General features: G+C 42.2%; 1 protein-coding gene and 1 pseudogene across 12 annotated transcripts; both read right to left on the bottom strand.

Moving 5' to 3' along the window:
- Positions 1 to 14617: 14617 nt before the first annotated feature.
- On the bottom strand, positions 14618 to 49038 carry LOC114281293 (uncharacterized). 11 transcript variants are annotated; one of them, XM_082891746.1, is made up of 10 exons: positions 48692 to 49038; positions 46985 to 47102; positions 46803 to 46874; positions 44035 to 44091; positions 41032 to 41120; positions 40182 to 40229; positions 36203 to 36331; positions 36058 to 36104; positions 14798 to 15446; positions 14618 to 14696 (listed from the first exon to the last, which is right to left on the bottom strand). In XM_082891746.1, the coding sequence occupies exons 7-10, from the start codon at positions 36299 to 36301 to the stop codon at positions 14682 to 14684; spliced, it is 810 nt and encodes a 269-aa protein (XP_082747872.1). In that variant the 5' UTR covers positions 36302 to 36331; positions 40182 to 40229; positions 41032 to 41120; positions 44035 to 44091; positions 46803 to 46874; positions 46985 to 47102; positions 48692 to 49038; the 3' UTR covers positions 14618 to 14681. The 11 variants fall into 11 exon arrangements, with proteins under 11 accessions (XP_082747872.1, XP_082747877.1, XP_082747878.1 ...); XM_082891751.1 differs by having other exon boundaries at positions 36211 to 36331; XM_082891752.1 differs by lacking the exon at positions 40182 to 40229 and having other exon boundaries at positions 36211 to 36331; positions 44035 to 44118.
- On the bottom strand, positions 38484 to 39837 carry LOC145801193 (aquaporin PIP1-3 pseudogene; annotated as a pseudogene). Its single transcript, XR_014342272.1, has one exon. The product of XR_014342272.1 is annotated as an aquaporin PIP1-3 pseudogene (transcript).
- Positions 49039 to 72089: the final 23051 nt, after the last annotated feature.

Raw genomic sequence — 72089 nt, 5'->3', positions numbered from 1 at the left:
GCCTATATATAGAAAGAGTGATTTGAAGATAGAGGAAGGACGAGAGAGTGAGAGTTTTGTACCTGGTTGCAGATGATTGTGGCAGGGGTTATAAATATGCCATGTTCTTACTATATCCCAAGTGATTATTCACTGTAAAACCCACTTTCTTTGATTTCTTGGTGAAGAAAAAGTGTTGTGGTGGCCTCTGGAATGCTAAGAAGATGTTTGATATGTGTAGAGGGTCCAAAATGAACAATAATAATAATACTACTTAGAGAGGCAAAGCTATGTTAATGGATCAATAATTTGGGAAGGTTGGAGAGTAAATAGCCGGGTGAGGGTGAAGCAAGTGATTCGGGGCAAGAATGTGGAAAAATTATACAATATTCCCGGAGTACCACGTGACTATACTCTTTGATTATGCCCCCTCATGTTCCTCAATCACTCAACACAAATAATCAACACTCCACCTGCTCCACCAATCATACTACCCTGAAGCACCACGTGGCCATATTCCAAACTACCGAATAATCACCCAAGAATGAGGCAGTGCAAATGGGAAGCATATCCTTCCAATTCCCAAGAAGCTCTCTCTTGACCTTGGAAAATGGGTCATATTTATAGGCTTTTCTTTGGTATCAGAATATACCAAGTGGCCAAACAGTGCAGCAACACGTGTTGCAGGATATTCTGTTATGAACCAATAGGCGTTGGTAGACGTGTGTCCCTTGACATGTACTATATGTTTGGCACAAAACCTCAACAAGTGCCACTGTACTATTTGTTTGGCACGAGCCTCAACATATACCTTTTTTGTACAAATCTCAGCAGGTGTCGTTGTTGCGGCACCGGCCTTTTCAATTCAGTTTCCTAAGACATGCATTCTCAAGGCTTATGACTTGCTATTAGCCATACTTGTGTCTACCTCAGTGACTCCTCCACCCTTAGCTACCTAACCATATACTTCCCAGCTTCCCAGGACGTGGGCCACAGTAAGGGTTACGCCTCATACCAAGCCCAAGGAGGCTTCCATGACCCTACATGTGCGGCCAAAGCAGGTTCATGACCTAGGTAAATGGAAAGGGAGTCCCTTGCTTTCAGGCTACCTTGTTCCCATCTTCGCGAGGTCGCCGCAATATACTAGCATCTCAGGGGCCTGCGATTAGCTCCAACCAATAAGCGTTGGGGTTTGCTATCAAAGCTGAGCTAATAATGATTTGGGGCTTGCTATCAGCGCTAAGCATTAGTTTTTGTTTGCAAAAGGGAGGCCTCCCTCAAAGGCTGCTACACCTTGGGAAGTCTTGCATCAAAATATGGTTGCGAAGGTTGTAGTCACCTCGGCTACTCTTCCCTCGACAAGTGTACTTCAAGTACTATCTCAAAGGCGGTGCTGCAATGTGAGATGGCGGCGTGGAGGTAGATCATCTCAACTACTAAACCGCAACAGGTAGTGCCTCAGCGGGTTCCCTTTGGTATTTTGTTGTCGAATGGTCTATTTGAATCCAGCGAGTCGGACCTAGTTCGGCTTTATGGTTGGGCCACTTCCCTTGGGTTTTGACCCTTGTTCATTTAATGAAACTTATTTGCCTAAAAAAGGCAAATCTCATGATTAGGTTAACCATTTAAATTCTACCCCTCTACAATATGTTTTACTATTGTTTTCCTTTATAAAGCTTTTTGAGGCTCTTGTTTCTTCTCCTAATTTTATAAGGTTATTTTTGTGTTTATTTGATTTGGGGGTTTATAGGCTTTCCTTGTACATATATGATTATATGGTAAAAAACAAAATTGAATTGATTGAATGTTGTTTCCCAGGAAATAAAAATATTGAATGTTGCTATTCATTTTTTTATCTAAATTCTTTGCATTTTTTTTTTTTCATTTGTGCAATTAGCATTTTTTTAAAAAAATAAGTAAAGTTAGTTTGTATGAGCAGCTAAAAAATTTGTTGGAGTAGTGGTTAAGCAAAATACAAGAGTGTACCTTTTTGTATACTTTTGTAGGCAAAATGGTGTTGGAGTTACTCTTACCAAGTCCACCATAAAGTAGTAAAATTTTATATTTGTACAAACTACAAATGTAAAGACAAACACAAACTCCCAAGTGTTTGAAAGCACATTTGCCAGTATACAACAATGAAGGTGGCCCACTTCTAGCTCTCAGAGAACAGCCTGTCTCCATGAATTACTGGTTTAATTATCAGGTTATGTCTAGCCATGTCAGATAGAATCCTTACCTAATTATTTCAATGACCAACTTATAAGATGTCAAGATAGCTTGTTTGCCTTCAGATTTTAAACATTAGGGAGAAATCACCTTTTGCGTGACGATCAGAGTTGGTGTTTTTCTACTAAATTGATGATCAGAGTTAGTAAATACTGTTAAAACCTATCACCTACTTCACCCACTTAAACCTACTCCACTAAACCTAACCCACTACACCACTACCACCTCACCTACTCCACTAAACCTAACCCACTACACCATTACCACCTCCACTTCACCTACTCCTTACCTACTACACACTCACCCTCTTCTATATATAGGAATCATGAATCATTGTAATAAATATAACATTATATCAATCAATAATACATAAATTCTTACATGGTATCAGAGCAAGGTTAAGACCTTAGTATTTCTCGCTTCACCGGCGGGCGGCAACCTCGCCTTGGCCGCCCGCCGGACCTCAACTTATTCCGCTTATTTTCTACACATACCTTGACTTCTTCAACATTTTCTTACACCCCTCCTCCGCTATGTCGGCGGCGGCACTCGCATCATCGTCTAGCCTCTATCGCCGTTCACCTCGCCTCTCACATATCCGTGGTTGTACTCTTACTCCTCGTCGTCGTTGGCGTTTCTGGCGCTGCTTTTCTACTCGTCACTGCTGTTTTTTTCCCGATTTGCTCTCTCTCTCTTAGCCATGGATTTGGGTGTGGGGTGTAGAGCTGTGGCTCTGTTGTTGGTAGCCATGTTTGCTGGCTTGAAGGTTTCAATGGCAGCAGTGTACAAGGTTGGGGACTCCGCTGGTTGAACCATCATTGGGAATATTGATTACAAGGCCTGGGCTGCTTCCAAGACGTTTCATGTTGGAGATGTCATCATTTTCGAATACAATTTTCAATGTCACGTGTTGCAAGTGCCCCACAAAGAATACCAAGCCTGCAGAAGTGTAAGACAGTAACATGCATCTTCACATACAGCTTGGGTAATGTGTAACTATCAAAAGCACAAGCTTCTTGGACATCCCTCTCTCTCTCTCTCTCTCCATGGACCCAACATCATCATCATGCACCCACTCTATCTCCCTCTCTCTCATCTTTTCCCACTTTCAAACCCACTTTAATCATATCTCTCCTTTCTCTTAATTTATTTCATCCACGTTCTTTCACCCTTTTCTTTTATTTTAATATATATATATATATATTTTATTATAATATATTGTTAAAATCCACCTACTCTCCACCTACTTCACCCACTTAAACCTACTCCACTAAACCTAACCCACTACACCACTACCACCTCACCTACTCCACTAAATCTAACCCACTACACCACTACCACCTCACCTACTCCACTAAACCTAACCCACTACACCACTACCACCTCCACTTCACCTACTCCTTACCTACTACACACTCACCCTCTTCTATATATAGGAATCATGAATCATTGTAATAAAAATCAAAATATCAATCAATAATAATACATACAATTTATTCTCTCTCTTTCTCTATACATTATTTCTTACATGGTATCAGAGCTGGTTTAAAACCTAGTATTTTCGCTTCCCCGGCGGGCGGCAACCTCACCTTAGCCGCCCGCCGGACCTCAACCTATTCCGCTGATAAAATCAACAAAGATTTGTGCAACTGTAGTCATGTGTGAGGCTGATGGAGAAGAATTCTTCACCTCATATGACGAGACAGTCTGGAACTGGAAACACTGCAACATTCTGCTCTGGAATTCTGCAGCAGCTAGATTATAGCTTGGTTGAGTGCCAAGCTTTGGTTCTTCCACCCACTCTTGAACTTGCCCAGCAAAGTGTGAAGGTTCATGCTTGTGTTGGAGGGACTAGTGTGCGCGAAGATCAGCGCATTCTCTCCAGTGGGGTTCATGTTGTTGTTGGTACTCCTGGTCGTGTGTTTGACATGTTGCGGAGACAATCACTTCGCCCTGTTTACATCAAAATGTTTGTCTTGGATGAAGCTGATGAAATGCTGTCACGAGGTTTTTAAAAATCAGATCTATGATATTTTCCAGTTGCTGCCACCCAAAATCCAGGTTGGGGTGTTCTCAGTTGCTGCCACCCAAAATCCAGGTTGGGGTGTTCTCTGCCACAATGCCACCAGAGGCTCTTGAAATCACCAGGAAATTCATGAATAAGCCTGGAAAGAGAAAAAGCTCATACTAGGATTTGCGAAGTGATTCGCTGCAGGAATTTTGGCTTTGGATGAAACCCTTACCATACTCCACTCATTCTCTCCAACTGTTCTAACTTTTTATTTTTATTATTATTATTATTATATCAAATAATCAATGCACTCATGTTCCCCACTAACAGTGTCCACTTTTGACCCAAACCATTTTCAATCCATCATTTCTCCTTCACCTTTTGCACCCCACTCACCGACTCTCTCTCCACTTTATCACATGGGTTTGTCCCTCTCTCTCCTCCATTTGATTTCAAAAATCACTTATTTTTATTTATTTTTTCCAAGTCACTTTTCCTCTTTTTTAAATACCCCACTTTATTTTGAAACAATCGCACTGATGTTTTTCATATAATCCATCTATAAATATTTTTATCTATTTTCTTTCTCCCTTGTTTTCTTTCATTTTATTTTTATTTTTTCAACAAAACACTCCCAAAAAAAAAAAAAAAAAAAAAAAAAAAAAAAAAACAACATTTTACAAACTTGTCATTTCTTCATGCCGGGGATCAACCCCGATCAGCATTTTACACCATAAAAAAAAAAATAAAAAAAAAAATAAAAATAAAATAAAAATAAAAAAAAAACACAAAACAAAACAAAACACAACCAACACAAATCGGAACAGTGGGATTTTTCTTCTCGCCTATTCTGCCGGTCTTTTCTTCTTGCCACCGTCTTGGGCGGCCCTTGCCGGTGTTGCCTCCGTGTTTCCCACTCCACTGGGCATGATCACTACTCCCTGCTCCTCCACTGCAGCATATGGCGGCCCTCCAAATCGGAACATAAAACTGGCCTTCCGCTTCAGCTCCTTGTTTTCCGCCTTTAGCACACTTATCTCTGCTCGCGCATCCTTATACATGCGTTGGAGCAGAGCCAGTTGGGCGTTTAACTGCTGCACCTCATTTGTCCTACTCTGCAGCCGGTTCGACAAATTTGTAACCGCAGTCATGGTTTCCACACATGACTTCAAGGTATACTGATTGGCCTCCACATCCGACTGCACCGCCATTTTTTGCTCCACCGACCGCATCGGAAAGTTCAACGGAGCAAAACCAGAGGTGTTTGGTTGAGGTTCACTGGCCACCGCACCAGTTATTTCTCTTGTGGACTCGTTCAGTTCTGGAAAGAGCGTGAGCAGACCACGGGAAGAGGAGGCCATGTTCTGGGTAGCTGGACGGGAAGAAGAGGCCATGTTGCTGAGTGTTTCAGAGACGGGTTGGTTACAGAGTATTACAGAGTTTCTTTCTCAGCAAAGGAAGAGTTGTTTTCAGAGGATTTTCAGAAGTTTTTTTGTCTGCCTCAGCCTCAGCATCAACCTTGGTTAAATAGCGAGGCAGCCACGCGTATCGCGTGCCTCTTGCCACCAGACGACAAAACGGGCGCGCAAGCCAAGGCGCCCACGTGCCTCGCCATCATGTCCGGCACACCTTTTGATGAATTGGGCACGCCTTTTGATGGCACGCCTTTTGACAAAATTGGGCACACCTTTTGAGGGTGCAACTTCTACAACGGTCCGACATGACCCTATAAACTGTCCCGACATTAATTTCGGTTAGCTCCTTTATGGGTCCGACAAGACTCTGTAAACTGTCCCGACATAGATTCCGGTTAGTTTCTACAAGGGTCCGACAAGACTCTGTAAACTGTCCCGACATAGATTCCGGTTAGTTTCTACAAGAGTCCGACAAGACTCTGTAAACTGTCCCGACATTGATTCCGGTTAGTTTCTACAAGGGTCCAGCAAGACTCCGTAAACTGTCACAACAACTGTCACCACATTGTCTGCTACAACGGTCCGACATGACCCCATAAACTGTCTTCTACAACGGTCCGACATGACCCCATAAACTGTCTTCTACATCGGTCTGACACCACCATACAGTGTCCTCTACCACGTTATGACACCCCCATACAGTGTCATCTACAACGTTATGACACCACCATACAGTGTCCTCTACAACGTTATGACACCACCATACAGTGTCTTCACCAATGGTCTGACACGACCATACAGTGTCACCTATCCTCTTTTATTTTTATGTATTTTCTTGTTTTGTTACTCTCTCCAAACTCAAGTTGGTTAGTTCCTATCCCCCTTGAGTTTGCGGGGGGCTGTTAAAATCCACCTACTCTCCACCTACTTCACCCACTTAAACCTACTCCACTAAACCTAACCCACTACACCACTACCACCTCACCTACTCCACTAAACCTAACCCACTACACCACTACCACCTCACCTACTCCACTAAACCTAACCCACTACACCACTACCACCTCACCTACTCCACTAAACCTAACCCACTACACCACTACCACCTCCACTTCACCTACTCCTTACCTACTACACACTCACCCTCTTCTATATATAGGAATCATGAATCATTGTAATAAAAATCAAAATATCAATCAATAATAATACATACAATTTATTCTCTCTCTTTCTCTATACATTATTTCTTACATATATTTTCCCTATCCCTTGTTAGTAAGCATCACCCGTTTTCCATTCTCTTATTATTATTTATTTTATATTCCACCAAAAAAAAAAAAAAAAAAAAAAAAAAAACCACACTGCTGCTTTTTTCTTATTACCCATCCACAAATATTTTTCTCTATTTTCTTTATCCATTATTTTCTTTTATTTTATTTTTCTTATTAAACAAAACAACACCACAAAATAACACCAACAACATTCCACAACCTTGTCATTTTATTCATATCAGGGGATCAACCCCGATCACACTTTTACATCAAAAAAAAAAAAAACCCGCACAAACAAAAACAAAACTACCACACCCACAGTGGGATTTTTCTTCTCTACTCAGCCGCCGGTCTTTTCTTCTTGCCTCCGTCCTGGGTGGTCCTTGCCGGTGTTGCCTCCGTGCTTCCTAGACCACCAAGCAAGTTGCCTCCTCCCTGCTCCTCCACTACAGTATATGGTGGACCTCCAAATCGGAACATCACGGTGGCCTTCCGCTTCAGCTCCTTGTTTTCTGTCTTTAGCACACTTATCTCTGCTCGCGCATCCTTATACATGCGTTGGAGCAGAGCCAGCTGGGAGTTTAACTGTTGCACCTCATTTGTCCTGCTCTGCAGCCGGTGCGACAGGTTTGTGACCGCAGTCATGGTTTCCACACATGACTTCAGAGTATACTGATTGGCCTCAATATCAGTTTGCACCGCCATTTTTTGCTCCACCGACCGCATCAGAAAGTTCAACGGAGCAAAACCAAAGGTGTTTGGTTGAGGTTCACTGGCCACCGCACCAGTTATTTCTCTTGTGGACTCGTTCAATTCTGGAAAGAGCGTGAGCAGACCACGGGAAGAGGAGGCCATGTTCTGGGTAGCTGGACGGGAAGAAGAGGCCATGTTGCTGAGTGTTTCAGAGACGGGTTGGTTACAGAGTATTACAGAGTTTCTCTCTCAGTAAAGGAAGAGTTTTTTTCAGAGGATTTTCAGAAGTTTTTTGTCTGCCTCAGCCTCAGCATCAACCTTGGTTAAATAGACGAGGCAGCCACGCGTATCGCGCGCCACTTGACGCCAGACGACAAACGGGCGCGCCAGCCAAGGCACTCACGTGCCTCGCCATCATGTCCGGCACACCTTTTTATGACTTGGGCTCGCCTTTTGATGGCACGCCTTTTTATGGATTGGGCACGCCTTTTGATGGCACGCCTTTTGATAGATTTGGCACACCTTTTGAGGGTGCGACTTTTTAAGGGTCCGACAAGACTCTGTAAACTGTCCCGACATTGATTCCGGTTAGCTCCTTCAAGGGTCCGACAAGACTCTGTAAACTGTCCCGACATTGATTCCGGTTAGCTCCTTCATGGGTCCGACAAGACTCTGTAAACTGTCCCGACATTGATTCCGGTTAGCTCCTTCATGGGTCCGACAAGACTCTGTAAACTGTCCCGAAATTGATTCCGGTTAGCTCCTTTATGGGTCCGACAAGACTCTGTAAACTGTCCCGACATTGATTCCGGTTAGCTTCTTTATGGGTCCGACAAGACTCTGTAAACTGTCCCGACATTGATTCCGGTTAGTTTCTACAAGGGTCCAGCAAGACTCTGTAAACTGTCACAACAACTGTCACAACATTGTCTGCTACAACGGTCCGACATGACCCCATAAACTGTCTTCTACATCGGTCTGACACCACCATACAGTGTCCTCTACAACGTTATGACACCCCCATACAGTGTCCTTTACAACGTTATGACACCACCATCCAGTGTCTTCACCAATGGTCTGACACGACCATACAGTGTCACCTATCCTCTTTTATTTTTATGTATTTTCTTGTTTTGTAACTCTCTCCAAACTCAAGTTGGTTAGTTCCTATCCCCCTTGAGTTTGCGGGGGGCTGTTAAAACCTATCACCTACTTCACCCACTTAAACCTACTCCACTAAACCTAACCCACTACACCACTACCACCTCACCTACTCCACTAAACCTAACCCACTACACCATTACCACCTCCACTTCACCTACTCCTTACCTACTACACACTCACCCTCTTCTATATATAGGAATCATGAATCATTGTAATAAATATAACATTATATCAATCAATAATACATAAATTCTTACAAATACTTTCTCCATCAATGTGGCGCCTCACATCATTTCCAATTCCAAACTCCTCTTTTCCTCCTTAACAGAATGAGAATTGAGCCTTAGACTCCCTCATTCTTCTGTTAAGGAGGAAAAGAGGAGATTTAGGGCTTAACAAAATTTGGAATTGGAAATGATGTGAGGTGCCACATTGATTGAGAAAGTATTCACAAGGGTCAAGGCACAAAAAATTACCCCTGTAGTGTTGCTTTGGCCAATAAACAATCAATAAGTAATGATAATTGCATCCTATGAAGCACGGATACTTCAAAATAGGGGCCATGACAATGTCAAACACAAGGACATGCCGGGGACATGTATGGCCTGTCCCTTTAATTTTATTATTTTTTTTTTGTATGGGACACATCAGGGACACGGCAAGAGGAGAAGACCTAAATCCTAAATTAGAAGGAAAAAAAACAGAAAGACGAGAACTTTTTCAGTCGATCGATCTCTCCAGTCGCAATCGCCATCTCCATTGTTGTTCTAGTCGCGATCTCCATCTCCATCGAGGCTCCTGTTTCTGTCGATCTCCATCTCATCTTGATCTAGTAAGTCTCTCTTATCTCTCGTCTCTCTCTCTCTCTCTCTCTCTCTCTCTCTCTCTCTCTTCTTTTTGCCTCTCTATCTCTCGCCCTCTTTCTTTTTATTCTTTTCTTTTTTCCTGATTAGATATCTATATCTTGTATATTTTAGTTTAATTTAATTTTTTTTCTTTATAAATTTATTTTTATTAAATGTTTAATTTTTTCTTTATATAATGTTTATAATTTATAGGAAATATGTTTATAATGTTTAAATGTAGTGTTTTTATATATACATTGAATGAATGTTAGCTTTTATTACTTTTGATTGTTTGGTAACATAATATTAATCCACATAGCAAACACATAACATATATATAAATAACTACCGTGTCTCCCGCCGTGTTCGTGTCTCCATTTTTTTGAAATCGCCATGTCCCGTGTCCCGTGTCCGTGTCTGTACTTCATAGATTGTATCATTGTCATGCAAACAATTTTCATTTTTTTTTTTTTTTTTTTGATTCCTTCTTTCCATTGTTTTTTTAGAGGAAGATGAATGAGAAGAATTTAATTAGATGAAACCCTTACCAATAAACAGAAGCAAGCAACTTCCCCCCAATTACTTTTGGAGGCACACCCCATATTGGTGCTTTGGGGTTCTTTTTGAATACATGCTTCTGCTTTTTAGCACCTCTTAAAACTCGATACCTTCGCTATTAAAAAAAAAAAAAAAAACAAACAAACAAACAAAACACCATTAGAATTCGTGAAGTAAAACCAAAAAAATAGTTAACAAATTGCGAAGACAGGAAAAAAAGAAGGAACTTAATCAGAATACTTTGTGTATGCTGAAAGGCATTTACCCAATCAGAAAAACAATGCAATTTGCAATAACAGCAGCTGTTGTTAGCACCACCTTGTTACTCAAAAGCCACCAACCCTATGATAAAGGAAAAAACTAACTGGTCATCCAAAAGTTTCAAGACAAGAAACAATTAAATTAACAGTGTCACTTCAACGGTTATATCTTCAGGGTACAATATAGAATTATGGAAATCATAGTTGTTAAATCAGGATTTGAATCGTGAATCGAAATGGCCATGTACCGAATCGCGAAGCGAATCGAATAAATATTACGTAAAGTATATTTATACATAAAAAAGCATGGAAATGGAAATCAGTTACTTTTTCTAAATTATAAAATAAAAAAGAACAGGTACTTTTTCTAAATTACATAAAAAAGCATATTTATACACTTAGATATTATAAATATGAAATATTTAGACTTAAAGTAATGAAAATGTTATGTTACATGATCACGTGATCTAAATAGGTAAGACACTTCCATAGCAAGAGATGTGGGTCCAAGCCCCACCGTGATCTATCATCCTATATTATATTTATGTATTTATGATATATTTTATGTAAATTCACATCACATCATATATGCATGGCAATCCACATTCATTATAATATGATTCTATGAATGTATGATCATGAATAAGGTTTACAACTGAACAAGTTCTGAACTTTTCAAAACTCTAATCTATACTTGTAAAGTAACTTGTGTCAAAAAGAGACCGTACAAAACAAAAGTTAGATTAGACAAAGTTAAAAATTCCAAAAAGCCTTCATTTCTTCATTTCAATCTTCATCATCTCTGTTAAAACCTATCACCTACTTCACCCACTTAAACCTACTCCACTAAGCCTAACCCACTACACCACTACCACCTCACCTACTCCACTAAACCTAACCCACTACACCACTACCACCTCCGCTTCACCTACTCCTTACCTACTACACACTCACCCTCTTCTCTATATAGGAATCATGAATCATTGTAAAAAATATAACATTATATCAATCAATAATACAATTCTCTATTTCTCTTTATACATTAAATTTCTACATGGTATCAGAGCAGGTTTAGAACCTAATATTTTCGCTTCACCGGCGGGCGGCAACCTCACCTTAGCCGTCCGCCGGACCTTAACCTATTCCGTTTCTTTTCTACACATTCTGAACATTGACAAAGGTGACGACACGGCAACACCAGGGACGCCGGGTGGACCATTGATATCGTCGATCCGAGTGGACTCGCTATCGTATACTGATCGGAAGTTAAGGCCGGGATGCAAGTGCTTGCCCGTTGAAGCTCCTTCCTGGGGTGCTCCTCACACCTGCCTCTTAGATTTCCCTGCTCCCGATGTCTCGCTCACCCGGAAGCTGGGAGCAGAGTTCGTGGGGACATTCATACTGATATTCGCGGCAACGGGAGGACCAATCGTGAACCAGAAATACAACGGAGTAGAGTCACTGATTAGGAACGCAGCATGCGCTGGTTTGGCAGTGATGATAGTGATTCTGTCTACTGGTTGCAACCATGAAACAAGAAGAGAATATTCCAAATGGATCTGGAAGCTAAACTTGACCATTAGCATCAACATCTTGTGTCTAAAGTACACAAACTGATTTTCTCTCTTCTCTCTCTCAGCAAACCCAGCACAAATGGAGAGGGGCTACGAACCTCTCTCTCTCTCTATGCACTGACTCTCTCTTTTTTTTTCGGAAGCTTTGAGTTTTGAAAGGTAAAGACACACTAGACCCACTCACTTCCTTTTCTTATGAGGAGAACATTTTTAATATCTTTACTCACCCAACATGGATACCACTCACTTTCTTTTTTTTTTTTTTTTTTAATCTCACCCATCCACCGCCCAACTTTTGCCCCCCTCTTTTCTTATTTCTTTATCACACCAGACACCAACTTTTGTCCCCCTCTTTTCATTTCTTTTTATTTTTATATTATTCACCCACCTCTGCTTTTTTCAACTCTTTATTTTATTTTATTTCATTTCCCACACTGATGTTTTTCATATAATCCATATACCAATTCTTTTTATCTATTTTCTTTATCCCTTGTTTTCTTTCCTTTTATTTTTATTTTTACACACAAAAAAAAAAAAAAAAAAAAAAACCCGGAAGAAGACGAAACTGCACACCAAACTCATTTTATTCATATCAGGGGATCAACCCCGATCACAATTTTACACCAAAAAAAAAAAAAAAAAAACAGAACAACCACATCCACAGGCAGGATTTTCTTCTCTACTCTGCTGCAGGTCTTTTCTTCTTGCCTCCGTCCTGGGCGGCCCTTGACGGTGTTGCCTCCGTGTTTCCCACTCCACTGGGCACGATCACTCCACCCTGCTCCTCCACTGCAGCATATGGCGGCCCTCCAAATCGGAACATCACGGTGGCCTTCCGCTTCAGCTCCTTGTTTTCTGCCTTTAGCACACTTATCTCTGCTCGCGCATCCTTATACATGCGCTGGAGCAGAGCCAGCTGGGCGTTTAACTGCTGCACCTCATTTGTCCTGCTCTGCAGCCGGTGCGACAGGTTTGTGACCGCAGTCATGGTTTCCACACATGACTTCAGAGTATACTGATTGGCCTCAATATCAGTTTGCACCGCCATTTTTTGCTCCACCGACCGCATCGGAAAGTTCAACGGAGCAAAACCAGAGGTGTTTGGTTGAGGTTCACTGGCCACCGCACCAGTTATTTCTCTTGTGGACTCGTTCAATTCTGGAAAGAGCGTGAGCAGACCACGGGAAGAGGAGGCCATGTTCTGGGTAGCTGGACGGGAAGAAGAGGCCATGTTGCTGAGTGTTTCAGAGACGGGTTCGTTACAGAGTATTACAGAGTTTCTTTCTCAGCAAAGGAAGAGTTGTTTTCAGAGGATTTTCAGAAGTTTTTTGTCTGCCTCAGCCTCAGCATCAACCTTGGTTAAATAGCCGAGGCAGCCACGCGTATCGCGCGCCACTTGACGCCAGACGACAAACAGGCGCGCCAGCCAAGGCACTCACGTGCCTCGCCATCATGTCCGGCACACCTTTTTATGACTTGGGCTCGCCTTTTGATGGCACGCTTTTTGATAGATTAGGCACACCTTTTGAGGGTGCGACTTTTTAGGGGTCCGACAAGACTCTGTAAACTGTCCCGACATTGATTCCGGTTAGTTTCTACAAGGGTCCGACAAGACTCTGTAAACTGTCCCGACATTGATTCCGGTTAGTTTCTACAAGGGTCCGACAAGACTCTGTAAACTGTCCCGACATTGATTCCGGTTAGCTCCTTCATGGGTCCGACAAGACTCTGTAAACTGTCCCGACATTGATTCCGGTTAGCTCCTTCATGGGTCCGACAAGACTCTGTAAACTGTCCCGACATTAATTCCGGTTAGTTTCTACAAGGGTCCAGCAAGACTCTGTAAACTGTCACAACAACTGTCACAACATTGTCTACTACAACGGTCCGACATGACCCCATAAACTGTCTTCTACATCGGTCTGACACCGCCATCCAGTGTCCTCTACACCGTTATGACACCACCATACAGTGTCCTCTACAACGTTATGACACCCCCATACAGTGTCCTCTACAACGTTATGACACCACCATCCAGTGTCTTAACCAATGGTCTGACACGACCATACAGTGTCTCCTATCCTCTTTTATTTTTATGTATTTTCTTGTTTTGCTACTCTCTCCAAACTCAAGTTGGCTAGTTCCTATCCCCCTTGAGTTTGCGGGGGCTGTTAAAACCTATCACCTACTTCACCCACTTAAACCTACTCCACTAAGCCTAACCCACTACACCACTACCACCTCACCTACTCCACTAAACCTAACCCACTACACCACTACCACCTCCACTTCACCTACTCCTTACCTACTACACACTCACCCTCTTCTATATATAGGAATCATGAATCATTGTAAAAAATATAACATTATATCAATCAATAATACAATTCTCTATTTCTCTTTATACATTAAATTTCTACAATCTCCAAGGTCAATATCAGAGTCATCCTCTTCATCATCATCTACCATAGTCATTTCATCAAACTCTTCTTCCTCTTCCTCTTCCTCTTCTTCACGTTCAATCAATTCAACTTCATCATCATCTTCAAATACTTTTCTTTTCATCTACCATAGTCATTTCATCAAACTCTTCTTCCTCTTCCTCTTCCTCTTCTTCACGTTCAATCAATTCAACTTCATCATCATCTTCAAATACTTTTCTTTTTCCTCTATCGGCGGCATTTAAATTTCTTGGTCCTGCATTAATAAAAATAAATAAGGTCATGAATAAGCAAGTAAAGGTGAAAATATAGAAATCAAATCTTTGAAATTAACTTATTTAAAATATAGAATTATACCTGTTTTTCTCTTTTTGCTACTTGTTGCTCCTTTATCATCTTCGAAGCACTCTTGGATGTCCATCCATGAATGATCTTCGGGTAGACATGGATCCTCTTTCTCAGTAATCCATTCATCATCGGATTCCATATCCGAGCCCTTTCTTGTCTCTTAACTTGCCTCAACTCAAATTGAATGTTATACTTCACAAAAACCAAAGCATTCAACCGTTGTTGCTCCAACCAGTTTTTTTTCTTCAAGTGCACAAGATCAAAAGTGCTCCAATTTCTCTCACACTTGGTGGCACTACAAGTAAGGCTGAGCACTCTAATAGCTAGCTTTTGAAGCTCTTTGCACTCTTCTCCATAACTTTCCCACCATAGAGCTGTAATTAAATAATAAAGAGATGTTAGAGAATAATGCATGCCAACATAATTGCTGTGAAATTGCGAATATACAATTTCATAATCAAAAAATTTACTAGGTTGTTTCTTTTCCCTTGTCAAGATGGCCATGCTCATACCACACATACCCTCGACCTTCTTGAACTTTTCTAATTTCTCATCAACCTTCACTCCATCCTCTATATTCGGATACATCCTCTCAATGGTTTTAAATAAACCAATTTTCACCTCCGTATCCGCAGTGAAGTTTTCTTGATAATGAAACCTAGAAAGAAAGATAACTTCATAAATAAATTCCATTACACATTTTGTATATAAGTCACACAACACAATTAGACAAAAAGAGTAAAAAACTTACATCGGATTAAGGTAATATGTCGCCGCATGAAAAGGCCTATGGAGTTGTAAATCCCATCTAGTATCAATAATTTCCCAAATGCGCTTATATCTACCCCTCACATGGTTCAAGTTTGAAGCAATTTCTTCATTCGCTCTATCCATAGCTTCATAAATAAATCCCATTGCCGACTTTGCATCACCATCCACAAGCCTCAAGATTTTCACCAAAGGGAGCACACACTTCAAGCAATACTTGATTGCTTTCCAAAATCTAGCATCTCCCAAGATTGTTCCTTATGCCTTTTTTGCATTAACAGATGTAGAATAGGTGCTTCTAGCCCACTCTTCTGATGCAAACATAGCTCTAGGTTGGAGCTTTCTATCTTGGAAACTTTTTAAAGTAAGGAAGGCGGTGGCAAATCTAATAACCGCAGGTCTTGTCAACTCCCTATTCTTTGTAAATTTTCTGAACAAATCAAGCATCCAAGCATGCCTATAAATGTACACAGCGATTTCCTTGGCTTTAATTAATGTATCTTTGAAAACCGTCTAACTCACCTATGTCACTTAACAATAAGTCAAGGCAATGTGCTGCATATGGAGACCAAAACAATTTAGTCCTCTTCTCTTCCAATAGTCTACCGGCACCCACATAGGCCGACGCACTATCGGTTACCACTTGAACCACATTTTCTTCCTCAATTTCATTCACAATGTCATCAAGCATATCAAATAATTTCATAGAATTTTTAATTGCAGCGGAGGTGTCTATTGATTTAATAAACAGCGTTCCACTTGGACTATTAACAAGGATATTAGTAAGAGAGCGAGACTTTCCATCGGTCCATCCATCGGACATTATAGTGCAACCCGTCTTCTTCCATTCCTTCCTATACACTTCTAAACTTGCATTCACATGATCAACCTCTTTTTTCAAAAAAGATACTCTCACTTCATGATAACTAGGTTGTTTCAATCTCACACCATACTCACCAACCGACTTCAACATCTTTTTAAACAAGGGACTTTTCACTAAATTAAAAGCCAATGCATGCCCATAAATGACTCTACAAATATCTCTAATCATGGGCTCCCTTTGCTTTACCATTTGATTCAAACTTTGTTGCTTTGCCCTCCCCTTTGTGACATATGCATCCATAGTTCCCCTTTACATTTCCCCTCAACATTTCTTTCTTCAAAACAATCAACATCTATAATATTGTCTGATTTTTTTTGCACTTAACAGTTGTGAAAACATATTCATAATATCTTCAAAAACCTGACTACAAGCACCAACATTATCATGAGTTCCGGCTAAATGATTTTTCATTCGAATCACCCCACCCTAGTAATCTTTTCCAAAATAATTACATCTCAAATGTATTCTATTGCTATCTTTCACACGGGTACAATGGTCCCATGTCGGATCTTGTTTCCCACTTTTTTTTTCCTTTTCATATTTTCTTATCCATCAAAGAAAGCAAAATATTTTTCTAATGTCTCAGCACAGCAACAACTTTAATACTACAATCCACAGTAGACAACAACAACAATAAAGTAATGGAAAAGTTTAAAGTCAATAGAGCATTTTATAATACCTATGAGGTTTGTCTGTTAGTAGCTCAAACAAAGTTGAAGATCCAAGAAGAGAACAAACTTTAATAAAGCTTTGTGCAAGTTGAAGACAAGAAGGACTACGAAGCATATTCCTACAGCAAGGGGCCACCAAACAGTGAGAAGGAGGACCGCGAGCATTGCATCGAACAGAAAGGAGAGTTTTTCTAGGGTTTTGTCTTTTGGGAGTAAAAAGAGACAATAGGTCAACTTTGTTGGACTGCCGTTTGGTCTTAAAAGACCAGGCAACCCATCGTCTGCCAAGAAAAAGCAAAAAAATTGGGCCAAAAATTGAATTTTCTTCATTCGGGTCCTTGAAATCTGGGTCAACCTGCGACTGTCATGAATCGTACGATTTAATGATTCAGCGATTCATATCGTGAATCGATCGATTTGGCTGCGATTCTGTGCCATTTGCGATTCCATCTACCTGTTTGAATCAATCTCTAGGTGTATCGAACCGAATCGTACGATTCAAATCGCAAATCGTAAGATTCTAACAACAAAGCTTGAAAGTAACTTGTCATAATATATACAATGAGGTCTTTGTCATAAACCTTCCGTACTTGTCTTATCTCCTAATCTCAACACGCTTTTGTTCAATAGTGCCCCTTTTTGTTATTGAAATGTGATCTTCTACTTTTGTGTGTAATTTTTTTTTTTTTTTATATTCAGTGCCCTTACAGCTCGTTTGTTTTGAAGGATAACTCATGGGATTGGACTATTAATCCGGAGGGATTAATAGTCCGTTGTTTGGTATGGATTTTTTGGTCCGGATTAATAATCCCTCCGGACTATTAATCCGGAATTCACTGGCTTATTGTATCCCTGGGGGGGCCTCGGACAGAATCTATGAGATAATGTATCCCATGGGATTGGCTAGCTTTATTACATCTTTGACCCTCTCATCTTTCTCTTAGCTTGTCCAAATTCAAAATTTTACTTTGTATGAAAGTAAAACTTTACTCTGTATGAAAGTAAAATTTTACTCAGTAAAATTTTACTGTATGAAAGTAAAATTTTACTCTGTATAAAAATAAAATTTTACATTCTGAAACTAAAAGTAAAATTTTACTCTGTATGAAAGTAAAATTTTACTCTGAATAAGAGTAAAATATTACACTCTGAAACTAAAAGTAAAATTTTACATTCTGAAACTAAAAGTAAAATTTTACTCTGTATGAAAGTAAAATTTTACATTCTGAAACTAAAAGTAAAATTTTACTCTGTATGAAAGTAAAATTTTACTCTGAATAAGAGTAAAATGTTACACTCTGAAACTAAAAGTAAAATTTTACTCTGTATAAAAGTAAAATTTTAGATTTAATATTCTTATTATTTAGTAAATAATTCAAAAGGACAAAATAGTCTTTTGAACATTTATTCTTCTCCATAATATCCCAAACAAACATGGGATTCAATAAAATAGTCCAATCCACACCTCTAATCCCATGACTAAACAAACATAGAATACAAATCTAGTCCGACCAAATAGTCCAGGGACAATGTATCCCAGGACTAACAGTCCGATGGATTACAATCCCTCCTTATCCAGTCCGTCCAAACAAACGCACCCTTAGTGTAGTATGTTCAAAACAGTGAACCCATTTAACTTCCATTCTTACAACCACCCTTCTGTAACATGTTTAACATCTATTCCTACAATCACCCTTCTGTAACAATGGATGCGATCCTGATAGGATAGCAAAAATGTTTATATTGTAGCAAAATGGTACACGTAACCAGGATCACAAGATAATATATTTTTGTTAGAATGCCATATTTAGCCATTTTTGAAACTCCGCATGTTCTATAATTTGTAAAGAAATGAGAGATGGTAAATCTTAGAGGTCTCACAGAATAGGTAGTTACTGTATAGATCAATGTTTCTTTATTTCTGTTCTATTAAGTAAAGAAAGGGCACTCAGGCCATAAATCTATTTTTTAAACTTTTAGGGCAATATTACCAAACTCTACTCTTTTGGGGCATAAGGACAATAACAATTTGAAAGACCACTACCCCTACCTACCTGTCTGTCTATTTGTTCACCATTCCACCTATCTGTTCACGTCACCTATTTATCCATATCACCACCACTACCATCAGCCATCACTGGCTGCCACCACCAGCCGCTGGCAGCGGCGGCGGCCAATTCCACTGATTTTTCCGGTAGTCTGGCAGTAGTGGGTAAAAAATGGAAAAAATTATCCTTCAAAACAATTTCATTAATTATGTCCTCACAACCAAAACAAAACAATTATTGGACCTGATGCCATACACCCCTTAGAAATGGACTTCTCAGCAATTTTTCCTAGAAGAAAACCAAGATTGGACTTGTTATTAGTATCTACATCCAAATGAGTAAATTGAAATAAGCTATTAGCCACATCGCAATGGTTTGAAGTGGCATATTGCTTCTTTCCTTTGCAAATAGAGTGCAATGTAAGTTCCAGGTGATAGATTCACATCGAATTAACTCAATAATAAAGACAAGGTGGTTTCTAATGTGTGATTAGGATTTCCATCTCTGTTGTTAGAATCGTATGATTCGCGATTCAAATCGTATGATTCGGTTCGATACACTTGGAGATCGATTCGAACAGGTAGATGGAATCGCAAATGGCTCAAAATCGGAGCTAAATCAATCAATTCACGATACGAATCGCTGAATCGCTGAATCCTATGATTCATGACAGTCGCAGGTCAACCCAGATTTTTCAGACCCGAATGAAGAAAATTCAAATTTTGGCCCAATTTTTTTGCTTTTTCTTGGCAGACAATCGGTCGCCTGGTCTTCAAAGACCAAACGACAGTCCAACAAAGCTAACCCGTCGTCTCTTTTTACTCCCAAAAGACAAAACCCTAGAAAAACTCTCCTCTCTGTTCAATGCAGTGCTCATGGTCCTTCTTCTCACTGTTTTGTGGCCCCTTGCTACAAGAATATGCTTCATAGTCCTTGTCTTCAACTTGCACAAAGCTTTATTAAAGTTTGTCCTCTTCTTGGGTCTTCAATTTTGTTTGAGCTACTAACAGACAAACCTTATAGGTATTATAAAATGCTATATTAACTCTAAACTTTTCCATTACTTTATTATTGTTGTTGTCTACTGTGGACTGTAGTATTGAAGCTACTACTGTGCTGGGACATTAGAAAAATATTTTGCTTTCTTTGATGGATAAGAAAAATATGAAAAGGAAAAAAAAATGGGAAACAAGATCCGACATGGGACCATTGTACCCGTGTCAAAGATGACAATAGAATGCATTTGAGATGTAATTATTGTGGAAAAGATTACTAGGATGGGGTGATTCGAATGAAAAATCATTTAGCTAGAACTCATGATAATGTTGGTGCCTGTAGTCAAGTTTCTAAAGATATTATGAATATGTTTTCACAACTATTAAGTGGAAAAAAACAAGACATAATTATAGATGTTGATTGTTTTGAAGAAAAAAATGTTGAGGGGAAAAGTAAAGGAGGAACTATGGATGCATATGTCACAAAAGGGTGGGCAAAGCAACAAAGTTTGAATCAAATGGCAAAGCAAAGGGAGCCCATGATTAGAGATATTTGTAGTGTCATTTATGGGCATGCATTGGCTTTTAATTTAGTGAAAAGTCCCTTGTTTAAAAAGATGTTGAAGTCGGTTGGTAAGTATGGTGTGAGATTGAAACCACCTAGTTATCATTAAGTGAGAGTATCTTTTTTGAAAAAAGAGATTGATCATGTGAATGCAAGTTTAGAAGTGTATAGGAAGGAATGGACGAAGACAAGTTGCACTATAATGTCCGATGGATGGACCGATGGAAAGTCTCGCTCTCTTACTAATTTCCTTGTTAATAGTCCAAGTGGAATGGTGTTTATTAAATCAATAGACACCTCCAGTGCAGTTAAAAATTCTATGAAATTATTTGAGATGCTTGATGACATTGTGAATGATATTGGGGAAGAAAATGTGGTTCAAGTGGTAACCAATAGTGCATCGGCCTATGTGGGTGCCGATAGATTATTGGAAGAGAAGAGGACTTGGACCCACATCTCTTGCCATAGAAGCGTCTTACCTAGTTAGACCACGTAATCACCATGTAAAATAACATTTACATTACTTTAACTTTAAATATTTCATATTTATAATATCTAAGTGTATAAATATGTTTTTTAATGTAATTTAGAAAAAGTAACTGAATCTTTACAATTCACGATTCGATTCGCTTTGATTCGATTCGCTTCGCGATTCAGAACATGGCCATTTCGATTCACGATTCGAATCCCGATTTGACAACTATGCTTTCAAGCACTGGTTTTCAATGATACGATTATGAGAATATATTGCCTATATTGTATTTTAGGAATTTAGAATGATTGTGATTGTGTAAATATTATGCGTAATTCGTATTTCCTTTTTTGTCTTAGGGATTAGAGTTCTATATAAGTGATGTAATCTTTGTATCATTGATTCATTCGAATATACAGAAATATTCAGAAACATACATGGTATCAGAGCTCCTCTCTGAATCAGACCTTTGTTCGCATCTCTGAAACTCATGACCCATCTCAGAAGTCGCAAGTCTAGTTCGAAACCCTAGAAGGCCTCTGATTTTTTGCAAATATCTCTCTGTGGTTCACGAGTCTAGTTTGAAACCCTAGTTGCCCTACTTCATCCCTCTCCTAGTTCAATCGACTCATTCTGGTGTGATCAAAGTTGTGACTCGTTAACTTGCATTTGTTTTGCTTCACGACTTCAACCTTGAATCTAAAAGTCGAAGTCGACTTTGCTTTTTGCTTGTTGTTCTCTCTCCGGCTTGCCGTCGCTGACTCCTACCTCTCTCATTGGTTAGCAACCTATTTGGTCCCTTCATCTCAGTGCTCCGACTACTCGTGGCTCATTTTCTCTCTCTGGTTCCTCTTCCATCTCTCTTAGGTCTTATATTTTGACCTCCTCTGGTTATTATATTTTTCATTTAGGCCCTTACAGTTTTTATTTACATATTGGCACCATGTCAGATAATAAGATTCATTCTATCACTTGCAAACTTATTGGAGCCAATTATGCTTATTGGTCTAGTGTTATGGAAAAAAAATTGCTTGGTCGAAAAAAATGGAAATATGTTTCTGGTTCTGTTTTTCATCCATCAGATCCCAAACAAGATGAATATCAGGTTGCTTGTGACACTTGGGATTGTGATAATGCCTAAGTTCTGACTTGGTTTCATAATGCTGTGAATGATCGTATTTGGATGATGTTTACCAAATAAACTACTGCTAAGAAGGTATGGGACTATTTACAAGAGGTTCATCAGCAGTCCCACTATGCCAAACGGTATGAGATGGAAACAGCCATTCAGAGTGCTCGTCAGGGAGATCAATCTATTCAAGATCTCTACATTGAGATGACGGGACTTTGGGATCAGCTTGCTTTCATGGAACCGTCTGGTCTTAAGGTACTCGATGCCTATATTCAATTTCGGGAAGAGGGTCATTTAGTGCAGGTCTTAACGGCTCTCTCCCGTTGGTACGAGGCTATTCGTGGTGGCAGCCTTCATTTGTCTCCTCTTCCTTCTGTGGATGCTATTGTTCGTGAACTCCTCTTCGAAGAAACCCGCTTAAGACAGCCAGTCAGACTCTGTCTCCATCTATCTTCTTGGCTCCTACCCAACCCCCACTACTATCAACCCCACCTCTTCAGCTTCAAGCCACTACAAAACCCAAGAAAGGGCCCTTGACTTCAGATGAGTGTGCTTTCTACCATCAGAAGGGCCATTAGAAGTACAATTATCCCAAGAAAGGACATGCGTCTTCTCAGCTGTTTCAGTCATAATTCCGAGCTCCTACTCAAAGTATCATTCGGTCTCCAGCCGCTTATACTACATCTGCTCTGGCTCCACATCTTGACTTGACTTCCTTGAGTGCTCAAATTGCTCAGCTTCAGCGTATCTTGTCTACCTCCTAACCATCCTCTTCTGCTTCCGCCCTCACCTCTCTTCATTCAGGTTTGCATGGCTCTTCGTCAGGTATTTCCCCTTCAGCTTGGATTTTTAACTCTGGTGCTTCTCATCATATGACTCCCCATCTCTCCTTACTTCATAACTGTTATTCTTCTCCCTTTCCTATTATTGTTACTACTACCAATGGTTCTGGTATGCCCAAGGTTTTAAAAAACGGCCGCAATCGTTACGTAACGGTTTTGGTAGTTACCGCCACCTGTTACGGCCGCTTTTGCAGTGTGATTGAGATTCACAGGTGTGTCGGCCGTAGCGGCTGTCGTAGCGGTCGTAACGGTGCTGTAATGGCCTGTTACGCACCGTTACGTAACGGTTCCGAACTGCTTCTTTCGAAAAAAACAAACAAAAAAAAAAACTGAAAATGGGGGAAGAGGGAGAGAGAGAGGAGGAACGATGAAAAGGGAAGATGGAGGAGTAAGAAATAGAGAAGATGATGAACATGTTATTGATTTGTTAAAGCTGTAAGACCTATACTATTCTATTCAGCTGTTATCACTCAACCATTTTGTTTGTATGCGTCTATCTATATATATTGTTTGAAAATAATAATAATAATAATAAGTGTGGTCATTATCTATTTATATATATATAGGCTATTATCTATTCTTGTACTTTTGTCATTGTTTAGTGATTGATTTTTTTTGTAAAATATCTAGAAAACATAACACCTATAATTATATATTAATAAATTTTTTTATACATGTCAATTTTTTTTGATTAGTTTATTTTATTTTTATTTACTAGTTATTCAAAAAGAGAATGAATATTCAAGTGATCCAAACCCAAACAAAAAAAAATTCTTTATAATTTATTTTTTAATTTTTATATGATTACATTAGCATGTATAATTTATTTTTTAAAACTATTCAAATTAAAAGTTGCATATGCTTCCACAAGTATAATAATTAAAAAAATAATTTTATACATCTAAGTCCAATAAAAAAAAATTTGTTGCCACAAGCATAATATGGATTTAGGACATATAAAGTCATTAATTATTAAAATAAAATGTAAAAAACTCAGTTTATAGTGATTTAAAAATATAAAATATATTGGATCATATTTAAAAATTTACAAAAATTGATCAATATTTATTTTAAAACCCAATAAATACGATTATGGGAAAAAAAGACGTGTATCGGTAAGTTTTTTTAAAATTGTGCGAAAAATAAAAAAAATTCACAGTTCCGATTACCGCAACCGTTACATTACGGCCTTTACACCCCGTAACCGCAACTGCGTCACCGCCACCGTTATGGCGACCGCAACTGCTTTTCAGAACCTTGGGTATGCCTATCTTATCTGTTGGGTCTGTTCTACCCTCTACTATGTTTGCTGTCACTATACCATCTACCATTTAAGTTCCTCAACTATCTGTTAGTTTACTCTCTATTAGTCAGCTTGATATTTCTAGTTATGATGTTACCTTTTCTTCTTCTGTCTGTTCTGTGCAGGATCAACAGTCCAAGAAGCAAATTGGGACTAGTCGTAGAGTTTGGGACCTCTATGTGGTGGAAAGCTTGCATCTCCCTTTGTCCACCTCTCCAATTGCTTTTTCATCTTTTCAGTTAGATTTTCAGTTGAGTCTTTTTTATCTGTAGCATTTTAGATTCGGTCATTTGTCTATTGACCGTTTATAGTCGTTAGCTCAATCAGGATTGTTAGGTAAAGTCTCTCCTAGTCAAATTACCGAATGTCAAGGGTGTAAACTTGCCAAAATGATAACATTACCATTTAATAAAAGTACTTCTATTTCTGTTACCCCATTTTCTCCTGTGCATACTGATGTATGGAGACCTTCTGTTCTCACTAAAAGGGATTTTGCTTACTATGTTTCTTTTGTCGATGATTACACTTGCTATACTTGGGTTTATCTTATTAACTCATAAATCTAACTTCTACTAGATATATCGTACTATTCAGTCTTATGGTCACTACACAATTTGAGTCTACTATTAAAATGTTGCGCTCTACCTTTGGTAGGGAATATTTTAAAACTGAGTTTTGTGAATATTAGACCACCTTGGGGATGATACATCCACTCAAAATGGTCGAGCTAAGCGTAAACACCGTCATTTCCTTGAAACCGCTAGAACTCTTCTTCTCTCTGCCTCTATTCCAACTCCATTTTAAGAAGCAATTTCTTACTGCTGCTTTTCTTCTCAATCGTATGCGTACTCCCCTTCTCTCTGGTCGGTCTCCTTATAAGGCTTTGTTTTCTCCACTTCCTAATTATTCCCTCCGTGTTTTTTGGGTCTACTTTGTACTTCTTCCCCGCAAAGATAGGACCAAACTTAATGCTCGGTCTGTCCTGTGTGTCTTTTTGGATTACAGTCTTACTCAAAAAGGCTATCGCTATTACGACCTTGTTTCTTGTCACCTTTATGTCTCCTGCCGTGTTGCCTTTCTCGAACATTTGTCTTACTTTCATCTTCCTTCTATCACTGCTCTGGTTTCTAAAGATGACTTGGTTCACATTGATCCATTTCCCTCTGAGGTCTTTCTTAATGAGTACATCTCTACTGTTTCTCATGAGCTTGTTCCTTTTTCTCCTCCTGCACCCCCTCTTGCTCCTTCTCTTTCTCCTCCACCTCCGTTGTTAGCCTATTTTCATTGCAATGCTCTTCCTCCACCAGTGGTCTCTGCCCCTACTGTTACCCCTTCTACTTCTAACAACTCTGATCTTGCCAACCGTAAGTATCCCCTTTGTAACCGTAAACAGCTAGTCAAACTTGATTTTGCTAACACATGTTTTTCCCCCTTCATACTGCACTTTTTTGTCTAGTATTCACTCTTTTTCAAAACCCCTGTCTTAGAAAGAGGCCTGTCCAAATCCTAATTGGATTCAAGCTATTAAGGAGAAGTCATCTGCATTGCAAAAGACTACTACTTGGGAGTTAGTTCCTTTAACTGCTGGCAATAATTTGGTTGGTTGCAAATAGGTCTATAAAGTCAAGACTCATTCTGATGGTTCTCTCGAGTGCTACAAAGTTCACCTGGTCGCTAAAAGTTTCTCCCTAGAATATGATATTGATTATAAGGAGACCTTTACCCCTATTGCCAAGATGACTACTGTCCACACTTCAATCTCTATCGTTGTTGTTCATCAATGGCCTCTTTATCATATGGATGTTAAGAATATTTATCCAAAAAAAAAAATCAGATAGATGTTAAAAATGCTTTTCTTAATGGTCATCTAACTAAGGAGGTTTACATGCGTCCTCCCCCTGGCCTTCTCCATTCCTCTGGTCAAGTTTATCGACTTCGGCATGCTCTGTATGGTTTAATCTCCTCGTGCTTGGTATGATCGCTTTCAGATAGATGTTACTGAGCTTGGGTTTCATCCTTGTGCCCAAGACTCTGCCTTGTTTCTCCTCCACACCTCCGCTGGTTTTGTTGCCCTTTTACTGTACGTGGATGATATCATCACTAGCTCTGACTTTTCTGCTATCTCTGAGGTCAAGCAGCATCTCTTCTACACCTTCGAAATGAAAGATCTGAGCCCCTTGAGGTATTTTCTTAGTATTGAGGTAGCTTATTCTCCCAATGGCTACTTTTTGTCTCAAGCCAAGTATGCCAATAAGGTTATTCACAGTGCCGTTCTTACTGATACTAAGCTTTTTGATAACCCGATTGAGCTTAATGTGAAGCTCAACACTACTGATGGTGCCCCTCTGGATGATCCTATTTTATATCACGAGCTTGTGGGTTAGTCTATCTGACAGTTACTCGCCCTGATCTTGCCTACGCTGTTTATGTGGTTAGTCAGTTCGTTTCTGCTCCTCGTTCTACACATTGAGCTGCTTTGATTCGGATTCTTCGCTATCTTCACAATACTATCTTTTAGGGCTTGCTATTTTCTTCTACTTTTTCCTTGGACTTGGTTGCTTATGTTGACGCTAATTGGGCTAGTGATGTTAATGATCGCAAGACCACTTTTAGTTTTTGTATGTTTCTTGGTGATTCCCTAATTTCTTGGAAAAGCAAGAAACAAACTATTATTGCCCATTGTACTGCTGAAGCTGAGTATCGTGCTATGACTCATGCAACTGCTGAAATTGTTTGGTTTCGTAGTCTCTTATCTGACTTGGGCGTCCTTCAGTCCTCTCCGACCTCTCTCTCTTGTGACAACTGAAGTGTTATTCAGATAGCCTATAACACTGTCTTCCATGAGCAGATGAAACACATTGAGATTGATTGTCATTTTGTCTGTCAGCATCTGCAGTCTGGCTCTATTTTGCTTCCTTTTGTTCCTTCGGCTCTGTAACTTGCTAACTTCTTTAGCAAGACTCACACCAATGCTCGATTGCGGTTTCTTCTTGAAAAACTCTCAATGTTTTCTGCTAAAACACCTTGAGTTTGAGTGGGGATATGAGAATATATTGCCTATATTGTATTTTAGGAATTTAGAATAATTGTGATTGTGTAAATATTATGTGTAATTCGTATTTCCTTTTTAGGCTTAGGGATTATAGTTCTATATAAGTGATGTAATCTTTGTATCATTAATTCATTCGAATATACAGAAATATTCATAAACTTACAACGATAACCCCTCCCCAAAAAAAACCATAAAAAAAAAAAAAAAAAGGCCCAAAGAGGTTCTGAATTGACAGCACTTCGTAGGTGGGGGCAACTAGTACTAGAAGCTCAAGCAAAACACAATCCAATAGTTCAAGACAACTGCAGCATAGTGCCCACTTCATTCTGGATGAAGATAATAATATTGTCCATCTGTCAGTACTTGAAAACCAAAAGGGTAAATTACACTTTGCCCCCATAAGTTTCAGTGTTTTCCTACTTTAAAGTTTTTTTTTCCACTTTGGTCCCTAACTTTTCAATTTTTTTCTCAATTTGCTCCAATAGCTAACGTCCGTCTAATTTTTTTTTTTGATAAATAAATAGTCTATATCAAAAGAGCATCAAAATGATGCAAAGAATACAAAACTTCAAAAAGAACCTACCACCTCCTAACCAATAATATCATCTAAAAAAACTAACAAGACAAACAAATTCGGATCAAACTTCTCTTACATGTAACTATACAAAGCTGTAAGAAGACGACTCTCAAACCACAAAACACTATGACAAACCTCTTGAAAATTTCGCCTATTACGCTCTAACCAAACTAGTCACATCAAACGAAGAGACACCATAGACCACACACGCCGATGCCACTGCCGCTGCTGCCGCCGCTGCCCAACCCGAGATCCACGCCAACTCCGCAACATCCACCACCACCAACCTCCGCGGCTGAACCCAAACAATCCCAAAAAGAGAGCACATAAGTCCCCACAAACAGCTAGCCACAGAACAGTGCAAAAACAAATGGTCAACAACCTCTACATCAGCGCAACACATGCAGCACTGATTCACTAGAATATGACCACACCGCACCAAATTATCAATCGTAAGATTCCGTTCTAATGCCGTTGTCCACATAAAGAATGCCACCTTAGAGGGAACTCCCGGCACCCAAATACTCTTCCAAGGGAAATCCCTCCTCACCTCCCCCACTAGACTCCAGTAGAAGGATGAAACAGAGAAACGCCCCTTAGCCCCCACCAAATTCCACCCCAAAACATCTTCCCCCACCCCAGTCACACCCAACCCATACAAATAATCCCATAACTACAGCAATTGATCAAACTCACAGAGTCACAGTCTTGGACTGGCCGCCACAAATGAATGTCCCAAACCACCACACCCTCACCCCCCAAATAAGATGCTACCATAGCATCCTGATCCCCTGCATTTCCGAAAATCAGTGGGAAACGATCCGCTAGTGCAACTCCGCCACACCACCTATCCTTCCAGAAGCGCACCCTCCTCCCATCACCTACCCGGAACTCCACTATCTCCCAAAACTGCACTCGCCCCAACTCAATACCTTTCCATAAGCCACACTCATACGATCCAACCACAGCCTCTGCCCCTCCAAGTCCCCCTCTAGCCAATCCATACTTACTAACCACCACCCGTCTCTATACCCTCGCCGACTCCAAAGCAAATCGCCACAGCCACTTACCTAACAAAGCTTTGTTGAAAGTCACCAAACGCCGATCCCCCAACCACCCTACCTCTTTTGGTTGACAAATCCAACCCCAGTCCACCAAATGATAACGAAAATCATCCCCCCACCGCCGCACAGAAAATCTCGCTGAAGCTTCTCCATCCGTCGTGCCACCGATACCAGAATAACATGTAAAGACATAAAATACATCTTAATGCTACTCAACACACTCTTGATCAAAATCAACCTACCCCCTTTCGAAAGATATTGCCTCTTCCAACCCGCCAACTGGCGGTGAATTCACTCCACCACTCCATCCCACACCCCTTAAGCCTTAAACGTTGCCCCTAGTGGCAAACCCAAATAGGTAGCCTGCAAAGTCGACTCCTTACAGCCCAACACCACCACTAACACTGACAAATTTTCCACCTTCCACACCGGAATCATTTCCAACTTCCTCAAATTCACCCGAAGGCCTGAAACTATCTCAAAGCACAACAAGACACATCTCAAATAACCCACCTGCTCCCCCACGGCCCCACAAAAAATCAAAGCATCATCAGCATACAACAAATGGGAAACACAAATAGGCGCCCCCGTGAAAGGACCTACTAAAAAGCCCTCCAATAAACCCTCAAGAACAGCCTTATCCACCAATCTAATCAATGCCTCCATCACTAAAATAAATAGCAATGGAGAAAGAGGATCCCCTTGACGAAGGCCTCTATAGGTCGGGAAAAAAAACCCACTGGCGTACCATTTACCAAAACAGATACCCGCACAGTAGAAATGCAAAACTGAATCCACGTACACCAAGTCTCTCCAAACCCCATACGCTCCAAAATATACAGAAGAAACTCCCACCGAACATTATCATATGCCTTCTCAATGTCCAGCTTACAAATCAAACCTAGTTGCCCTATTGAATCCGGGAATCCACACACTCACTTGCCACCAACACTGCATCCAGAATCTGGCGGCCCCCACAAAAGCATTTTAGGACTTAGACACCATTGCCTGCAAAACCCCTCAAAGCCTATTTGCCAAGACTTTAGCTAAAAGCTTATACACACTTCCAAACAAACTAATATGCCTAAAATCCCGAATATCCTCTACCCGTCCCCCCCCCCCCTTCTTAGGAATCAAAGCCAAGAAAGTCGCATTAAAACTCTTCTCAAACTAGCTTGACAAAAAGAAAACCTCCAAAGTTGCCATCACATCCGTCTTAACCACACTCCAACAATGATGAAAAAATTCCATGGTAAAGCCATCCGGACCTGGCGCCTTATCCCCACACATCGCCCATAAAGCCCCCCAAACACCTCTTCCTCTGTAACAAGGCGCTCCAAAGCCGCCCTATCGTCCTCCAAAATCATATCAAACTGAACCCCTACCATTCCTGGCCGTCACTCCCCTGTTTGCGGCCGAAACAAATGCTAATAAAAAGCCACAATCCCCTCCTCAATCTCCTCTTCCATGTCTAGATCTCGACCCTCCGTCTGTTAATCTGATTCACCTGACGATGTGCATTCGCCATCCGATAGAAGAATTTTGTATTTCGATCCCCATCTTTAGCCACAAACACCGGGATTTCTGCCTGAAATACACCTCCTCCATACGAGAGATACAGACATAATCTTGTCTGGCTGCCTCCTTGCTAGTAATGTCATCAGGCAACAAGCCCCAATTAACCTCTATCTCATCCAAAGACTGAAGTAAAGACACCACCTCCGCCTTTTGGCCCTCTAAATGACCAAACACCTTTTTATTCCATCCTTTCAGATCCCTTTTAAGTAGTTTCAATTTCTGAGCCAACATACAACTAGGCGAACCTATGACTACGTAACCAGTCCACCATCCTCGAACCCTCTCCAAGAAGCCATCCGAGTGTAGCCACATATTCTCAAAACGGAAAGGTGTAGGGCCCCTTCAAACCCTACCACTGTCAAGTAAAATACACCAATGATCCGACACTGGGCGAGGTAGTCGAATCTGAGTAACATTTGAAAAATGCTTCTCCCAACCTCCAGAAATCAAAAATCGATCAATCCGCGACTGACTCTGCCCATTCAACCAAGCGAAACTCTCTCCTGAAAAGGCAAATCCATCAACTGCATCTCATCAACAAAGGAACAAAAAGACCTCATCCACTATAACCCCCTAGTGCTCCCCACCCTTTTTGCCGGCCACCGCACCATAGTAAAATCACCCCCAACAAACCAAGGCTCTGCCCAACGAAAAGCCACATTTTCTAACTCAGCCAAGAACTCGCCTCGATCGACATTCCACACCAGACCATACACCCCATTAAACACCTACCAAAACTGATCCTCCACACACTGAAACAGACAAGACATAGAGAAACTACCCGCCGCCTCCTCCTCCAACTCCTCCTTCACAATTACCCTGGAATCCCAACAAAAAAGTATCCATCCTGCTGTATTGGTAGCTAGCAAATGGAACCACTCCACAAACCGTCCTCCCCAAATATCGCGCACCACCGCCTCCCCTAACACTTCCATCTTTGTCTCCTATAAGCATACCACATCAGCTTTCGCACTACGCAAAACCGCTTTCACTGCCATCCTTTTGTCCCCATCATTCAAACCCCGCACATTCCAAGAAAGAATTTTTAGTCTCATTTCAACATTAGTCCCCCGCAAGTTCTCCGAGAGTCACATCCCACCTTTGACCCTCCGTGTTCATAATTAATGGAACATGCGAAATTCTTAAGCTTCCGGTTCCCTTTCCGACTGGTTTCTGTTGGTTTGACCCCCTCCTTACTAGGAGTCCCTTTCCGCCACGATTCCTCCACCGCTAAGAATAAAGACAAGTCCAATAACCGACTAACCTCACTAATTTGTTCCAACACCCAATCCAAAACTTCCTTAGCCGAAGGTACGCCATTCCTACCTAGCTCTGCACTATTGTGAGACAGCTTTAGATTTGGACCTGTAAAGACCCCCTGTACACCAACCTCCACACCCAGTGGCTAGAGCACCATCAGCAACAAGGAAGTCAGTCCTTCCTCAATATCAAAAGCAACCCTATCGGCCCACGACAACCCACCACGTTGCTCCAATCCAGATGGCACTTTCTCGTCTCCGACGGATGAAAATTCAGACCCAAACCTGTTGCCGTCGGCCTCTAAAGGATACCCATATTCCAGCGCATCACTGTTCAACTCATAGTGCACCACTAGCTAAAGGCCTGAAGTCGATACCACCTACTCCAGCTACTTCGCAACCCCTGAAACTGCGTGCAAGCTACCTGACATCTCCGATAATCTAGACCCAGGCCTTTCCACCAACCCATCTGACTTCCTCGTCGATGGCCTTGCTTCTTTTTCTGTCAATACTTCACCCGACACGCAAGCAGGCTGATCCACAGCCAACGGACCCAAACCTACGTCGTGATGTAGAACTTTGAAGACCCATCGCACTGGGGGGTCCATCACCTAACCCGTTAGATGAGAATTTGCCCCATTGGGCCGATAATGCAACCCAGCCTTAGAAACTGCCAACGGGACCAAATGATCCTTGGGCTTTATCAAAGTTAGGCCCAACTGGACCTCCTTCACCACTTGACTCTTGAAAGACTCAGCTTGGGTCGTAGCATTATGTTCCACTAGGCCCAGGCCCAGAGTCCTTCCCTGGGCCTTCCTTGCAAATGCTGAGCTTCTTCCCTGATACGTAGCATGTGGATTTCCCCATTTCTTGCCCCCAAATCTCTGCACAGTTGGATAATCCCCAAATCTCCGCCAGATTCATCAATCATGCTGCCCCAAATCTGCGCCTTCCTTTGCTGTCGCAGTCCCACGCCACGTTACTGCCGTCTAGGAAGCAGATTCCACCATCAGCCCTATCTCCGACAAGACAGGCAATGAAAATCGCCAAAAGCCCCACTGGACTGAAATTCGGGGAGAGTGCCCTTCTAACAACCCTCGAACCTTCAAACAAACACAACCCAGGAGATCCATCGTCTCGTCCACCTCCAAAAAACCGCCACACCTGTTCCCTAATGGCTCGATACGTCGCTAACCCACGAAGATGAATAGGTAAGCCCAGAACTTGAATCCATTGACCATGTGCCGACGTCGTTGCCTTAAGTCGGGAACAAAAAGCAATAGGTGACCACCATTCCAAAACAAGATCACGCCCAGCAAGAGTCCACTTCCATCGCAGCACCGACGTTGCTTCTCGTCTCGAGAAGAAGACGAACAAGTATTGGCCTCCAACGCTCGACACCTCCACTTTCCCCGATGCTCTCCACCAACAGTGCACCTGGTCGGCGACAGAAGAAATCCCTAGCCCCTTCTCACCTTCCTCTCCCACCCTTCCCACCAAGGCCCTATCAAGTAACCGAAGCCAACCCCCTTCTCCTCCCCCTATAACCACTACGTCATTACGCTCATTTGACTGAGAGTCGACCAGCCTCGTTAGGGGCACTCTCTCTGTTACCACCTCACGCTTCAACACCCTTCTAGCCTTAGCCCAACCATCCCCAAAGCCAAAGCCAAAGCCAAAGCCAAAGCCAAAGCCAAAGCCAAAGCCAAAGCCTTCAATAACCAGTGCAAGCCCCTCCCACCCATCCCCAAAACTGGAATCTGGAAGGAAAATCTACTCCCTTTTGCTTCCTATCGTGGCCACAAACTGCAGCGACAACCCACTATTCTCCTCCCCTCAGACCCATACTGCCACCGTCTGACAGCCCCTAATAAGTCTTCCTATATAGGCCAACCGGCCGACATCTTGTGAAGCCTTCCGAAGCCTTGCAACAAGCCAAACTACTTCAAAACCCGCAAGGATGATTGTCCTTCGAAGACCTTGCTCTCGCTCCACAATTGACAACCAGTGACGCCCAATCCGATCCTCTTCGATCTCTTCGCGTTTAAAAGAGCGGCCCCCTAAGAACAAAATTCTCCAGCGAGGGCCACTTCCCTGCTCCGTTGAGAACATTACCTCTCTCGCTAGTGAGTTTTCAATTTTTGTTTGATTGCTTTTCAATTCAATCCTATTTTTTAATTGATTCAAAACCAAAAAATATGGAGAATAGTTCCGAAAGAAAAGAACTAAGATTAAAGAAGAAAAGAATTTTCAATAGAAGAACACGGGCCACAACCCTACACACAAAGCCACAATTTTTCTCAACTCATTCATTATTCAACTCTAATGGCTAACATCCGTCTAATAATATGCCACATTGGCAACCATGTGGCATTATAACTTATTATTGGATAAATTACGCTTTGCCCCCTAAAGTTCAATCTTTTCCCACTTTGGCCTTTAAAGTTATCCCACTTTGGTTGGTCCCTAACATTTCAATTTTTTCCCAGTCTGCCTCAACAACCAACATCTATCCAAATTTGGATGGAAAATTTCGTGTTGGTGCTCTCAACCGAAAACCCCATTCATTGGTCTCGTTTGGGAAGTGGCTATTTTAGTAGGCTATTTTAGTTTTTGACTATTTTAGTAGGTTAAAATTTTTGTGTTTGGGAAGATGATTAGATTTTTTTATGGTTGGATGTGATGTTTGTGAGAGAAAAAGTGAAATGATTATGGGTTTGATGTGATATTTTGTCTTATTAGCTATTTTAGCCTATTTTGTCTTTTTGTGATTTTTAGCCTAAACTAGGGTATTTTTTTTCTTCCCAAACACCCCCAATATTTCATGTTGGTGCTCTCATCCCCAACCCCATTCTCAATAATACTCCCCCTTCACTACCAAAACCAACTCAAAAATAGCACCATCAACTGCCTTACTCCACCTCCGCACCACTACCATCACCAATACAATACCTCAAAACCACCATCAATCACCATCTCTCTCTCTCTCTCTCTCCCTCTCTCTCTCTCTCTAATTTAGTTGCCATTTCAGTAGTTTTGGGGGAGGGAATGAGACAGTGGAGTGTGGGATTCGAATTGGGGGCAATGTGGCTATCATTCGTCCAATTTTGGATGGATGTTGGCTATTCAAACAAATTGGAAAAAATTCGAAATATCAAAGACCAAAGTGAGAAAAAAAAGGTCAGATTTTCTGCAATTATATCCCTTCTGCCAAAGATAACCACATACAAAAGGTCAGATTTGCAAAAGTCATCATATTAGAATGATAAAATTAACATATTCCCGAAAACAAAATGGAAATAGGAGTAAGAGTGAAGAAGACAACAATGGCAGGTGCACACGGTAACATTATTAACTGTTATATCAGAAGTAAATTAAAAACAGACATTGAGATGCGAAGTACCAATGATTCTCAGCATAGAGATATAAATCTCATGTAGATAGACTATAGTTGAAAAAAACACAAAGCCAGATTCAAATCAATTCATATTAATGCACACATGTTCATGCAGTAAGTACCAATAATTCTCAGCATGGAAGTAACTTTTTTTTTTTTTTTTTTTTTTTTTTTTTGGAAGAGCTCAGCATAGAAGTATGTATCTCATGTAGATGGACTATTGTTGAGAAACCCACAAAACCAGATTCAAATCAATTCATATTCTGCACACATGATCATGCAATATCAGTTTCAGTACAACCCAGAAATAAGGAGCACTAACAAACACACATTGAAGCAATAAATAAATAAATAAAAGAAAAAAAAAACAACTCATATGAACATATATACCTCTGTTATTAGGAATTGCATCAAATTCGTACCATGAATCACCGCCCACTCTCAAATAAATTATTAGATTATGGAGTAGTTAAAGTAAGAATGAAGAGTATTCTAACACTAAAACAATAGTAAACAAAATGCTTCGCCACAAAGGGACAGGCAGGTTAGCATAGTGGAATATCAAATACATTCTGATGTGAGAATGTTGCAATTGCATTACATGAATAAACCAGGTTTGTTGAGTTGGGTGTTTGTTTTGAGAGAAACAGATAATATACTTACGTGGAGGTCATGTACTCTTCATAAAAAAAGTAGTCCAGAATGTATAACTGAAACAAGATGTAAACAAAATAAATATATGAACAAGTAAATTATGAAAGAAAAATTAACAATTGCATAATAAATGTGTTTAGAAACATGAAAGTACCAAATTACCACACAGAATAGTTAGTAGAGTATCATTGATTGGCTCAAGTTGGAATCCTGAACACATTTTGCCAGGACACAGAGATTGATCAGTAGCCATCCCATCATTCCAGCTCTAACAAAGAAAAATCTGTGGAACAGAATTCCATTATTTTAAGAAGTAGCGAAATCATCATTAAATTTGACTGGATTGTGTCATCACAATTTTATTCAGCTAGGAAATAATGATATAGTCCTAAACAGAATGGGAAGCATGTAAGAGGTGAACTTATTTTAAAATGATTCAAGAAAAAAGGATTGTGCAAAAATAATTTGTAGAAATTTAATGTATAAAGAGAAATAGAGAATTGTATAGATATTGATTGTATTATTGATTGACGTATGTTATTAATTACAAATGGTGAGGGGTTCCTTATATAGGAGATGTAGTGGAGTAGGTGGTAGTAGGTGGTAGTGGTAGTGGTAGTGGTAGGTGTGTAGTAGGTGGTGGTAGTAGGTGGTGGTAGGTGGAGTAGGTGATGGTAGGTTTTAACAGCCCCCCGCAAACTCAAGGGGGATAAGAACTAACCAACTTGAGTTTGGAGAGAGGAACAAAACAAGAAAATAATCTGAAAAATAAAAAATGGATAGGAGACACTGTATGGTCGTGTCAGACCGTTGTAGAAGACTGTATGGTTATGGCAGACCGATGTAGAAGCTCGCGTCGGACCGATGTAGAAGACAGTTTATGGGGTCATGTCGGACCGTTGTAGCAGACAATGTTGTGACAGTTTACGGAGTCTTGCTGGACCCTTATAGAAACTAACCGGAATCAATGTCGGGACAGTTTACAGAGTCTTGTCGGACCCATGAAGGAGCTAACCGGAATCAATGTCGGGACAGTTTACAGAGTCTTGTCGGACCCATGAAGGAGCTAACCGGAATCAATGTCGGGACAGTTTACAGAGTCTTGTCGGACCCTTAAAAAGTCGCACCCTCAAAAGGTGTGCCCAATCTTTCAAAAGGCGTGCCATCAAAAGGCGTGCCAAATCCATAAAAAGGCGTGCCATCAAAAGGCGAGCCCAAGTCATAAAAAGATGTGCTGGACATGATGGCGAGGCGCGTCACCACATTGGCTTGCGCGCCCGTTTTGTCGTCTGGCGTCAAGTGGCGCGCGATGCGCGTGTCTGCCATGGCTATTTAACCAAGACGGATACTGAGGCTGAGGCAGAGGCTAAGACAAAAAGCTGGCTAAAAACCTTTGAGAAACTCTTCGTTGTCTTGAGAGAGATACTCTGTAACACTCTGTAACCAACCCTTCTCTGAAACACTTAGCAACCCATAACATGGCCTCGTCTTCCCGTTCAGCTACCCAGAATATGGCCTCTTCGTCCCGTGGTCTGCTCACTCTCTTTCCCGACCTCAACGAGTCAACAAGAGAGATAACTGGTGCGGTGGCCAGTGAACCTCAACCAAGCGCCTCTGGTTTTGCTCCGTTGAACTTTTCGATGCGGTCGGTGGAGCAAAAAATGGCGGTGCAAACTGATATTGAGGCCAATCAGTATACTTTGAAGTCATGTGTGGAAACCATGACGGCGGTCACAAACTTGTCGCACCGGCTGCAGAGTAGGACAAATGAGGTGCAGCAGTTAAACGCCCAACTGGCTCTGCTCCAACGCATGTATAAGGATGCGCGAGCAGAGATAAGTGTGCTAAAGGCGGAAAACAAGGAGCTGAAGCGGAAGGCCACCGTGATGTTCCGATTTGGAGGTCCGCCATATACTGCAATGGAGGAGTATGGGGGAGTGAACGTGCTCGGTGGAGGAGGAAGCACAGAGGCAGCACCGTCAAGGGCCGCTCAGGACGGAGGCAAAAAGAAGAGACCGGCGGCAGAGTAGAGAAAGGATAGAAAAATCCCGCCTGTGGGTGTCCGTCTGCAGAAAAAGAAAACAAATCGTTTTGTTTTTGTTTTTTTGTTTTTTTTTTTTTTTTTTTTTTGTTGTTTTGTGTGTAAAAATGTGATCGGGGTTTATCCCTGAGAGGAATAAAATATGGTTTGGTGTGCAAAGCTATATGGTATGAATGTAATTTGAAAACGATTAAAAAATAATGTGAAAGAAAAATAAAGAAAAAAATAATAAAAATATATTTGAAATCAAAATGAAAGATGGGGAAAATAAGGAAAGTGGTTTGGAAAAAATAAATAAAAATAATGGATTTTGAAATCAAACAGAGGAGAGAGAGGGGAGTAATATAATAAAAAGAGATATATATATATATATAAAATAAAGAAGGTGGGGAACAACATGATAAGGGTGTATTTTAAAATGATAAATAAAAGAAAGTTGAAGACAACATGATACCGGTGTGTATGGATGTGATAATGAGAGTGAAACAAACTTGGTGAGTGTGATTAAATAAATAAAAGAAGAATGGGTGTGCTTTCCTTAGTGCTCCTCTCTCTGCCTTCAAAGTCGAGATTGGTCTCTCCAAACGAAGGCTCAGCATTCAAATCATTGTAGTCCTCTGAAAAGGTTCTAACCATGTGCCACAAAATTGGCCCCACCATTATTTGCCTGATAGATAGATGGCTGGAAGCCCTTGACAACACCAGCACCACATATGGCACCAAGGCACTGCATCACTATGTAGAAAACAGCCCTTGTTAGGGACAGCTTCCTTGCCAGAAACAATTCAAAGGTCACTGCTGGGTTAATATGTCCTCCTGAGATACCAGCAGTGCAGTAGACAAGGGCAAAGATCATACCACCAAAAGCCCAAGCAATCCCTTGAATACCCACAGAGACACACTTGGTAGGTGCCCTAACAACACCCATGACAGTCAAAAGAGTGATGTATAAGAAGAGGAAAGTGGCCATGAACTCTGCAATCCCAGCCCTGTAAAAGGACCATGATTTCAACTCCCCTGGCTCAAACAAGGGAGCTGGTGGTGGCTCCTTGTAGTCCTTGTCTGTCTGAGCTACTGTGCCTATTGGTTGTCTCTCCGTGAATTTGTTAGCTCCAAGCTTCACATCCTCTTCCTTACCCTCCATTGTTGCTCTGTTTTTTTTTTTTTTTTCTAGAACTGTGTTTTTCTCTCCTTTTAGAGACTGAACTAAACAGTACTAGAAAGAAAAGGTTGAGAAGGTGGTGTAGAGAGAAACCGAAGAGAGAGTTGCCGAGAGAGAGAGGTTTCCCTCTTCATCTCAGAGAGAGTTTATGCATGTTGTGTGTGTGTGTGGCTACTGTGTGTCTGTGGAGAGAGACCCAGCTAGAGAGAGATGAGAATGGTTGATCTTTGTATGTAGAGAAGTCGCCTCTGGTGGCGGCGAACTGGAAGCTATATGTATTGATAGAGATGACAGCGGAATAGGTTGAGGTCCGGCGGGCGGCTAAGGTGAGGTTGCCGCCCGCCGGGAAAGCGAAAATACTAGGTTCTAAACCTGCTCTGATACCATGTAGAAATTTAATGTATAAAGAGAAATAAAGAATTGTATAGATATTAATTGTATTATTGATTGATGTATGTTATTAATTACAAATGGTGAGGGGCTCCTTATATAGGAGATGTAGTGGAGTAGGTGGTAGTAGGTGGTAGTGGTAGGTGTGTAGTAGGTGGTAGTAGGTGGTGGTAGGTGGAGTAGGTGATAGTAGGTTTTAACAGCATAATTTATAATTTAATGAGGTTTCGCAAAAATAGTGATGTTGCATATGGAAGGAAAAACAAACACGACAAATGAGATGTGCACTATACTAACAGGATAGCAAAGAAAGTGAACCATGACATCAAGAGCAGGAAAGCAAAAATGTCAAAAGTTGAATTAAAAGTACATCTACAATTAACAATTTTCTAAAGCTTGAAACCGAGAATTAGATTACTGATGCATTTGTGAAAGAAAATAAAATTATACATGAATTAACTTAAATGCATGGTCTGAATAAGATTCCACAAGAGCAGCTTCAAAGGGAAGCATTGCCAAATTGAAGTTTGGATTACATACTTGACGTCAGTGCCCATAAATTGAGGATTTAGCTGCATTACAAACCACCTATTGGATGACACAATATAGTAGCAATATCAAGAAGACTGATGATTAATTAAAATAACTCTTCAAGAAAATTAAACAAACATAGACAGATACATATATATATATATATATATATGTTAATGACACAATATGGAAAATAAATTTTAAGTTTGACAAGTGTGGGTATCTGAATAACCACCACCACATGGCAGCCATGGCTGCTAAAATCTTGATCCGGATCTTATCATCTTAAAATTTATTCAGGCAAAGTCAGTTTGGATCGAGCAGAAAATCTCTTGCAAGTAGGATCTTCTGATCCTGATAGTTGGATCTTGTTGGATCATGGAATCCCGATTCGAGGCCGATCCTACTAGTGCTTTATATGTGGCTCCTTTTTTCTTTTTCTTTTTCTTTTTCTTTTTTTTATAATGTTTGTGGCCTAAACACCATTTTTTACACCGTCCAAACAAAACAAAAATAAGCCATATTGCATTAAATAAGCCATAATTTGAGAAAGCTAGAGAGTCGAAGGAACGTCTCTAGAATTCAAGCATCTCTCTCCCTAACCCACTCCACTCTCAAACGGATACTTGTGGGTGAAAATGCTGCAAGTTAAATTCTCTCTAAATCCCTTTTACACCAATAGAGATTTGTGGTCAGTTAAATATGCATGCAGCCATATATCCTTCTCATAGAAGCTAAGAAGAATCTTATTGGGAAAAAGAAAAACTAAGACAGAAACATTTTTGTTCCAAGTACTGGCCCAAATCCTTTTTGCTATTCAATTGAAAGCTACTTATCCCACAGGAATCACTGCAAGTACCAGTCATGAATTAGGTTTCCTGTGACATGAGGCTTCAGGGATGAGCCGTGATCACGTGATCTGCAACCAGCCATATAATGTGACGTCACCTGGAATTTAGAAATGAATAAATAAAAAGAAAAGTGAGACCACAGTTCAAAAGAAAGACATAACTACGAGTATCGATTTGCTTAAATCACAAGTGTAATCAGTTATTGTTATGACCACGTCAAGATAGCAGTTTATGTCAAGACAACAGTTTTATCTCTTGGTCCAACAAAGTTATAATGAGGCAAAATGTAATAAAGCCAACCAAGTAATAAATGGAAACAACCATCACCTTGACCAACGAAACAATGTTGTTATACGACCCACCTAGTAAAAACAATAATTATAAAAAAATTCCACCAATTTCAACACATGAAACTACACTTCTTAGATTCTCATCAAAAAAATAATAATAAATAAATAAATAAATTCAGGTTCAAATCCACACACACCAACTAGCAAATCTTATTTCATTCAAATTCCAGTCTTTTAAAATCATCTCAACTCTCTTTTATGATTTCAATAAAAATTTTCGCAAATATTTGGAGTTATTTTATGTAACATTTTTTTTCCTGGATGGAGTAACCAAAATGTTTCTAAAAATCCAAAATCAAATGCATACAATTTGATTTTTCAATAATGAAGACACTCAACCAAAGTTTCCAAATCATACTGCCACAACAACGTGCCTAGTAAGGCTTTTATTAAACAAGTGCAATTTCCTAATACCCAACTCACCCCTTGTAATTGGCAAACATACCTCTTTCCAATCCACACAATGATTCGTGGATTACTAATCCAAGCCCTCCCACGAAAAGCCCCCGTGTATTTTCTCAATCCTCCTCACCATTGACATAGGGATTGACAAAAAGACATAAAAGTATGTAGACAAACTAGATGATATCCTCTTGATAAGGGTCAATCTACCCCCTTTAGGCAAGTACTATCTCTTCCAACTTACCAATCTCTTGTCAAAACTCTCAACAACCACGTTAGTAGCATGCAAATACCCACTTCAGAACCCAAATTAAGTGCAAAAGTCACCTCGTTATCTACCTCTCCCAGCTGAATAAGCTCACTCTTTGCCAAATTTATCGCCACATAAAATACACAAAGTTTCTACCTCCACCTCAGTGAAAATAATTGTCTTATTGCCAGAGAGCAAGTGTGCCACTAAAACTTTAACCCCCTTTAGACAAATATTGTCTCTTCCAAGTTCCAACTAGTCAATTTCTTCTCAAATCTCTCAACAACAACATCTTAAAATGCCTTAGCCTTAAAAGAAGACCAAAGAGGAAAGCCCAAATAAGTAAGTATGCAAAAACCACCTTATACCCCAAACTAAAGTCTCCATGTTATCTACCTCTCCAAATGGGTTAAGCTCAACCTTTGCCAAATTTATGAACAAAAACTACCTGCACAATTAAAATAATTGTATAATCAGCAAAGAGAAAAAACTTGAACCCCACGCCTGTCCCCTACCACAAAGCCCCTTATGAAGCAGTTGGTTTAAAGTAGACACTTCTGTGCAAATTTGATTATCATAGATGTGACTTATTTGATTTAATTTTCAAAGTGTGGGTACTTGTATCAAGCTCAATATGTGGTAAGCCCTACAGGTGCCACATCACCAAAAACCCACCCACGTGGCAGACCAATAAGGCACCACGTCGGGCATGTCGTATGTTTGCTACATGGCGAGCCCTACAGGCGTCATGTGCCAAGGCAGCCAAGACTATATTCTTAGCCTAAGCGGGAGCATACATATAAGCCCAAATATATCTAGATATGAAGAGCCCTGCAACAGGCAGCACCATGGCCCCAGGGCCCATGGTCCTTCATACCTCGCTCCAAGGCCAAACAACAATACAATCAGCTCCCGGCTCACTTGGACTTGGATTGATAAACAATGGCTCTCCTAAACATTGAGATAGGTCTGCGGCCCAACCTCCTACTTGGTCGCTCAGAAGCAAGCCCCTCTCTTAAACATCGAGATAAGCCTGCGGCCCATTCTCCTACTTGGTCGCTTGGAGGCGAGCCCCTGGCTCTCTTAGACACTAAGGTGGGCCCTGGCCCATTTATCTACTTGGATGCCTAGGTTGGGAGCAGGACCCAGGCACTACTGCTCGGGATCATCAGAGGATACTGGACTGATGGCTGAGGTCATGGGATCGTCGAGATGTTTGTCTTCTTGCTAAGACAACTCCATCTCGACCAGGCTTGGAGAAGAGGCAACAATGACCTTACGTTCATGTCATCCGATGCATATACGAAACGTTACCTTCTGCCTGCCATGAAACGTTGCTCTCCGCCTGCCGTCAAGCCACAGACAGCAGAAGGGCTTATATCACTTCTGGCAGAGTTGAGGAGAACGAGCCACCTGTCCAACAGTTTGCTTGGGCTCCAATACTCCTGCGGCCTATATAACGTATCGTATATGCAGCGAGACACAACAACAACAATACAACCAAGTTTCATACTTAAACACCCTCTCTCACTTTGCATTAATATTCAAGGTCTATCACTGCCAACCTCTCCCTCTCCAAGCTTGCCTTGACGTCCTCCTCTCCACCTCCGGTGATCTCAGGCCATTGAAGTGCCCGCCATCTTCCCGGACTACCTCTAACCACACCTCTCACCCACACAAAGAAAAAAGTTTTGGGCTAAATTATGCATTGAAAAAAAATTTTAAAAAAAAACACCACCCTAAAAAAAGGGGGGGAAAGAAGAGAGGAAAAATAAGAAAAGTAAATTCCTCTACTTTCAAAAACTCAAGTAACCCCAAACATGATAACACTAATAGCACACCCTGATGATGTTACTCTGTGAAGATTAATAATGTTAGACAATTCACGACCTACAAAAAGATATTAGTCCACCGGTTGAAGTTGCCAATGTTTACCAAAGAGCTACAATTTTATATAGCCTACATATACGAAAAGATTCCAAGTAGGGCATAATAGAATTGACACTTACAAGAAAACTAAATATTGAAGTTGTGGACAAAAGCTCAAGTCCTCTGTCTGCCATTGCCTGCAAGCATAATTCATATTTATTTGTCTGTACAAGAAGACCAAGTAATGTCAAAATCTTCATCCAAATATCTCAACGTTAATGTTATATGTACACGTACAAATGCAATCCCAAGCAAAGTTTTTAAAAGTGAATGCGTAATGTGAGACATTTTACCCCTCATGAGGCGAGGTCTAAGAAGCATGGACACTTCTAAGAAGGTGACGTATCCATGTCGTGCCCGTGTCGGACACCGACACTCTTTGAACACATGTCCGACACTCTTCAAAACGTGTCCTATTTTTTTAATTTTTTTAAAGACCTGGACACTCTTTGGACACTTGAAGGACATACGTGTCAATCGATTAGACACATGGGAAACTAATTATAAGTTTGAACAAACCAATTTAAGATACAATAATAAAACAAAAACCATATAAATTTATAGGAATTAATGTCATATTACATTTTTTATTATCTTTAAATGATATATTCATATATATAACATATAATAAATATATAAAATTATATATTTCATGCGTTTCTCCCACGTGTCGTATCCTACATTTTTTGAAAATTAACATGTCGGCATGTCGGTATCGTGTCACGTGTCCGTGTCCATGTCCATGTCCATGCTTCTTAGGGCGAGGTGCAAGCTTTAAGGTGTTAAGGCGTAAGCATTTCAAATTCTGAATTTTCATATTTAGTAAATATTTTAAAACAATAAATAAATACATCAAAATTAAATATAAAGGTGTAAATACTTTTATGCTCAAGGTTCACTACAAAGAAGGAAGCTTTGCTTTATTGAAAGTGAAATTGGTATTCTTAGCTTTAGTGATCAAGCTTCTCACTGAGCATTAACTTTGTATTTTTTCTTAATTGGTCATTTATTTAATTTTTCCTATAGAATATAATTGTAAAAAAGGTTATTTTTATTTTTTATTTTTTATGTTTAAACCATCTACTAGAGTAAATTTAACAAGACCCTAAAACAAACTCTTCGTATGCGTACTCCTAACATGCTTATGTGTAAAAGGCGTACAAGACGCAACTAAGGTGCATGTCTCAAACTGTGTGTGCAAGCCTTTGGCAAGTAAAGCCTAAAAATCAAAGCCTCGAGGGATTTTGCCTTAGGCGAGTATTGAGATGAGCCTCAGTAAAGCCTTTTAAAACTTTGATCCCAAGAAATGGCTAAAAATTATGTTATCATTGTCCACCAAATTTGTGGTGTCAACTATTGCCCAATTCCTACACCGCTTAGTTTAGACAAATATATACATAAAGACAGTACTTAGAAGAATGGGTGAATTACACTAATAGGCTCTATAGTTTGGGACTCATATCACTTTGGTCCCTAACTTTTCAATTGTGATACATTTGACCTTAAATTTTGAATATTGTTCCAAATAAGGACAATTGAAGATACTATTGTTCAATTTTAAGGGCAAAATCGTCAAATTGATAAAATACAAGCTAATTTGACAAAAATAAATATCAAAAAAATATTTTTGATTTTTTAAAATAATTTCTACCCATCAAAGATAAAATTATGTAAAATTGATAAATCTTTTAGACGTTTATTTATTTTTTTTACTAAATTGATTTTTATTATATGTTTGGATAATGATCATGTAATGAGTAGTTGTTAGGTTTTTAATGTGTAATCGATATATTTAATATATGAAATATTTTTAGTTTTAAATTTTTTGATTTAATGGATTGATTTAATAATAATATCAAAGTTGCCACCATATTTGACTTTTGGAAAAATAGAAACTAATTTAATAAAAATAAAAACAGCCACCCATTACATTATCATCATTCAAACACATAATAAAAATTAATTTGATAAATAAATAAATGTCTAAAAGATTTATCAATTTTACATAATTTTATCTTTAGTGTGTAGAAATAATTTTTAAAAATTCAAAAATGTTTTCTCGACATTTATTTTTGTCAAATTAGTTTATATTTTATCAAATTGACGACTTTTGCCCTTGAAATTGAGCAATGATATCTTCAATTGTCCTTATTTGGAACAAGATTCAAAATTCAAGGTCAAATGTATCACAATTGAAAAGTCATAGACAAGTGACACAAGGCCCAAACTAAAGGGACCGTTAGTATAATTCGTCCTAGAAGAATGGCTGGATGCCTAACAATGGTGAAGTTAGCCATAACGACACAAGCCTAAGAACCATCTTAATAAAATGAAAGTAAAAAACCATATCCTAACATGGAAGTTTGCCCCGAGTATATCCAGATGCAACCAATAAATAATTTTCCATGTAAAACAATTCAAGGATAAGAGAAAAAAAACTTCAAAACAATCACAAAACCAATTTGGCAAAGAATGCTCTTTTGTCCTTGACAATAGTTTTCAACATATAACTTGTCATGTGTATATATGTTCTTTTAAACCTTGTCGTGTTTTTCTTGTAAAATACTGGCATATTTAGAATTCAACAAACCCAGTTGTGTGGTTAGTCCGACAAATCAATTGAATCTTATGTGTTAATCGTTAAGCAACCATCTCGCCTAAAGCTGATAGAGAAAGGCACAACTTATTTACTTGCCTTAATATATGTTAAAGAGACAATTAATGCTGCTGATTTAGTACTATTTGTGCAGCAAAAAGTCCACTAAACTATGATCCATTGATAGAACTGAGCACTAACAGTAAGAAATGTGGCTTTCATACATACAAAAAATATAGAAGAAATACGTACAGTGGGGGGATATTAAATCTATCCAAACCCCTATTCCGAGGGGCGCAACCAGCAAAACAAGTGTTAACAAGCCTGAAATTGAGAAAAAATTAAAATGTACACAATTCAAAACAATTGATAACACATATATAGCAAAATACACAGGAAATGTGAATGAGGGAGAGACAATGAAAATTTTTTACCATTACAATGGTAATGGAGACGAGTGTCATCTGATAACATCACACCCGGGACAACCTTTCCCAGTAGAATAGATCCAGCAAAGCCAAGGTAAGTAAAGAAACCCAGTAGCATAGTAACCTAGCTCACCAAGAGGAATTAATCAACATAAGATTGCATATGATACATATATATATATATATATACATGTACATATACACGACGGGTCATTCTAGAGGGTGTATACTATATACAAGTTATGACATTTGTGATGCTGATTATCACAAATGTCATAATTAAATCACTTTTAATCATAACTAAAAAAACTAACGAGTCATAATCAAACACCAAATAAGGTACAACAATGCCAAAAATGTTATAGACCCAAAATAGTTTACCAAATCTCTCATATGGGTGTGAGTCCCACACTCATATGAGAGATTTGGTGAAAATTTTGGTAAACCATTTGTTAACCCTAATGACTCAATAAGGTATAACTAGGGGTGCAACTAAGGCAGGTCGAGAGGTTGTCCAAACCTAACCCGAGTTGTGCTGGAAGCTACACAAGTCCAGCCAAGCCTAAATTGTAACCAAGGTTGTCTGTCCTAGGGCTGCAAACGAGCCGAGCTGAGCCGAACCGAGCTTGAGCTCGGCTCATTTACTTATTGAGGTCGTTTATTGAGCTCGAGCTTGGCTCGGCTCAGCTCAGCTCATTAATATTAATGAAATTCGAGCTCAGCTCAGCTCAGCTCGGCTCGATAAGATTTTTTTATTATTATTTATATTATTTAATACATAAATAATGTAGTTATGCTATTATTTATATATTATTTAATATATAAATAATATATTTAATATATAATTTAAATAAAGATAAACGAGTCTGACAAGCCAAGCTTATTCGAGCTCGAGCTCAACTCATTTAGTAAACGAGTCGAGCCGAGCCGAGCCGAACTAGCTCGCAAACAGTTCGGTTCGTTTACAGCCATAAGTCCGCCCCGAGTTAGGCCAAATTGAACATATATTTGAGTTTTTTTTTTATTGGTGCAATTAAATGAATTAATTTGTTAAAATTAAACTCTATTTATATACATAATTTGTGCTTCAAGTTGCTCGGATTGTTTGGTGGCTTTGCCCAAGTCTACTCAAATTTAATTGGTCTTCTAAATTTTTACTTAAGCCCACACCAAATTCAAAAATATTTTACCGAAACCGTAAAAAAATGGGGCTGAACTCAAGTTGAACCGACCCAAGTTGCACCACTGCTAGTTATAACCCAAAAATCTTTTCAATTATAACCAAAAAAAGGGTTATTTGCATGGTGACAACCTAAACTACTAAAAAATATTAATTTGACCCCTAAATTATAACAGCATACAAATAAACCTCTAAACTATTGACAAGTATAAATGTAACTCCTAAACTATAAAAATATACAAATAAACCTCTAAATTATTTTGACAAGTATTGGTTTACCCTAAACTATAAAAGCGTACACCTTAAACTATAAAAAAAATTAAAATTAAAATTAAAAAAAACATACAAATTAGACCACGGATGGGGTCAAACATACAATAATATAGGGTCCATTTGTACCATATTAAGTCATAATAAACATTTCATAACCAAAACCCACACAAACGTCATAACTAACATTTTCATAACCAAAACCACAGGCATATGATACATATATGTAATACAGACAAAAAGTGGGGAGAAAATATACTCACAGGGTTCGAAGAAGGAATTAGGGCGTTGAGAGTAAGATTGAAATACATTGTTGTTTCTTTCTCTCTCTATAATCTTGGTCTGCTTTAGCAGATGTAGATGCCGATGCAAATGTGGAAGTGTTCACTCCTCTCTCTGTGTGATCGTCTCTGTCTCTCTCTGTACAACCAGCTCGATAATTTAAAAAAAGGGTTTTTCTGCGTAAAATTCCAATCGCCCCCCTTTTGTTGGAGTTGAAATGAATCATACGTGGGGGCTGCCTCTAGATTCTGATTTTCAAAGATTATTCATGGATTGATTTTTTTGTTGTCAACGTTGATCTCGAGAACATTGCATTGCAGTAAAATGGGTTGATCAGGGAAAAAAATTGGTTTGACTCTTTAGAAAATTTTTACTTTTTCGTATATTTTTTTGTTTTTATTAAATTTTTTTAATATTTTAAGTAATTTTTTAAAATTTTTAGACATACTTAATATAAATATATTTAAAAATTTTAAAAATTCACTAAATACTAAAAATGTAAATAAAAAAATACGATAATTTAATACATTTTTTATATTTTTATGTATTTATTAATTTTTTAAAATATTTTTTCACAAATTTTTTACTTTTTAGATACATTTAAGTAAAATACATCTAAAAATGTAAAAAAAATGTTTAAAATTTTAAAAATATTCACTAAAAAAAGCACAAAAGCTAAAAAATTCAGTTTTCAAAAAATTTAATTCAAAAAACTCAAACCAAACACACTAAATGGTATATTAGCACAAATGATGTGACATAATTTTAGAGATTTTGGATATTTATAATTTGTATAATAAGTTTATAATTTGTATACTAAGTGGGGTCAGTAGTAAGATCATAACATATATTGGTACACTAATTGGTATACCAATTAGTGCATGTAGCACCACCGGGAAAAAAAAATATAAGGCAAGCTTCACTTTATCATGTGGTTTGAGCCAGATGCGGATTACTTGACATTCAAAAATTATCACATAATCTCTATGTGGTTTGTGGACTAAAACGCCCAATTAACATTACCTCCAAGAAAAAAAACACGTAAGATAACAGACAATGATAGTCACGTGCCTTAAGTTAATTTTTAAGACAAAAATATCCTTCTTATATCTTTAAATTAACCAAAAATGTTATTATTTTTTCTCCCATCTTATTTCTATTGTTTCGCTCTCTACTCTCACAGTTAATCATTGAACTAAATATATGTACGGGGAGCAAATATTCCGCCAAGCCCGTATTCCTTTATTCCAAACTCCTGCCTGTCCGATCGATCTGCGAGCACAACGGTGGTGAGCTACCTGGCGATGTGTGGCCGGAATACCCCTCCGACGATCAAGTTAGACACACACAGGGATAGAGAGAGAGGATTAAATATTTAGTGTAAATCTCACCAAATGTTCTTCTGCCTCAGCGTGGGGGGCTCGGACTCGCTTATATACCTTCTGCGCCACAAATCTACTCCCATTAGTCTCTCGACACGTGGTGCTGCTATCCCATATGTCAGCACAAATCTAGTTGAACATCACCTAACTGCCAGCCCACACCACTAGGAGCTCGGCAGCTGGGCTGCAGCATCTCTACTGTCAACGGCCGTGCTGCGCAACTAGCCAGAGCGCTCCGCTCGCCAAGCTCAATGACGACCGAGCTCGATTGCATTCCGGTTTAGCCGAGCTCGAGATAAGTCATGCTGGTTAGCTGTCGGCCTTCTTGCTGAGCTAACGCATGAACCGTGGAACCCTGTGAGGCAGCGGACATCTCGGCCGAACCTCACTTGACCGCTAGTACGACATCAATTATGCAACTATGCCATTACCGAGCAAGTAGCTCAGTTTCACAGCAACTGTGCCATTACCAAGCGAAAATCCTTTCTGAATGGGCCCAGGCTGCCACGGCCCAAATGTGTTCGGCCCACAATTTGTCCAGCCCTTACCACAGCCCAATCCAAATCATAAATCTCCCTCTCAATTGCCCCTTAATTCCGTCCGCGCAAGCGTGACTAGGATTACCTGTTCTGTTCGGGATAACTCTTCATCGGTTCACAGTCTGCTAGACGGTGACCAGGCTAGTTGACATACCTATCTTCAAATTTGCCCGGTCGACGCCTCGACTTGCCATCCTGTCTCTTTAGTACTAGCGCCGCCGTCAATAGGGACACGTGTTGCTCCCTCATTGGCCTCGAGCAGCCAACCGTCCCTTCACATTCAATTTTTTGGCGGTCTTCCTCTCATATATACGCCATTTCCTTTTCATTTCATTCTTACTGTTCCTCCTCCATTCCAAGCGTTCCAGAGCTCCTGTGCCTCTTGCAAGCCTCGTTCCTGCCTTTCCTTGCATTTGTGTTTGAGGAGGAAGCTCCTGCCCTTAACTGGTAAGTCCTTCGAGCCTCCTTTTTGCTATTTTCATTTGGTATTTCACATATTAGGGCAAAAAATCCGTAGGTTTTAGGACATAACCCTCCCAAAACCCACATTTGCCCATGTTCTCTTCGTTGTTCTTCAATCCCAGTGATGAACACATGAACACACGAAGAACTGGAGCGGACCGGGCTCCAGGTCGCTTTTTGATCCAAAAAACAATTAGACCGAGCAATTTACAAGTTTGCCAAAACCTTAGTAGAAACTGAGGTAGTCAGAGGACTTGGCCGCTCGACCTGGCTAACAACTGGTCTGCTTGAGCGACAAGGCTCCTTGGTTTGCCTTCGCGACCGAGGTGGTCTGGCACTCTTCATGACCGAGCTAAAGTCAAGCTCGTTTTGCTCGACTGCGCTTCCACTTACACTTGCCATCATTTTCCTGCAGAGTCCAAAGGGACCATTGACCAATTACCAAGGCTCTCAAAGACCGAGCAGCCATTAAACACCAGTCTGTGCCAAACCACCTCAGCCGAGCTAAACCAACTGACTACACATGGGGCGCTTCCGCTTCCTTGTTGACACTCCGGCTGCCCTGGCCGCGTTCTAGGAATAGTACGATATCCCGGCCAACGTCCACCTAGAGCTCGGCGAAATTGAGACAATCCCTTGGAGCAGATTAGACCAGTGCCCCTTCACCATGCTATCCATTATTGAAGGAGGCCTCCGCTTCCCGGTCAACCCACTGATGACCAAATTCTTGCGCCGCACCGGGCTAGCACCCACTTAAGTCTCAACCAACACTTACCAAATAATCAACGGGGTCCACGAGTTGAACAACCGGCTAGGAACCAACTTAGGTTTAGCCGAGATATTCCGTCAATACACCCTTGGGCACACGGGCGACGGCCTCGCCTATTACTTAAAAATTTGACCGGGCAAAGAAAAAATAGTGACCGGTACCCCAGACAATGACTTACACGACGATGACTTTTTCTGGGTGTCTGACAACTATGAAACGGCCGACGTACCGGGCTAGTTTATTAGCAAGAACTTCGGCGAGACATGTAAGCAGTGCTAACTCCTTGGTCAATTTATCTTTCTTTACTATTCTGTACTTTGACACTTTTCTTCTTTCCTTTGTAGCGATCCAAGCCTTGCAAGCCAACTACTACTACCCCAACGAAGCAGCCATCAGCACCGTGTTCCGTTACCGCAACCGGGATTATAACGAGCTCCTCGACTACACTCCAACATACCGGTATTCAGCTCCACGACAGAGTAAAGTCACTGACTTTCTCCGCGTTCCATCTCCGCCGCCAGATCCCACACTGCCAGACGTCCCCTTCATTCGTTTAATCGAAGCAGAAGAAATGGCCAAGAGGAGTCGCATTAAGAACTTGATCACTGCCACCTCGTCCGAGATCCCGAGCATTCCAGTCCGCTCTCCAACTACCGGTCAATCCAGCGGGACCGCAGTTGCGTTGGCTTCTCCCGCCTCGGGGCAAGCCAGCAGAGACTCTCGCCGGGCTGGCAAAAGGCCTCGTGCAGACCCTTCTACCGAGCTAGTAACCAAGCTCAACACCAAGCAGCCTGCCGTCACCGTCGACCCAACACCGGCATGGAGGCCCCAACTCAAACACCGGGGTAAGGAGATCCCGACAACAGCTTCCGTTAAGGGCGACATAGAGCATCTTCTCGCCTTTGACCTCACCAAGGCCCTTCTCCTACCGAGCGACATAATCGGCAGCGACCATGTTCCAGACACCCGGTTAGTGAAGTCGTCGGTCAAATCCATGACTAGGGTAAGAATCTCAAACTTGTGCTCAAAATTTCACCAAGTGTTTGTTCGGTTTTCTTTCTGATCAATCTCTCTTCTTGCAGGCCATCCAAAAGCAGCACTTGGTCATGGAGCGCATTCACCAGCTTCGGCAGAAGGCAACTGACTCTGCCAGCCAAGTTCAAAGCCTCCAAGCCGAGCTCGGGAGAGCCCAGTCTTCATTGCAAACGGCGAACTCCGACAACTCTCGGTTGCTCAGCCAGCTTGGCTCTACCGAAAAGGAGAGAGACGCGTTCCGGGCAGAGCTAGATGCGCTGAAACAATCACTGGAAGAGGATCTGAAGGGTGTAAACAACGCCGGTTTCCTTTAGGCCGAGGAGAGTTACACAAAGCAGGTCCGCAGCACCGAAGACATTTTATTCAAGGCTGGGTGGAAGTCTGCTTGTGAACATCTCGGCCAGGGACCGGGGACCGACGTGTTCGCCACTCCTTCAGTTACCTCCCTACCGAGCTATCTCATGCCCTACGCCAACGACGTCTTCGCTGCATTGCAGGCTGAGGCCGAGGAAGAAAGCGACGAGGAAATCGAGGAAAATGCGGAGGGGGAAAATCACACAGTTCAGCCCGGCCAAACGGAGACCGGTGTCCAAGACCAAACACTAACGGTCAATTTGGAGGCAGCCGAGGACGAATTCACTGACCTTTCCCCCCTAGCTTAGTTTTCTTTGTTTTCTTTCTTCCTTTTTGGTTTACACATGTAACCGGGCTATCCGTCCCTCCTCTTGTAATTACTTTTCACATCAATGAAAAAGCTCCATTTTCTCCAAGTGTTTGCACATTCTTCATGCTAGATAACGTCGGCTGTCAAAATACCTCGGCAAGACTAACCACTTTATCTAACTTATCTAACCGAAAAAGACATTGCGATTTCCAGCATAAAGTTGAGTAAATCATCAACCGCGTTAACCGGAGTAAAACATCTCGGTTAAAATCACATTTTTGAACAAATCATCAACGAAATTAACCGGAGTAAAACATCTCGGTTTTGAATCGCAAATTTGAGCAAAACATCAACTCATTCAACCTGAGTTAACATATCGGTTGAGAGTCTCAGAGTTGAGCAAAACATCAACTCATTCAACCGGAGTTTATATCTCGGTTGAGAATCTCAGAGTTGAGCAAAACATCAACTCATTCAACAGGAGTTAACATCTTGGTTGAGAATCTCAGAGTTGAGCAAAACATCAACTCATTCAATCGGAGTAAGACATCACGGTTGAGAATCTAAAAGTTGAGAAAAACATCAACTCATTCAACCGGAGTAAGACATCACGGTTGAGAATCTCAGTTGATCAGATCATCAACTCAATGAACCGGAGTAAATCATCTCGGTTTTAATCTAAAAATCAACCGGAGTAAAACATCTCGGTTGTGAATCTCAAAATTGAAAAGCAACAATCAGAATGCTAAGGCAAAGATGAGACATTTCTATATATTGACAAAAAGAATATTACATTCTAAAATGTAAGGCAAAAAATTCCTTTGCACAAAAAGAAAACAAAAGCTAAAAATAGTACAGTTTGAGGTTGGCTGCATTCCATGGCCAGGGTATTCCTCTGCCTTCCAGGTCCTCCAAGTGGTATGCCCCCTTGCCCGCCAGACCGATTATCTTGTAGGGTCCTTCCCAGTTTGCCCCTAGTTTGCCTTCACTTAGCACCAGGGTATTGCCCATGACCTTCCTCAAGACCCAGTCACCTACTTTGAACGGTCTGGGGTGCACTGTTTTGTTGTATTTCCTTGAGAGCTCTTGTTGGTAGGCGGCCACATAGATGAGAGCCTTTTCCCGGCGCTCTTCCACGAGGTCCAATTCCAGGGCAATGGCTTCGACGTTCATCTCGGGCTCAAAACTTTCACTTTTGAGGGTGGGCATTCCAACTTCCAAAGGTATGACTGCCTCCATGCCATATGCCAAAGCAAAAGGTGTTTCCCCGGTAGATCGCCGCGGGGTTGTTCGGTATGCCCAAAGGACATTGGGGAGTTCCTCGGCCCATTTTCCCTTGGCTTTCTCAAGTCTCTTCTTCAACCCATCAAGGATGGTCTTGTTTGATGCTTTGGCTTGACCATTAGACTGTGGGTAAGCCGGGGTAGAGTTGTAGAATTCAATCTTCAAGTTTTCACAAAATTCTCTGAATAGGTGACCGTTAAATTGGGTGTCGTTATCAGAGATTAAAATTTTTGGGACTCCAAACCGCGTTACCACATTCTGCCAGACAAACCGCTTGACGTCTTTCTCCTTGATTGTTGCCAAAGGCTCTGCTTCAACCCATTTGGTGAAGTAGTCTGTGGCCGCGATAAAGAACTTCTGGTTGCCTGGTGCAGTTGGGAGTGGCCCCACTATATCGAGCCCTCACATCGCAAAAGGCCAAGGGCTGGTGAGGGGAAGAAGTTCTCTGGCCGGTTGGTGAATTTGGTGGGCAAACTTCTAGCACTTCTCACACTTGCGAACATACTTCTGCGTATCGACTTGCATGCACGGCCACTAGTAGCCTTACGAAATAGCTCGGTAGGCCAAAGATCTGCCCCCTATGTGACTGCCACAAATGCCTTCGTGAATTTCGTACAGGAAGGTGTCCACGCTGCTCGGGTGCACACACTTTAAATAAGAACCGGTAAAAGACTTCTTGTATAAAGCACCTGACAGATAGAGCCAAAACTGCTCTGACTTCACCCGAACTTTATGTGCTTCTTTCTTCTCGACTGGAAGGGTCTAGTCTCTGAGAAAGAGGATAATAGGGTCCATCCATGAAGGACCTAGTCGGTGCAGAGTACTTCTGTCTACCCGGTTTCCTCAATGCTGGGCCGCGGAAGGAATTCAATCAAGAGAGGGTTGGGAGATGTGCTATCGACCATGGAAGCAAGAACGGCCAATTCATTTGCTCGGCCGTTTTCTTCTTGGCTAATCTATTAGACCCTTATTGCCTGGAATCGCTTGATGTGGTCTCTGACCAGAGCCTGGTACTTCATCATTCTGTCATCCTTTGCTTCGTAAACCCCAGAAACTTGGTTAACCACAAGCTGGAAATCACTATAAACCATTAGCTCGGATGCGTGCATCTGAAGCGCGCTCTTGAGCCCGGCCAAAAGCGCTTCATACTCAGCGTCGTTGTTTGAGGCAGGGAATCCGAGGGTGATAGAATGTTCGATAGTCTGCCCATCTAGCGAAATCAGAACTATACGTAGCCCAGCACCGTGACGGTTCGAGGCTCCATCAACAAAAAGTTTCCACATTTCGCTAACAAAGAGCTTCAAACAATTTGAGGGGTCCTGAGAGGCTTAAAGGTTGACGGGATCATGGTTGTTCAGCTGTTCGGCTTCAAGTTTTGTGCTGAGCGGTTCCACTTCAGCCCCCCTCGGCAATTCAGCGCCGGACTCAACAAGTTGATCCGTAATGCCTAAGTCCGTAGGCGAATCACCGGGTTGCAATATTATGCTGGCTGCAGGCTCTGTGCTGAGCGGTTCCACTTCTTCCCCCCTTGGTGATGCGATACCGGACGGAGCAGGTTGGTCGGTGATACCCAACTCCGTCATCGCATCGCCGGGCTGTGGTATTGTACTAACCGAAGGTTCTTTAGCAGGGCGCGCAAGTTTCGCGTTGCCGTCATTGCCTAGCTGTGTTATTGCGGTCTGGCCTGCATTCACCTCCTCATCTGCCGCGGCAATATCCATCGGGCATATCGGATGAGTTCCAGGTGAGAATTCAGCAACGAAGTCGGCCAATGTCTAAGCTTTTATGGCAGTTCGTGGCTGAAATTTGACGTCGAATTGTCCCAATTCAACCACCCACTTGACGATTCGACCGGAGAAGTCCGCCCGTTCGAACAAAGCTTTGAGGGGGAACTCGGTCAAAACGATGATTGTATAGGCATGGAAGTAGTGCGCTAATTTCCTGGAGGCCATCATCAATGCCAATGCAAGTTTTTCCAGCGGCAAGTATCTCGACTCTGCCGGTAGCAAGGTTTTGCTAACGTAGAAGATAGGGAGATGCTTGATTCCTTCCGACCGGACAAGCACCGCACTGACCACATGCTGTGAAACGGCCAGATAAAGGTAGAGCTCGTCGCCGGGCTTCGGTGTTACCAATAGTGGCGCTGAAGACAAATACTCCTTGAGCGCGGCCAAAGCCCGAGCACACTCTTCATTCCAAGAGAACTTTGATTTCAAAGCTTGAAAGAATGGGCAGCAGCGATCTGATGACCGACTTATGAATCGGTTAAGCACGGCGGCCATGCCGGCCAGATGCTGCACGTCCTTAGCCGAGCTAGGCTGCTTTAACTCTTGTACGGCTCGGATTTGTGCGGGGTCTGCTTCGATGCCTCGATTTGTGACTAGGAAGCCCAAGAATTTTCTGGATCCCACGCCAAAGGCACACTTAGACGCATTCAAGCGTAGCTTGTGTTGTTTGAGAATGGCGAACATCTCGACCAAGTTGGACAAGTGGTTTGCTTGATGCCGGCTCTTAACCACCATATCATCAATATAAGCCTCCATTGTCTGACCTAGCAGAGGAGCGAACATCTTGGTCACCATCCTTTGGAAAATTGCCCCGGCGTTCTTCAAACCAAAAGGCATGACTCGGTAGCAGAAGGGTCCCCTCAGCGTAGTGAAGGAAGTGATCTCGCGGTCGGAGCCATGCATGGCAATCTGATGATAACCGCGGTAGGCATCCAAGAAACTGAGCCTGTTATGTCTAGCCGTTAAGTCCACGAGCTGGTCTATTCTGGGCAGTGGAAAGCTGTCTTTAAGGCAAGCTCGGTTGACGGTCTTATAGTCGACACAAACTCGCCACTTCCCATTCTTCTTTGGTACAACAACAGTGTTTGAAATCCACCGAGGGTAGTGCATTTCCTGAATAGCTCGTGCCTCAAGCAAGTTCTTCACTTCCTCTGCAACTACCTCGGCTTGATGCAGCACCGATCTCCTTGTTCGCTGAATGACCGGCTTGGCTTCGGGGAAGACGTTTAGGTGATGGCAAATAAAACTCGGATCGAGGCCGGGCATGTCATAAGGCGACCATGCGAAGACTTCGATATTGGCCATCAAAAACTCAACCATCTCGGTCCTTTCTTGTGCGGTAAGGCTTGAGCCGAGCAAGAAGAACTTGTCCTGACTCTTTGTATCAATTCGCAATTCAACCAATTCTTCGACGGCTTTGTCCTCGGCCCTAGTGCCCACATCGTCAAGGACTCCTCGGTCTTCCGGTCCCTCTATCATTTGGACGAAGCCTTTGTCAGCTCGGCTCCCGTTGACTGCCACGAAGCATTACTTCGACATGACTTGATCGCCCCAAATCTCCTCAATTACCCCCGTAGCCGAGGGGAATCTCATTACCTGATGGAAGGTCAACGCTACGACTTGCATATCGTGAAGCCATCCCCTTCCAAGGATCAGGTTATAAGTAGATGGCACCTGCAACACCCAGAACTCCACTTGTTTGACCACGGATCCCACTTTGACCGGCAGGATAATTTTTCCCAAAGGCCACTCCAGTTGCGAGTTGAAACCAACCAATGGCGAAGTTGATAGAGCCAAGTCTGTATCGCAAAGTTTGAGCTGCTTAAATGCGTCATAATACATGATCTCGACCGAGCTTTCCTGGTCGATCAAGATGCGCTTGACATCGAATTCCTTGACACGGAGAGTGACCACCAAGGCATTATTGTGCAGTGTCTAAATGTGCTCTAAGTCCCTTGTAGAGAAACTAATCACATCCTTCTCTTTGGGCTTCCCCCTCTTGATCGCGGGCTGGACCGACAAAACTTCCCTCATGTGTTCTGCCTTCTTGATCATACCTCGGAGCTCGCATACACGCGCCAGCTCCACTATGCCGTGGATGACATTAATCACTCATTGAGGGGGCGCCTCCAAGTCAGCCGGTGCACGCGGATCAACCAGGGCTTGATTTGCCTTCACGCCCCCATCAATGTAAAGGTCCAGGTGTATGGCTGCGACTAGCTCTTCCGAGTGTTGCCTCAAAGGCAAACAGTCCTCTGTCCGGTGGCCACGCTCCCGGTGAAATGTGCAACGGTACCACGGATTGAAACCCTTCTGTCCGTCGCCCAACTTAGCAGGAAATCGGACATAATCCTCGTCACAGATTTCACTAAGTATGTGATAAATTAGAATCTTAAAAACCGTGGTAATGCCTATCTTGGCCTTCAACCTTTTGTTTGCATCAGGGACGTCATCCCAGGGGTAGTCATCTCGGTCATTTCGATGACCCTTACCCCGATTTTTGCCATTTAAGCCACGGTCTGATTCCTCTGCGCGATCATTTGAACGGTTTACCTCATGTCTGACCGCGTGTACCTTGCCAGCCGACCTCTTGTCTGTTGCTACCGATGTTGCCTTCGCGGTAGATACTATCGCATCATCTTCTACTCGGATGTGCTCATTGATGCGCTGTATTAGCCGGCCCATGGATGTCGACTGGTGCATCGTAAGCGAGTCCCGCAGTCTATGTCCGACCGGGAGACCACGTTTGTATTACGTGATTGTAAGGTTGACCGGGCAATCTAAGATCTCGTTGAAGGTTTCCCAGTATCTGGAGTTGTATGCCTTGAGCATGTCACTTAGCTCCATCTTGACACTGAGGAGGTGGTCAACTTCCTTCGGCGTCTTAGTGTTGGTTTTGAAGCGCATCACAACGGCTTCCGCCAACTGATGCCACATTTCTATGCTCCCCTCCGGCAGCCTCTCAAACCATTTCAAGCCCAGCTCACCCAAGCTTGACGGGAAGATAAGGCACATAAGGGCGTCATTTCGCCTATGTCCGGTCATGACCTGTCGGAAGTGGCTTACATGCATATAAGGATCGGTTTTTCCGTCGTAGAGCGTGAACTTTGGCTGGTGAAACCCTGCCGGAAGCGGTATTGTTTTTATCTCCAGGGAGAAAGGGGTGGCGCTCAACCTTGCCAAGTCTGTGTCTAGAAGGAGTGGCGCAGCTAGGTGGGGTGGAGGCATTCCTACCTCTTCACTGGCGTGAACCCCATAAGATAGCCGCTGGAACGCCGGCACCCTATGAGCCTCCCGCCGGCGAGTCCATTCCTTCAAGACTACCCGCAAATTCTATGAACGAGCGGAATAAGAATACCTCGACGTCGTCGCCAGTCGTGAAGGTTGATTGGTGCTCTCTTGCGCGCTGGACCTTTGTACATGCACGTCGGAATCTCCAACCTTATAACTTCTGGTGATTGAGATGGACAGAGTATGCCGCTGGCTCTGACTGCATGAACGGCGGGGTTGGGTGTGCTCACTGTGGTCTCCCACTCCAGCTGCACCCTTCTCTTTAACATGCAGCTTGAGATCCTCTATTTCCGCCGTCATTCTCCGGATGACGGCGTCTTGGTCCCTTAGCTTGTGTTCTAGTCGTCTGGCGTGCGATTCCCTCCGCCGCCGGTGACCGTCTGACTCCGAGAATGACCAAAGTTTCTTCCGCGCTTATCTTGCGCGTCTCTTGAGTGTCCTCATGGGGATGTCTCCAGGTCCACCATTAGAGGAATGGCGGGATGCGCTTCTCTCCGTCTGCCTAACTCTGGGCTAACTCCATCGATGGCAGACAACGGAATCTCGTCGTTGTTCGACATGGACGGCGATCAGATGAGTCTGGAAGACAAGGTTTTGTCTATCAAGGTTCCCATAGACGGCGCCAATTGTACGGGGAACAAATATTCCGGCAAGCCCGTACTCCTTTCTTCCAAGCTCCTGCCTGTCCGATCGATCTGCGAGCACAACGGCAGTGAGCTACCCGGCGGTGTGTGGCCGGAATACCCCTCCGACGATCAAGTTAGACACACACAGGGATAGAGAGAGAGAGAGAGGATTGAATGTTTAGTGTAAATCTCACCAAATGTTCATCTGCCTCAGCGTGGGGGGCTCGGACTCACTTTTATACCTTCTGCGCCGCAAATCTACTTCCATTAGTCTCTCGACACGTGGTGCTGCTATCCCATCTGTCAGCACAAATCTAGCTGAACATCACCTAACTGCCAGCCCACACCACTGGGAGCTCGGCAGCCGGGCTGCAGCATCTCGGCTGTCAACGGCCATGCTGCGCAACTAGCCAAAGCGCTCCGCTCGCCAAGCTCAATGACGACCGAGCTCGGTTGCATTCCGGCTTAGCCGAGCTCGGGATAAGTCATGCTGGTTAGCCGTTGGCCTTCTTACCGAGCTAACACATGAGCCGTGGAACCCAGTGAGGCAGCGGACATCTCGGCCGAACCTCACTTGACCGCTAGTATGACATTAATTATGCAACTATGCCATTACCGAGCAACTATGCCATTACCGAGCAAGTAGCTCGGTTTCACAGCAACTATGCCAATACCAAGCGAAAATCCTTTCTGGATGGGCCCAGGCTGCCACGGCCCAAATGTGTTCGACCCACAATTTGTCCGGCCCTTACCACGGCCCAATCCAAATCATAAATCTCCCTCTCACAATTCGCTCTCTACTCTCACAGTTAATCATTGAACTAGATATATATATATATGTATGTATGACTAACTAGTAGGGGTCAGCATGGTCCGAATTGGATTGGATTGGGGTAAAACCAAAACCAATCCGTTATTTACGGTTTTTGAAAAATTGGAACCAATCCAATCCGTTTAAATCATGGAACCAATCCGAATCAATCCATTTAAACACGGATTGGATCGGTTTAGGACCACGGATTCACATAATTAAATCACAATATATATATATATATATAACACTTTAATTTCATAAAAACATAAACATAGGACTATATTAGTTCCACAACAGCAACATGTCTTTCTATAATAACGACATACTGTTCTAGAATTTAAACAACCATAAGAAAACTGGTTTCGCCATAAGTATTTAGATCATTACAAATTAAAACTAAAAACTAACAAACAAAAGTAATAAAAGAAGATATTATGCGGTTTTTGGTTTGAGTTTAGGTTTTGTATAGAATAAGAGAAGATACTATGGGGGGATGTATAATAAAAATATAGACTGTGGAGATGTGGTTTGGAAATACTTTTTAGATCCTGGGGGACGCTTGTGATCCTTAGCTAGCCACCTTAAAAAGAATTAACACTCCGGTCAGATTTGAGCGTGCAAGGCAATGCCGAGTGCTATATATTTCGACTATCCAAGTTCAACTATTCGGCCTATTTACGACTCCCAATATTCGGCCCCCATAATTGCCCCCCAAGCACTCCACTAACGACAGTTGGCTGGAGTGTTTGGTTTCAAACTCGAAAAGTCAGAGCCGAAATTCAGCGGCTGACCTCATTCCAACGCAGATGTCTGAGCACACGCTTCTCGGTTATCATTTCGACTTCCCGTCCCTTCGTACACTTCTATTTATTGTGATTTAAAATTTCGACGTCTTTTCAAATATATACACATTTTTAGACGCTCGTCGCTGGACTACCTTCCGAATTACCTCTGCAACTTCCTTTTCTTCACTATCCTCTTCGTCTCTTGTAAGTGCTCTCCGTCTCTGCTTTGAATCTTTTTTCCTGCTTTGTTTTTGGCTTAACATATTCCTATAGACTGAAGGAAATGGCAAAATATTTAAAAGATCTTCTCTCTTCGGATCGAATTTTTGGCTTTCGACGCCATTTCTCCATTCTTGATAACGTCCGTCTGTCACTTGTGACAGACGACACCCTCGATATGGAGAGGGCTGATGAAACCACGATTGTCTTCCCTCTCCTATCAATCGCAGAGAGTGGAGTCCGTTTCCCCCTTCACCCATTCCTTAGGGCTGTGCTTTGCCATTGGGGTTTAATCCTTTCCCAACCCAATGTCAACTTTTTTAGAATCGTAATGGGGATTATAGAGATAAACCGTGACCTTAGGATTAACCTCGACATTCCAGCTATCCGGCATTGTTATGCCTTGGCCAAGTCTTCTGGTCGGCACAGACGTTATTTCCTTAAGGCCAAGGACACCGACTATCAACTAGTGACTACGCTTTCCAGTTCTGGGAAGCGAGTCGATGATGTTATGGTCGTTGTCCAAGGTAACTGGGAATTCGACGAAAGTGAGGATCGCCTCGATCCTATTCCTAGACGGAGGGGCAAACCAGGTGGCCATATAGCTTCTTGTGTTTATTTTGTTTTTTGTTGTATTTATAAAGCTTCATTTATAAGACCTCATGGTTTTGCTTGTGCAGAAAACGATTTAAAGAAAGTCCTAACTTCAACCAACGACGCCATTCTTTCGGAAATCAAAGTCGCGCTCAAATATTTCGGTCGTCCGAGTCTCCAGAAACAGGGGAGGGCAACCCACGTTCTGCTTCTCTACGAGCCGACCTATACGACCTTCTCGACGGCAGAAAATATCCCAATTTCGAAGGGTGAAGAGTCTCTTACGGCTCTTATTTTGACCGACTTCAAAAACTTGCGGCAAGTTGGTTTCGAGGGGTCCGATTCGGAGCGGGCGAAAGTAGCTGAGGTCGCCGAGTCAGATCAGTCTGAAGCAGAAGTAGACGAGGCATTGAGGTTGGCCTTTGAGGAAGCCGGCCTTAATTCAGCCGACCCTTCGTCCACTTCGGGCCAAGGGGACCTTCCATTTGACGACATTTTTAATGGTTTAGAGGACCTTCCCAGTACATACCCCGAAGACATGGCTGCGTTAAACCTCACGCAACTTGCCAAAAAGAGAAACGCGAAAAGGTTGGCCGCTCGGCGAAGAACAGAGGCCATTCAATCTGAAGTGCCACTTGTCACCGAATCTCAGCCCTCCTTGCCTGTCATTGAGGAGGAAACGACAAAAAACCAAAGTGCCGAGTCTGCGGTGGTTGTGCAGGTCGATCAAGAGGCTAAGCAAAGGGCAGAGAAGCGTCCTGCCGAGGTCAAGGCCAGCTCAGAAGAAGATCGTGCCAACAAACGACCTCGTTTAAAGGAATCGGACGTGATTGTGCCTTTTGTCATTCAACCGAAGATAAAAAAACATGTTGATCTCCTCTGATGCTTCGATAATTAAAGATCCAGCAATCGCACTCAGCATGGCTACGTCCGTCTCATTGTCGGCTGACAAGGCGACTTTTCGGGCAGAGCCGGATCTGGTTGCAATAGCATTAGCCGCTCAATTGGCTCTTTTGGTATATATCTTGATTTTGTCTTTTTATTTTATACAAATACTGTTTTGGTTTTAACTTCTTGTTTTGCAGACGACCGGAAAGATAGCCGAGATGGGCCGTCGCCATTATGACGCCGTCGAACAGCTTGGTCGTTTACAAATGGAAGTTGAGGACCAAAGGAACAAGGCCGAGTTCGAAGCTTTGAGGGCGAAGATGGAAGGCGCGAGGGTCGAGACCGAGATGGAGAGGGCCAGAAATGCAGACGAGCTCAGGTTGGCTACCGAGCAGAGAGCGAATGCGAGTGAAACTGCGCTCAAGTTAGCCCAAGAGATGATCACCAAACTTAAGGCGGACTTGGCGGAATCGAAGGCGGCTAAGGAAGTATCCAATTCTGAGGCTTCGAAAGCGTATGAGGCTGGGCAAAACGCTGCCCTCGACAATTACGTGCAACAAGTCCCCAAATTCGAGAATTAGGGATTCAAGCACGGCTGGCTCAAGGCCCTTGCTGTTGCTTCTATGCCGATTCCATATGAGCAAGTGGATATTGAGCCGTTGGAGTCTGACTCCAAGGATTGAATTAGGCGACGCTTTTGTTTTAGGATTTTGAATGTATTATTACAGCTTTTCGTTTAGTAGTTTTCATGTATTGCTATAGTCATAGTTTTTTGCTAGGCATTTTCATGCGAACTTGTAGCTTTTTGTTTAGTAGTTTTCATATGTAAAATGGCTACAATTTGTGCCCAATTTACTAATGAAAATTCCCTTTGTACTTTGCTATTATTTGTGCTAAATTTTGTTATTGATGAAAGGTATTATTTTTTGCTATTTTGGATAAAACATTCATGTATACTTGCCGATTAGATAATTAGGCAATTTTAATTTATCCTCGTTGAATAGCCGATCAGATTAATAAATTCGAATTCTATTCCAAAAAGCCGATCAGCTAACTAAGCAAATTTAACTCCAAAAAGCCGAAGTCTAATAGTTTATGGAGTGGCTATGGCACACATCGATCGGCGTTAGGTTTAGATGCTTGGCCGATCAGATTAATAAATCTACCATTGCCCCAGCCAATGCATGAACTCCAAAAAGCTGATCAGATAACTAAGCAAATTTAACTTCATAAAGCCGAATGCTAATAGTTCATAGAGTGGCTGTGGCATACATCAATTAGCATGGGCTTAGATGCTTGGCCGATCAGATTAATAAATCTGCCCTTGCCTCAATCAATGCATGAACTCCAAAAAGTTGAATGCTAATAGTTCATGGAGTGGCTGTGGCACACATCGATCGGCGTCGGACTTGGATACTTGGTCGATCAGATTAATAAATCTGCCCTTGCCCCAGCCAATGCATGAGCTCCAAAAAGCCGAATGCTAATAGTTCATGGAATGGTTGTGGCACACATCGATCAGTGTCAGACTTGGATGTTTGGCCGATCAGATTAATAAATCTACCATTGCCCTAGCCAATGCAGGAACTCCAAAAAGCCGATCAGATAACTAAGCAAATTTAACTCTAGAAAGCCGAATGCTAATAGTTCATGAACTGGTTGTGGTGCACGTCGATCGGCATCAGTCTTTTGGAGTTTAGCGTTAATGAAATTGCATTGGGGGCGTTGCAAGCATTAGAAATAAATGGGATGGACTCTTCGCGCCAGTGACTCCACTTATTGTGTTCAGACTTGATTTAAAACAATGTGTTGCGTGAGGTTAGATAAGTGCGAATATCGAATAGACTATTCTTCAACAGCAAAGGAGAAGCGAGAACATTGGCTGAGCTTGACATTACAATGAATCGCAGCAGCGAACCCATCCATGCAGGAGGTAGGACGTCTAAAGAACGGGAAAAACGTCAGCCTCCAAGTCGTTGAAGTAGATCACCCCGAAAGGAAAAACAGCAACGGGGAAGCTCCCCACGACCGCGACCGAGAAATGAGGCTGATGCAACGCCGCGACCATTGAGTTTTGTGGTTTTTGTGGGGAATAAACCGATGACGGAGGCGGACTCCATTGTCAACGATCCAGGTGTAGTAGTCGAGTTTGCTCGATAGATTTTTCCGTCGGAAGTCCAGCAGTTGATGGTTAGTCGACAGGATTTCGAAGTATTTCGAGAGGGCATCCACGAGGCGGTGAAAGGGCTGTATACCGCTTATGAAGTCGGCATGCGCCTGCGCGCCGCGCGACGAGAAATAGAGAAAAAGGATGAACGAATTCGGAACTTAGAGGCTCGCGCGGAGAAGGCCGAGCGTGAGCTTAGGGAACTTAGGAAGGCTTAAACCACCGAGCCGCGTGTGGCAGGTCAATCCAACCCGGTCGTGGAGGAGAAAGTGACCCAACGGCTGTTAAGTCACGCGATAACCGATCGGGATACGGCAAGCATGTTTGCCGTGGAAAATGCAAGGACCATGGGTTATGAAAAAGGCTTCCACGACGGCCGAAGAGTCGGGATAAACAAGACTAAGGAGAAACTCGCAGAGAAGGTGTGCTGGTGCAAGAATCGGGGCTTTAGGCACGGGTGAATTAAGGCTCTCCAAGCCTCAGAGGCACTTCAAGGAGCAGGAGTCGAATCGGCGCCGCCATTATATCATCGTCACGATTTTCCTTTTAACGCTTTCGAAATTGAGAAGAGCGATGACGAGGGCGATGACGACTAGAGCTAAACATATATTGTAAACGTTCCAACTAAACGACTTTCCTTGTAAACATTCCAACGTATATTGTATCTATTGGATAGCTCAATAAAATGTTTTATTTTAAACGTTTGTGTTTGATTTTCAATGTTTACATGCCTAATTAGGCATCTCGTTTCGAATGCTTGCATATTTTAATTCGTTATGCGGTTGCGTCGGCCCAATTTATTCAAGCATTTCATTTTCAATGTTTGTATGCTTAATTTGTTTATGCGGTTTGCGAATCCTAAACTTAATCAAGCATTTCATTTTGAATGTTCGTATGTTTTAACATGTATACGGTTTTTGCCGGATCAACTTAACGAAGCATTTCAACTGGACTTAATCAGGTATTTCGCCGGCTCAACTTTCGTGTGCGGCTTAATTTGTTTTCCGCACGACTCTGGCTCCGAAAGAGCGCTCCGAATCTGGAGACTTAAATCTTGGCTAATCGTGATATCCATGAAGGGCGCTCCGGACCCAGAGGCTTTATCGGCCCAAATGCGTCGTGCGCCGATGGGGCTCCGAATTCGGAGACTTGATTTGGCCAATTGTGATATCCACGAAGGGCGCTCCGAATCCAGAGGCTTTATCAGCCCAAAGGCGTCGTGCGCCGATGGGGCTTTGAATCCGAAGACTTTATTTGGCCAATCGTGATATCCATGAAGGGTGCTCCGAATCCAGAGGCTTTATCGGCCCAAAAGCGTCGTGCGCCGATGGGGCTCTGAATCCGGAGACTTGATTTGGCCAATCGTGATATTCACGAAGGGCGCTCCGAATCCGGAGACTTTATTTGGCCAATCGTGATATCCACGAAGGGCGCTCCGAATCCGGAGGTTTTATCAGCCCAAAGGCGTCATGCGGCGATAGGGCTCCGAATCTGGAGACTATTTGGCCAATCGTGATATCCACGAAGGGCGCTCCGAATTCAGAGGCTTTATCGGCCTAAAGGTGTCATGCACCGATGGGGCTCCGAATCTGGAGACTTTAAGACTCAATTGCGCAATGAGAAAACGAGAAACTTTGCATTGCAAAAAATGAGATGTACATGGCGAACCGTTCAGAACAAGTATCATGCCCCACAAGTTGGGTCAATGATAAAATTTACGTAAATGCGTGGAATTCCAAGGTCGTGGCAAACTTCTTCTTGACATGTCTTTGAGCCGATATGCCCCTATTTATGCGATCGAATCAATCTAATAGGGGTCGTCCCAGTTAGGACCTAATTTTCCATCAGCCGGTTTTCTGGCAGCTGGAAGTACATTCTTCAGGACCAACTCTCCTAGTGTGTAGCGGCGTAGCTGAACACGTTGATTATACGACTTAGTAAGCTGCTGCTGGTACCGTGCCATGGACGCAAGGGCACAGTCTCTTCGTTCTTCGATCATAATCAAATCCAAAGCCAGCATCATGTCGTTTCGTCCCATATCAAAAACTTGCGATTTCAGGGTCGGGTGGCCGATCTCCAGGGGTATGATTGCGTGGGTTCCAAAGCATAAAGCAAACGGCGTTTCTCCAATGGATCGCCTCGGCGTAGTTCGATGAGCCCACAATACACTCGGCAATTCTTCGACCCATTTGCCTTTAGCTTTCTTCAGCCTTTTCTTGATGCCATCCAAGATGGATTTGTTAGAGGCTTCGGCTTCACCATTGCTTTGGGGGTAAGCCGGCGTAGAAAAGTAAAGTCGGATACCATACTTGCTGCACAGCTCTCGGTAGACGCCACAATCAAACTGGGTGCCGTTGCCTGAAATAAGAGCTCTTGGAATGCCGAATTGTGTTATGATGTTTCTCCATACAAAACGCTTGACAGCAGCATCTTGAATGTGAGTTAATGCCTCCGCTTCGACCCATTTTGTGAAGTAATCTGTCGCGACGATCAAGTATCGATTGTTTCCTGGGGCCCTCGACAATGGTCCTACGATATCAAGTCCCCACTGGGCGAATGGCCAGGGACTGGTGATGGAGCTTAACTCTTCAACAGGCAGATGGGTTAACGGGGAGAACTTGTGGCACTGTTCACATTTCTTCACATAGCATTCGGCATCAGTTCTCATTGTCGGGCAATAATACCTCTGTGTTATAGCTCGATGGGCTAAAGAGCACCCACCAAAATGGGCACCACAACTGCCTTCACGTATTTCAGTCAAAAGCTCTTCGACTTTGTCCGGGTGTACACATTCCAAGTATGGACCAGAAAGGGATTTTTTATAAAGCTTTCCTTGCGGATCCAAGTAGTATCGCAGGGCTTTGTTTCGCAGTTTGTGCGCTTCTTTTTTGTCCGCTAGAAGCTATTCGGAAGACAGGAATGTAGCAATGAGGTCCATCCAACTCGGTCCTGACTCTATGACATTGACCTGGATTTCCTCCGAAGGGCCAATGCTCAGCTCTGGGATGAAACCTACTTTGATGGTCTGTTTAATCTCTGAGTTAATGGCGGAGACTAGGCAAGCTAGGGCATCTGCATGTGTGTTCTGATCACGTGTTATCTGATTCAATTCATGATGGTCAAATTTGGCCAACAAGGCGCTAGCCGATTTTATGTAAGATGCCATACGGTCATTTTTGGCTACGTACTCCTCCTTTAGCTGATTGATCACCAATTTTGAATCGCAAAATACCAGCAAACGCCGAGCACCCAAAAGGTGTGCATTCCTCAGGCCGGCCAGAAGAGCTTTATATTCGGCCTCGTTATTTGATGCTTTGAAGCCGAGTTTGACGGCTTGCTCAATTATTACGCCGTCGGGAGCCATGATTAATACTTCGACTCTGCTGCCCCGTTGATTGGATGATCCATCACAGTACAACTGCCAAATGTCCCCAACATAAATTCTCCAGTTCGGCTTAGGTCGAATTTCATCAGACTTGAAGTTGGCAAGACCCCCAATGAATTCGGCCACAAAATTGGCAAGAACCTATCCCTTGATTGAGGTTCTAGGCAGAAACTGAATATCGTACTGACCGAGTTCAAGAGCCCACTTTGAAACGAGTCCTGATGCTTCCGTACTGTGTAGTACTGATCGGAGGGGGTAATTTGTTAGCACTTTGATGCTATGCCCCTGGAAGTAATGCATAAGTTTTCTTGCCGCCATGACTAGGGCTAGGATGAGTTTTTCCAGCAGAAGGTAGCGTGTTTCAGCGTCGACCATTGCCTTGCTCACGTAATACACTGGCCGCTGCTTCCCCAGCTCTTCCTTTATCAGTACGGCATTGACGGCCCGGTCGAAAACTGCCATATACAAAATGAGTGGGTCACCTGCCGAAGGTGTTGTCAATAGTGGAACTGATCGGAGGTAGGTTTTTAGGCCGTTGAAAGTAGCTTCGCACTCGGTGGACCATTCAAAAGCCTTGCCCTATCGTAGTGCATGGAAGAATTATCGGCAGCGATCTGTAGACCAACTGATGAACCTGTTGAATGCGGAGGCCATCCCCATCAACTTTTGAACCTCTTTTACTGAACGAGGGGAGCCAAGCTTCAAGATTGCTGTGATTTGCCTTGGGTTGGCTTCGATTCCTCGGTGGTTGACAATGTAACCCAAGAATTTGCCAGAGCCGATCCCAAACGCACATTTGGAAGTGTTCAGTTTCATTTTGTATTTGCGTAAAATTCCGAATGTCTCTTCCAGATCAGCTAGATAAGTTTGCTCTTCTTTGGACTTGACCACCATGTCATCAATGTACACTTCCATAGTGTGGCCGAGTTGCTCCTTGAACATGGCAGTGACCAATCTTTGGTAAATTGCCCCTGCATTCTTCAACCCAAAAGGCATAACCTTATAGCAGTAGGTTCCTCTTGGGGTGAGGAATGCAGTTTTGTCTTGGTCCGCCGGATGCATGGCGATTTGATGGTAACCTCTGTAAGCATCGAGGAAGCTCATACGCTGATGGCGTGCCGTCGCATCTACAAGTTGGTCAATTCTGGGTAGTAGGAAACAATCCTTGGGGCAGGCTTTGTTTAGGTCTGTGAAATCAACGCACACTCGCCAAGTCCCATTTTTCTTCTTTACAACCACAGTATTAGAGAGCCACGTAAGGTAGGTCACTTCCCTAATTGCCCCGGCGTCAAGCAACCTATCAACCTCTTTAACAACGGTGGCAGTGTGCTCTGCGGCTGACCTCTGACTTTTCTGAATGATCGGCTTGCATTTAGGGTCAACATTCAAACGGTGCTGCGAAACAGACGGATCTATACCCGACATCTCATATGGAGTCCATGCAAAGACGTTAAGGTTGCTGAGTAAGAAGTAAATTAGCTGAAGTCTGTCGGCTTGATTCAGGGAGGCGCCAACCATGAAGAACCTGTCTGGGTTTCCGTCAATTTCAACTCGATCTAGGACTTCCGTGGCCTTTTCACTTGGGAGCCGCCCAACATCGTCGAGGCTCTCCCGATTCGGCACCTCAATAGAATTTACTTACACCTCTTTTGGCGTCTTTCCAGCAAGGAGATAGCATGCTTGTGCCGACTTCTGTGAGCCACGGATTTGCTCAATGCCGTATTCTGTCGGGAAGCGTAACAACTGATGATTAGGGATGGCAATTTAAACCCGGTCCAACGGGGACCTGACCCTCCGTCCCCGATAAGAGCGGTTTTTTCCTGAAAAATACTCCCCACGGGCCGAGGATGGTATTTGAAATTGAATCCCTGATCAGATTCGGACCGGGGATGAGGATAACTTTCACAGGCCCGGACCCGGCCCGGCTCGGCCCTGGTCCCGTTTCTCTCCGACATAAAATTACTGTAATGCCCCTCTATCTATTCATATATATATATATATATATGTAATATAATATAACCCTCATTCCTGATCTCTCACTCTCTCTCTCTCTGCCCTCTTTACTCTCTCACTCCGTAGTGGCTCTCTCCCACTCTCTCCTCTCTCACTCTCTCCTCTCCATAGTCGACGATTCTCTCACTCTCTCCTCTCCACAGTCGGCGAAAGCTCTCTCTTACTCTCTCTTCTCTCTGCAGTCGCCGGTCGGTGATGGCGTCGTCTCCTCCTTCGCGGCAGTACGCAGTCCGCCGTCGCCTTCTCCTCTTCCGTACCACTGTCGAACCTTCATACACGGCAGATCTGAGCAGATCTGAGCAGATCTGAGCAGATCTGTGTATGTATACATATATGTGTGTGTGTGTATGTGTCTATCTATCTCAATCTGTCTCCAATTTTTTTTTTTGTTGATGTTGTTGTTGTTGCTGAAAATGATGTTGTTGTTGATGAAAATATGTTGTTGTTGATGATTTATGATTAAGAGAGAAAGCTAAACACAGAGAGAGAGAAAGAGAGCTACGGGGATTTTCTGGGGTCGGGAAACCCGATCCCCGTTAGGGGACGGGGGCGGAGGAGATGATGGGTTCCCCGTCGAGAATCGGGGACGGGGGCAGGGAATTCTGTAGCTTCAAGGATCAGGGACGGGAAGTGTGATCCCCAGCCCCGACCCACCCCGTTGCCATTCCTACTGAT

This window comes from Camellia sinensis, chromosome 10 (assembly GCF_055761805.1).
Source record: "Camellia sinensis isolate YWXY chromosome 10, ASM5576180v1, whole genome shotgun sequence".
In the NCBI taxonomy this organism is placed as follows: Eukaryota; Viridiplantae; Streptophyta; class Magnoliopsida; order Ericales; family Theaceae; genus Camellia; species Camellia sinensis.
Note: the sequence above shows the minus strand (reverse complement) of the source record. Positions and strands in the feature narration are given on the sequence as shown.

What these genes read in the sequence shown, in the direction of transcription:
- LOC114281293 (XM_082891744.1), bottom strand. Translation starts at nt 15,703, where the DNA reads ATGGGATTTATTTATGAAGCTATGGATAGAGCGAATGAAGAAATTGCT. An exon ending in ACATATTACCTTAATCCGAT is followed by an intron (nt 15,447 to 15,539) that starts GTAAGTTTTTTA and finishes CTTTCTTTCTAG; the next exon opens with GTTTCATTATCAAGAAAACT.